The sequence below is a fragment of the Benincasa hispida genome, chromosome 3 (genome assembly GCF_009727055.1).
Source record: "Benincasa hispida cultivar B227 chromosome 3, ASM972705v1, whole genome shotgun sequence".
Taxonomy (NCBI): domain Eukaryota; kingdom Viridiplantae; phylum Streptophyta; class Magnoliopsida; order Cucurbitales; family Cucurbitaceae; genus Benincasa; species Benincasa hispida.
The window spans coordinates 15,463,048-15,535,136 of NC_052351.1; the positions used below are offsets into that span (position 1 = coordinate 15,463,048).

The 72,089-nt window shown below is 35.0% G+C and overlaps 1 protein-coding gene across 1 annotated transcript; it reads right to left on the reverse strand.

Moving 5' to 3' along the window:
* Positions 1-34,444: 34,444 nt before the first annotated feature.
* On the reverse strand, positions 34,445-38,690 carry LOC120072977. Its single transcript, XM_039025526.1, has 6 exons — positions 38,384-38,690; positions 38,173-38,253; positions 38,019-38,098; positions 37,853-37,923; positions 36,413-36,466; positions 34,445-34,834 (listed from the first exon to the last, which is right to left on the reverse strand). Exons 1-6 carry the CDS (start codon positions 38,686-38,688, stop codon positions 34,709-34,711), a joined length of 717 nt encoding a protein of 238 aa, XP_038881454.1. The 5' UTR covers positions 38,689-38,690; the 3' UTR covers positions 34,445-34,708.
* Positions 38,691-72,089: the final 33,399 nt, after the last annotated feature.

Below are 72,089 nucleotides of genomic sequence, written 5' to 3' on the forward strand. Positions count from 1 at the left end.
GGTCAAATATCTGTTTTACCCCCGAGATTACTTCTTGTTCCTCAAGTTCCTACTGATCCTCTAATAAACAACTAGTTTGTGATCCAATCACTAAACCAAACTCTCTCATCCCAGTGAGAGAGTGAGACCCCTTGTTCAAAACTTAGATTCAGTACTCTAGAGAACGACCTTTCTCCTATCCCTAAATCGAGTAGGGGTGAATTCCATCTTGCACTCTATATCCCCAACTATCTATTCAGTTTTACCCCTAAAATGGGAGGCTTATTGAGCCGGCACTATTGAGCCAACCCCCACCTATGCAAATCTAAGGATAATCTCAAATAAACAGGAGTTCATAGTTAGCTCAAGATTAAGATCGAGTTACCTAGGTCATCTAAGTGAAATAGTCAGTCTTATACAGTAAACAACGTTATAAAGTACGAGTGACTTATTTCTTGATTCGATCTTATGCAAACTCATTGCATTGGACGCCTCCACTCCTCATGTCATAACATGTATGAATTATGGTCACTTCATATATAGCACTTTACAACTCTTTGTAATAACTACAGAGTAGGCCGCATCCAATATTGTTACCAGAATAAGGTACCCAACCTTATTCATGTACTATATATCATTTAGACTATTTACTCGAACCCGATTCACTCTTATGTCTCCACATAAAGTTCAAGTATTCATGTAATAATCATGGGTCTTAGTTATTGGATTTAGACTTTCATGTATACAATTTATAAAATCAATAATAAGTTTATTGATTATAGAAAATATTTATCATTTTACAAACTACGAGTTTTTAGGATATAAAACCCAACAACTATGTCTTCAGAGGAGGACCAAGGATGTGGGGTCCTTTGGTAAGGGATTGATAGAAAATTGAAAAAATGTAGGAAAAAAATTTGGAGAGTGATTTTTCTTCTCTGTGATCTATGTTTTTTCTTTAATCTTTTCATTTTTTTATTAATTAACAATTTTGATAAATTAATAAATATCACATATTTATTAATTTTGCATTCAAATCATATAAAATGCATGTCTCTCTCTTGACCTATAGTTTTAATATGAATCCAATTGTCATTAAAATCAATATTCGAATCTTACTTAAACATTACTCTCTCATATTATATAGTTTTAATTATAAATCATATTTATAATTAACTATATATTATAGTGTATCATAATCCATTATACTTTATATTAATCCATATTAATATCAATTTTCCTCAAATAATTTGAATAATTCAAATTATTCCAAAATCAATTGATCCTTGTTTTACCCTTAGTGAGCTAGTAGGGAACCTAATGAACCTACAGACTAGAAGTTCCAATAATTCGAAATTAAATTAATTAAACTCTTTAATTAATTTAATTAACATTCGTTAACTATGGGTCACCTCACTAAAGACCCACGGTTGCACTCTTTGTATTGTAGAAATATTTCTATGTCCATGGATATAACCAGTTATCAAAAACCTGATCCTTCACAAATTGCTCGTAATTACAACTAGGTCAAAATTATTCTCTTATCCCTATAATTACATTTTCCCCCTTAAGTCCCAATGATCATCTAATGAACAACTTATTTATGGTCTTACCATAAACAAGTCTCTTTCGTGCCAATGAGAGGGAGAGACCCCTTATTCAAGATCCAAAGTCAATACTTAAGAGAGTAATCATCTACTTTCCTTGAAAGTGGGAAGGAATGACTTCCATCTTGTGGAGTTATGGTCCCAGCTCCCTACTTGGACAAATTCCCAAAATGATAGACTTATGAGTTGACGAGACGAGTCACTCTCACCATACAAATCAAATGATTGTCTTCATAGATAGGAGTCCATAACCCACTTTGGATTAAGATCGAGTTACCTATGGTCATCCTATAAAATGTTAGTCTCATCAATTAATGTGTTATAAAGAGAGATCAAACATTTCATGGTCTAATCTTGTACAAATTCTTTGTACAGGATACCCTCACTCACATGTCTCCACATGAACAATTTGGATCAAATCATTTGTAACACTTACAAAGTGGGTTGTATTTGCAGTATCACCGGGATAAGGAACCCAATCTTATCTATATACCGCAGACCTTTTAGGTTATTACTTAAACATGATCCACTTTTATGTCTACTACCTACTGTTCAAGCTACATAAAATAACCTTGGATCTTAGTTTATTGGATTCATTTAATGCGTTTTAAATGTCGAATAAAATACTTATTATTTTATTGAATAAATAATTCGTGTTTACAAATTACAAGCTATGAGACCCACGAGATTTAGGGCACTAATCTCAACAATTTCGACTGTTTAAAACCCAGTAACAACAAAGCATGGAAAACTTGTCAAACCATCATCGAGAAGCTTGTTTAAGTCCATAGATAAAATTGTGTAAACGACAAACTAAACGTTCCCCCTTGCTTATAACCAAGAGGCAAATCCATGTAAACTACCTCTTGTAAGTCCCCATGTAGAAAGGCATTATTTACATCAAGTTGAACCAAATTCTAGTTATAAGAGATTGCAAGAGTAAGGAGGATTTTCACACTAACCATTTTTGCAACTGGTAAAAAGGTTTCAATATAGTCGAGACCTTTTTGTTGAGTATATCCTTTGCTCTACAGTGCCATTAGAATTTTGTTTCACCTTATAAATCCCCTTGTATCCAATGGAATGTTGGTTTGACGAAAGTGGAACAACAAACCAAGTATGATTCGCCTCCATAGCAGCTAATCAGAATCCATTGCCTTTTGCCAATGTGTAAACTTGACACCTTGATGAAAAACTAAGGTTCATATGATGCTGAAAGATGTAAGAAAAAACTACGATAATCATCAGAAAAATGATCATAAGACAAGTAATTCTATAAAGGATATATGGTAAAAGAAGTAGTAGTTTATAACAGATTATCTTGAGAATATAACAAGTTGTAGTGAGAATCCTTCAAGTAAGAAGGTGGCTTGGAAACTCTAGAAGACTTTCTGAGATTAGTAGGTTGTGATGTAACTAAATCTTGACTAATAGGTAATGTATTAGGCTGTGAATATTCAAACTATGGCACACCAATTTCATCAATAGTTATAGATGTATCAAAAACATTATTTGGCTAAGAAGCAATCAATGTACTATCATCACCATTATTAGCAATACCCGAAATTGATCTATCAGCATTATAATTATTCAAGCAACCAATAGTATTAGTAAAAGCATGATCAATAGTATGAGCAGGCGAATTCTAATTAGGTAACCAGGAAAAATCAAAAGACTTAGGAAAAACAATGTCATCAAAAGGCATATGAAGGTCTTCTTTGTTAACAACAACATGAAAAGGATAAATGTGCTCATGGAACACAACATCACTGATACAAAATAACGTTGTTGTTCATTATCATATAATCTGTAAGCCTTCATACCGGCAGAATAACCAATGAACACAACTGGAATAGCTCGAGGCTGAAATTTCGTTCTTTGAGATGCAGAGTAGAAGCAAAGCACAAACAACCAAATGATCTCATCATAGAATAATCAGGATTCTTGCCGTACCATTGAGCATAAGGTGTTTGGCACTTTAAAAGAGAAGAAGATGTGCGATTAATCAAGAATGCAACAGCAAGAACACAATCAACCCAAAATTTAATATGTACATGAGATTGAAAAAGCTAAGATCTTTCAATATTAAGTAAGCGTTGATGATTTCTTTCCACAACAGAGTTCTGTTTAGGGAGAGCAACACATGAAAATTGATGAATTACACCTTTAGAACTAAAAGAATATGTGGAAGCTAATTCAGGAACATTATCAGATCTAAACTACTTTATGTGCACACTAAATTGAGTTTCAACCATAGCAAAGAACCTAGGAACAATTATTAAAGCTTCACTCTTTGACTTCATCATAAAAGTCCATGTGAAATGAGAAAAATCATCCACTATAGTAAACAAATAACGATAACCAGCATGAGAAGGATGTTGATAAGAACCCCAAATGTCACAATGTATTAAATCAAAACTAGGTAAAGCAACATAATTATATGATACAAAAGATAGCTTCTTTTGTTTAGCTAAAGGACAAATGGGACAGAGGTTTGAAAAATTCAAATTCTTAGTTTCAATAGGAATAAGTCCTTAAGAGCAATCATATGCTTAATAGAAGGATGACTTAGATGACAATACCAAGTATCAAAGGCTACATTAGAGCAAACAATATATGAATGTGATGAACTACCAGCCAGCAACGAAGGAATGGCATCCATAACATATAAACCATAAAATTTTCTAGCCTTTCCAATCATTGTCAAAGAGGACTTGTCGTAAAAAACACAAAAATTATTATCAAACTGAGCAACACTAGGCAATGTAGGTTTGCATGGATGCCAATGCACGTTATTACATTACTAAGTTACTAAACAATACAGGTTTGCATTGATAAAATATATAAAATTACGTCCAAAGAGTATTAAGTTCATAACATTGCGGTCGCATGCGTTCTTCACATGAAAACAGTTAACTTTTGTATTTTTGTGCAGAATATGCGTTTTCGCAAGGCGGAAAATGCAATCACAAGAAATCAACGGTCGAGTGCAGCATTACCGCAAGGCTTTGCGGTGATTTGTGCTCGCAAATATCTACTCAAGAAGGATTGCCGCATAGAGCCGGTGTAACTTGGTGGGCGCATCTGGGTGAAAAGCATAATAAATCACGATGGGGCAGAAAGCTAATGACGGTCGATTCCAAATTAAATTGACAAGCCGCTAACGAACTACTGTAGCAAGTACACTCAACTTTTCGGTGAAAAATATTCAACGCATCAGACAGAGAATTAATGTCATCCCATCAGTGCAATCATAAGAGAGAAGAAGCCTTTCATCCCGAAGCTCTATAAATACCAAAGGAAACCTTCAAAGAAGGGGTTCGTCTAGTTCGACAGTTAGATAATTTTCTCCATAGTTAGAAGTAGCCTTGTTCTTAGTTTTCTTTTATTTAGAAGGCGGAAGCAAAAGAAGCGAGATTGTGCCGAGAGATCATTCCGGTGAACTTAGAAGAGTGCCAGAAGCGTCGAGATCAGAGAGGCAGGAATATCTTTTGAACATAATAGAGTTAACAGTGTAAAAGCCTTAGGAAGCAAGGGATTGCTGCCAGTCTCTCTATCCTTATCTTCCATTGTCATTTTATACTTAAACTTATCTATAGAAACGGAATTTACTTCTTTATATCTGTTCACTCTCTGTTTATTACACATGAGTAGCTAAATCTGTCGAATGGATTGAGAAGCACTTAGCTAGCATAACTGGGGATCTTCATTCTATGTGATTGTCTTGTATTATGTATGCATCATTCGTTCATTAGAGATACTCGGGAGGGTAGTCTAAGGACAGAATCTAGGCTCGAAAAAGTCAGGTTAGAATCTAGGCTCAGGAGAGTCAGACTAGAATGCATAATCAAGAGATAGGAGCTTACGAATAAGCACTGTTTGCTATTAACGCATCGCATGCATCCTAGAGATAGGTTATGATTGTATGCGGTCACCTTGTCTCTGTGTGCATCTCGCATCATTGCATAGGCAAAAAGTAGAGACTTAGGAATAAGCTCTATGGACATTATTGCATTCATCGCATGCGTCCTAGAACTAGGAGCATCGCATTTGCATTGGAAAATGATTTGCTGTTGCATGAGTGTAGCATGATCGATAGTTTGACGTATTCCTAGGAAACGCTAGCTAAAAGACCTTTTCAACTCGTTCCTCCGCATACTCAGTGTATCTACCGCATAATCAATCTTTTCTTAAATCCACCGCATACTTTTTATACCGCAAACAACAACACAAAATAACTCTTTGATTCATTGGTTACCGTAAAGTCTTCTTAAAAATTATCATCGCATACCGTTTTTCCTAGTCCCTAAGTTCGACCCTGGACTTACCAGGAAACTCAGTGGGATTTACACTTGGATTCTGCTGAGAAAACTTATTGCTCAACGTATTCCCATCACCACAATTCATTTCATTAATTTCACCACATAAAATAACGCATCAAGTTTTTGGCGCCGTTGCCGGGGACTTTGGTAATTCAGTGTGCTAACGGTAATTTTTCTGATTTCTTTGTAGCTCTCAATCTCTGGCGAATTACGACTCGGAGATTGAGAGGATGTTTCGACGAAGACTGAGAGATAGACGCCAACAACAACAACCATATAAAGACGACATGGTGGAGCAGCCTGGAAATGGAGCACCAAATGAAAACAAGGTCATGGCGAATCCAATCCTACTGGCAAACGATCGCAATAGGCCCATTCGGGACTATGCATCGCCAAACCTCTACGATTTCTCTCCAGAAATCATGAGGCCTACCCTTGATGGATCTCGATTCGAAATGAAACCGATGATGCTGTAGATGATCCAGATTGCTAAACAATTTGAAGGATGGCTTGGCGAGGACCCGCACGCCCACCTCCGGAGCTTCATAGAAATCTGCAACATATTTTAGTTCTCAAATATCTCTACCGAAGAAGTTCGACTAACTTTGTTTCCATTTTCTATGTGTGATCAGGCACGAAAATGGGTATACTCTCTCGAACCGGGGGAGATCACTTCCTGGGAACAAATAGTAGAGAAGTTTATGAAGAAATATTTCCCACCGACTGAGAATGCTAGGAGAAGGAAATTAAGAACCAATTTTGAACAGGACATGGACGAATCGCTCATCGATGCCTGAACGAGGTTTAAGAGGCTGGTAAGGGACTGTCCACACAACGGATTACCAGACTGCTTGCAAATGGAGATCTTTTATCACAGATTAAATCTCGCTTCGCAGACTGCTGCGAATGCGGCAACCGTTGGTGGTTTGCTAGACAAAACGTATGATGAGGGCAACAACATCCTTAATCGCATCTCTAAAAATCACAAGGACTGAAGAGAGAGCGATCAGAGATTGAGAATAAAGGATAATGACGTAAATAATGGTTCTATCGCATCACTTCAGAGTCAGATGACTGCGATGAAGAACCTGATACAAGGAATCACAATTAACAGCCCAACATCGCATAGTGGCAAGTGAATGCAATCAGTCAGACTGCCGCAAGGTGTGCGACTTGCGGTGAAGGACACACAATGGAGGAATGCCCACAAAAACCACAGTCTATTTATTTTGTGAAGAATAATCCATTCTCGAACACGTACAACCCTGGGTGGAGAAACCACCCCAACTTTGCCTGGAAAAATCAACAGCAAAATTTCCAATTAGTGGCGCAAAAAGAAGGGCCACCCGGATTTTTCCCGCAAAATAACGGTCAGACGAGTAATCAAGCCAGCAGTTTGCAGACGCCGCAAACTTCCTCCTTGAAAAGTCTATTAAAGCATTGAGAAGAATGAAACTGTGCTTTAAAACCAGGCGACATCTATCCGCAACCTGGAACTACAGATGGGCCAAATTGCGAGCGAACTCAAGAATAGACCGCAAGGGGCCCTGTCGAGTTCAACGGAACTCCCACGCAACCCAGGGGGTACAGGTAAAGAGAAATTTCAAGTAGTGACATTGCGGAGTGGAAAGACCGTGGTAGGGGAGAAGAAGGAGCTTAGCCGGACTGCTCCAATTGCGTTGGAACCTGAGATTGCAGTGACTCGAGAAGAAGAAGGAGAAAAAGAAATGATAGTGCCAGAGATTGTGTCCACCCCAGAGCCAAAAGAACAGGGGACCGTGAGAGTACAGTTGCCACCTTTCCCGCGGAGACTCAGAAAGAAGAAGAATGACGAGGTACAGTACCAACGCTTCATGACTATGTTAAAGCAATTGCATATTAATATTCCGTTCATTGAAGCGATTGAGGAGATGCCTGCATATGTAAAGTTTCTAAAGGATACGGTGACCAAGAAGAGAGGTACTGGTAAGTTTGCCATGGTGGCTTTAACGCAGAGCTCGAAATCCATAATCCCACCGAAGATGCGTGATCCTGGGAGTTTTACTATACCTTGCTCCATTGGAGGATTGTACATCGGGCAAACGTTGTGTGATCTTGGAGCCATCATCAACTTAATGCCTCTGTCAATTTTTAAGCAGCTGAATGTGAGGCAACTTGCGCTTGTTGGCTTTTTTGGCCCTTAATCTCAAATTAATTAATCAATATTTTGATGATAACAAACTCAAATTTTAATTACTGAAAATTTGTATTTTAATATGTCCATAACGTAGAGCTCGGAACAACGATTCCAACACCTCTTGAATCACTCAAATCGGAAATAAAACGAAGACGATATGATCGAAACAAGTCTATAGAGAAAATAACGTGGTGGATGACGTGGCATAACCAGACCATTTGCATGTAGACATGTGGCAGCATATTGGTTGAATGGTGGATCATTAAGAGATTAACATATGATGGACTTTTTTTTTTGGATTGACTTTAAAAAGAATGAATTTAAAAAGAAAATGATTTAAAAGGAAAATAAATATAATATTATTTTATGTTTGTGTCTAACAGCTATTTTTTTACACATGGTATGTTTTTTTTAAAATTTTTGGATTGACTTTAAAAAGAATGAATTTAAAAAGAAAATGAATTTAATATTATTTTATGTTTGTGTCTAACGGCTAGTTTTTGACACACGGTATGTTTTATTTTTTATTTTTTTGGATTAATTTTAAAAAGAAAATGAATTTCAAAAGAAAAGAAATTTAATATTAGATTTTGTTTGCATCTAACGACTAGTTTAGTTTAAAATCTCCACCATTGATTTTTCTTTTCCAAAATCCAATGGTCCAAATTAATTGTGGTTTCTAAAAATTTTTCCATCTCTATATAAACCATCTTCCTCTCCAAATTTTTGTACTAACAAATTTTACATTTCATAATCCTCCAAATCTCAAAAGCTTCCATTGTTGCTTTTTCTAAGCTCCCAATTTTTTTTTTTATCTTATTCTTGAGAGAGTGTTATTGTATTGTGAGGATAAATTTGTTGAGTGCTTAAACTTGTAAATCCACTCTAGTGAGAGTTGTATTATGTTCTTAAAAAATTCCAACATTTGTAACGGTTTAATCCTAAACCATGGAAAGCATCGGGTTTGCTCTTGAACCCGTAAAAGGAGTGGTGTTGTAACGGTTGGGCTCTAATCCGTAGAAATAATCGGAAAGATTTTATTCAAATTCCCAAAGAGGCGCTTGGAAAGTGGAGTAGGTCGGTTTGACCGAATCACTATAAAAATTACGGTGTCTTCTTTTCTAACTCTTTCTTTTTATTTTTGCAATTAATTTAAGCAATTTATTGTATGTTTTAGTTTGTTCTTATTTATTTGCTAAAATTTGATAGAATTAAATTATCACACTATTTTTCATCTTATTTGTTGCATAATTGAATTTTTCTTATTATTTATAAAAAGTGTATTAATTAGTTTAATTGGGTTAATTTAGAAAAAAAAAGTTTAATTAACCCTATTCACCCCCTCTAGGGTTGCCATATCGATCCAATAGCGCCCACGACAGTGACTCTCCAATTAGTCGATAGATCTCATGTGCATCCAGAGGGGAAGGTGAAGGATGTTCTGGTCACAATCGACAAATTTATATTACCAGCCGACTTCATCATCTTGGACTACGAAGCCGACAAGGATGTGCCACATCATCTTGGGCGACCATTTTTTATCAACGCGGTCGGTCCAGATTGATGTGCACAAATGGGAGATCACTTGAGCGTGAATGGACAGAAGCTCAAGTTTGACATTATCCGTGCCATGAAATATTTTTGACAAAGAAGACCTTAATGAATCTGACGATGAAAAGAGTTTGAATGAAGAAGAAAAGCCTGAAGATGAAAACGAAGATGAGGATGTGATCGCATCCATTGTTGCATGCAATGCGATCATAAAAAAAAACAAAAGAAAGATGAGATGATCGCAACCCAAGAAGAAGAGCCAACCATAAAAGAAGAAAGAAAAACAACGCAACTGTACTTAAAACAACCACCAATAATAGAGCTGAAGACCCTGCCCAACACCTAAAATATGCGTTTCTGGGGTAGAATGAAAAGTTACCGGTATCATTTCCTCTGAACTTAATGAAGACCAAGAGAATGCTCTGCTGAGCATTCTGAGAAAATATGTGCGAGTGATTGGCTGGACGCTCACGAGACATTCAAGGAATTAGCCCCGCATACTGTATGCATATTATTCATCTCGAAAAAAACCACAAAGGATCGATCGAACATCAGTGCAAGACTCAACCCTACGATAAAAGAGGTCGTTAAGAAGGAGATAATCAAGTGGTTAGATTCAGGCATCATCTATCCGATAGTAGACAGCACGTGGGTCAGCCCCATGTAGTGCGTGCCGAAAAAAGGTGGGATGATGGTAGTCCCTAACGCAAATAACGAGTTTGATACCGCAAAGACCGTCACTGGATGACGTATTTCGCATGGACTACCCAAGCTGAATGTGGCAACAAAGAAAGATTATTTTCCTTTACCTTTCATTGACCAAATGCTAGATTGTCTAGCTGGGAATGACTTCTACTGCTTTTGGACGGGTATGTCGGTTATAATCAGATCATGATTGCTCTCGAAGATCAGGAAAAGACCACATTCACCTGCCCGTATGGAACTTTTGCTTTTCGTCGCATGTCGTTCGACCTCTGCAATGCGCCGAGCACTTTCCAAAGGTACACGATGGCCATCTTTTAAGAATATCTTGAAGACTCTGTAGAAATATTCATGAACGACTTCTCTGTATATGGGCAAACATACGAAGTCTGTCTTGCCAACTTGGAGAAGATATTGAAAAGATGTGAGGAGACAAACCTTGTACTTAACTGAGAGAAATGCCATTTTATGGTGAAGGAGGACATTGTGCTGGGGCATAAGGTATCTCGGGACCGGGTTGGAGGTGGACAAGGCAAAAATTGAAGCGATTGAAAAGCTCCCACCTCCAACAAGTGTAAAGCCTGTAAGGAGTATCTTGGGGCATGCCAAATTTTACAGACGTTTTGTCAAGGATTTCTCAAAAATAGCACGACCGCTGAATGTGTTGTTGGAAGCCAATAGGAAATTTGACTTTGATGATAATTGCCGCAACGCATTCATGATTTTAAAGAACGCACTGATGATTGCGCCCGTATTGATCGTGCCAGATTGGACACTTCCTTTTGAAGTAATGTGCAATGCGAGCGGGTATGCGATGGGAGCAGTGCTAGCACAGAAGAGAAAAACAATACTGCATCTCATCGCATATGCAAGTAAGACTTTAAACCCTGCTCAGACTAACTACACCACCACAAAAAAAGAGCTGCTTACGGTAATATCTACGTTGGAGAAATTCAGAGCATATCTGCTGGGAATAAAATTACTCATTCATACTGACCACTCAACGATAAAATATCTGATGACAAAGAAGGATGCAAAGCCGAGGTTGATTAAATGGGTTCTCCTCCTCCAGGAATTCGATATGGAAATAATTGATTGCAAGGGGACGGAGAACCAAGTTGCGAATCATTTATCCAGATTGGAAAATCTTGAGGTTGACCGCAATGAGTCAGAGGTGAGCGCAATGTTCCCAGACGAGCAACTATTTCGAATTGAAGAATTTCCATGGTACGCAGACATAGTCAATTATCTGGTTTGCAAGCAATTTTCCGAAGAGTATACCGACCACTAAAAGAGGAGGCTCAAACATGAATGCAGATATTATTATTGGGATGAGCCAAATCTATATAAGAGGGGGTTGAACCAGATTATGCGACTATGTGTACCGGATACTGCTCATTAATGCATATTATCGCAATGTCATGATTCACCATATGGCGGACACTTTGAAGGGCAGCGCATCGCAACAAAAGTATTACAAAGTGTGTTCTATTGGCCAACACTATTTAAGGATGCTAGAGACTACGTGATGAAGTGTGACCGGTGCCAGCGCATGGGTAACATTTCATGGAAACATGCGATGCCCATGAACGTCATTTTAGAACTAGAGTTGTTCGACGTCTGGGGTATTGATTTCATGGGACCATTCCTACCTTCGAATGGTCACAAGTATATTCTGTTAGCCATCGACTACGTGTCCACGTGAGGTTAGAGCAGGTTAGTGCGCCGCAAGTGGTGCGACTCTTTGTGGTCTTACCAAATTGCCTGAAGGAAAAAATGATTTTCAGCGTTATTTGACATCCACGTGCCTAATAAGTGACGAGGCTCCACTTTGTCATTACTCTAATCAAAAATCTGTGCTGAAATATAATATTCTCCATCAACAGTTGGCCACCGATACATCCAAAGACGAACAAGTCAGGCTTTGATAGTGTTCCAAACGAGAAATTAGATGATATTGTGAGAATGGTTTAAAGCTCTTAGCGAAGATTGGACTCGCAACAATGATTGTGACGAGCGTTGTGGGCAGAACTGCCTATAAAACACCGATAGGTAGGCAACTGTCTCTGTATGCAGTTGGTAAGTTGGTAAAGCATATCATTTGCCATTGAAGCTCGATGAGCACACAAGTGCCTGTGGCTAGGGCAGTCGAAGAGTCGTTAACTCTCGATTTGAAAAAGACACGTAGCGGGACGCAAGAAAACTACAACTGATCGAGCTTGATAAGTGGAGAATGCAAGCTTATGAAAATGCCAAAATATACAAAGAACGAGCAAAACATTGGCATGACAGCTGACTATGCGGTAAAAATCTCCACGTCGGACAAAAGGTCTTACTCTTCAATTCACGGTTACGGATTTTTCCTGGCAAGTTAAAGTCGCGCTGGTCCGGACCCTTTATAATTAAAGAAATATTCCCGCATGGTGTGGTTGAGTTGATTACTGAAGAAGGGACCTGTACATTCAAGGTTAATGGGCAAAGAGACAAGGCATATTGTGGGGGTGATTTTCTTCGAGAAAAGACCTCGATAGACCTGAGAAATCCGGAGTGAAGGAAAATGGAGTGGCCTCTACGCTAGCATGTGACAGAAAATCATCTGGGGCGCAAGTCTTTTAGAGTATCCTTTTGCTTACTTACGATTCATGAACTCTCACTACTATGATGTTTCAATTATCATTTATCTATATGTATTTTACTTCTTTAAAAAAAAGAAAAGATAGAGAGAAAAATTTTGTTAACTTTGTTTTGTTTTGTTTTGTTTTTAATTATTTGACCCTCTCGATGTTTTCTTTGCAAACGGTCGAGGTAAACGGCGGAGGCACTACACAAGATACAACTACTTTATTTCGTCACCGCAATGCAAAGAAAGGAGGTCACTGCAAAGCAGGATGTGTCAACAACTAATGTGGGCGAAAATGCAAATTTGGGGGTCGTATTTTTCCTTGACTTTATTCCAAATCCTGCATTATCGCATCACATTTTAATTTTGAAAATTTTATCACCGCATCCTCTTTGGTTACCGTAATCATTTAACAATGATCAATTTAGTAAGTCACCTCATGCTTTCTCTTTGCCAATTATGATTTCAATGATGAAACACATGCTTCTGTTTTTTCGTGTACACTAGAGTCAAATTAATTTTAGGACAGTTACCTCATGAAATATTTCTAGAAGTTAGTGGTTTGCTAGTTTTTTTTCTTACCCTTTACTAAGCTTTTTAAGAACATCGCATGACTTCTTTCAATCTTTTGGCAATGAGGATATTGACGCATTTTAAATTTGGGGGTAAGGTATTTATTTTCGACCTTGCTGTTTTTAGCTCTTCAAAAAAAAAAAAAATCATAACGTTGCGATCAGATCCTACTCGTAGTTGGATGTCCGCATGACATACGTGGGGGCAAGCCAAAACGAAGGTAGGAATCGTGATCAACGCATAAATAAAGTGATCGCAACTCCACTGCCAAATAAGCATGAGTTTAGACTGAGAAAAAGGCGCCCTGCTCGTAGTTGGATGTTCATATGCTGTCTCTTATACACATCTAGATGTGTATAAGAGACAGGCTCGTAGTTGGATGTCTGCATGACACCCGTGGGGGCAAGCCAAAACGAAGGCAAGGCACTTAGACTGTCTCTTATACACATCTAGATGTGTATAAGAGACAGAACTTGCAGTCACTAAATTTTAGAAATATTTTAAGAAGAGGCTTGTATAAGAATTAAGAAAATTTTGGTGTATAGGATTTGAATGAGGCATCCTTGAGAAATCTAGGAAAAGAGATTGTGGTTGGCTTGCTAAAGGAAATCTTTAGCTTATGCTTGAGGATAAGCATTGTTTAAATTTGGGGTGTGATAACGGGTAAAAATGCACGTTATTATAGTACTAAGTTATTAAACAATGCAGGTTTGCGTTGATAAAATATACAAGATTGCGTCCAAAAAGCATTAAGTTCATAACATTGCGGTCGCATGCATTCATCGCATGAAAACAGTTAACTTTTGTATTTTTGTGCAGAATATGCATTGACACAAGGCGAAAAATGCGATCACAAGAAATCAACGGTCGAGCGCAGCGTTACCGCAAGGCTTTGCGGTGATTTGTGCTCGCAAATATCTGCTCAAGAAGGATTGCCGCATAGAGCTGGCACAACTTGGTGGGCGCATCTGGGTGAAAAGCATAATAAATCACGATGGGACAGAAAGCTGATGACGGTCGATTCCGAATTAAGTTGACAAGCCGCTAACGAACTACTATAGCAAGTACACTCAACTTTTCGGTGACAAATATTTGGCGTATCAGATAGAGAATTAATGCCATCTCATCAGTGCAATCATAAGAGAGAAGAAGCCTTTCACCCTGAAGCTCTATAAATACCAAAGGCAACCTTCAGAGAAGAGGTTCGTCTAGTTCGACAGTTAGATAATTTTCTCCAGAGTTAGAAGTAGCCTTATTCTTGGTTTTCTTTTATTTTGAAGGCGGAAGCGAGAGAAGCGAGATTGTGCCGAGAGATCGTTCCGGTGAACTTGAAAGAGTGTCAGAAGCGTCGAGATCAGAGAGAGGGCCAATTCCTGCAGAAGCAGGAATATCTTTTGAATATAATAGAGTTAACAGTGTAAAAGCCTTGGGAAGCAAGGGATTGCTACCAGGCTCTCTATTCTTATCTTCCATTGTCATTTTATACTTAAACTTATCTATAGAAATGGAATTTACTTCTTTATATCTTTTAACTCTCTGTTTATTATGCATGAGTAGTTAAATCTATCGAATGGGTTGAGAAGCACTTAGCTAGCATAACTGGGGATCTTGTGCGATTGTCTTGTATTATGTATGCATCATTCATCCATTAGAGATACTCGGGAGGGTAGTCTAAGGACAGAATCTAGATTTGGAAAATTCAGGTTAGAATCTAGGCTCGGAAGAGTCAGATTAGAACGCATAATCAAGAGATAAGAGCTTACGAATAAGCACTATTTGCTATTAACGCATCGCATGCATCCTAGAGATAGGTTATGATTGTATGCGGTCACCTTGTCTCTGTGTGCATCTCGCATCATCGCATAGGCAAAAAGTAGAGACTTAGGAAGAAGCTCTATGGACATTATCGCATTCATCGCATGCGTCCTAGAACTAGGAGCATCGCATTTGCATTGGAAAATGATTTGCTGTTGCATGAGTGTAGCATGATCGATAGTTTGACGTATTCCTAGGAAACGCTAGCTAAAAGACCTTTTCAACTCGTTCCTCCGCATACTCAGTGTATCTACCGCATAATCAATCTTTTCTTAAATCCACCGCATACTTTTTATACTGTAAACAACAACACAAAATAACTCTTTGATTCATTGGTTACCGTAAAGTCTTCTTAAAAATTATCACCGCATACCGTTTTCTCTAGTTCCTGAGTTCAACCCTGGACTTACCAGGAAATTCAGTGGATTTACACTTGGATTCTGCTGAGAAAACTTGTTGCTCAATACATTCCCATCACCGCAATTCATTTCATTAATTTCACCACATAAAATAACGCATCAAGCAACACTAGGCAATTGACTAATTAATGTGCTTATGGAGATGAGGTTAAAAGCAAATGTAGGGATGTAAAGAACATTGGTCAATGTAATGTACTGATTGAGGCAAATATCTCCATGAATGCTATACTGACTCGTGGCAAAGTCACAGACATACCAGTAACAGTGCATAAATTATGAAAATATTCCCAAGAGCATCAAATATGAGAAGAAACTCCAAAGTGTAGGATCCAACTATCAGCCATAGAATCAAAAGGTAAAACAGAGAGACAAATACTTGCCACACATAATGAAAAAGATTTAGAAGAGGCAGCTTTGCTAAAGTGACTTTGTATGAGAGCCAAAATGCTTTGACATTGGTTATTATTGATCGTAGACAACAAATCAACAGAGGTAGAAATAGAGGAATTAACCATTGTAAAAACATAGGAATCACTTGATTTATTTGATAGAGCTGAGGAAGAAAATGACTGCTGATTATTCTGCTCATAATAACCAGATGGATAACCGTGCAATTTATAACATTTGTCACGTGTATGGCCCGAAATATTCCAGTGGGTACAAACAGGGCAATCACAACGCTTGTTCTGTCCAGAAGTATTCTAAGATTTCAAAGACGGATTATTTGATGAAGATGAATTTCGAACAACAAACATAACAGGATTTTGAGCCAGAGTATTAGGAATAGGAATAGAGCATTATTCAGCCTCTTGAGAAACAAGTGTGCATGCCTTGTTGATTGTAGGTTTTGGCTCCATTAAGAGGATTTGAGTACGAAGTTGAGTAAATGATTCATTCAAACCCATCAAAAAACACATCACATATTCATTTTGATAATAATCCATCAAACCTTGAATATCACTGCAAGAATATTTATGGCAAGTACAGAAAGGGTGATATGATGCCAACTCGTGTCACAATGCCTTTAGATGAGTAAAATAGGTAGTTACAAATTGTTGATCTTGTGCCAAATTAGATAGATCGCGACAAAATTAAAAAATTCGAGGAGATTTTTCCATTATTAATGCTCTTGTAATTCCTTCTATATATCTCGAGCATTGTCAAAATAGAGAATGCTTGCAGAGATTTCTTTCAAAATCGAGTTTAGAGTCCAAGCAATAACAATATGATTACATGTGATCCATGAGTGATACTGAGAAGATGTTGGGATGTATGCCCTAAAACCTCATAGTTAATATGTTATTTGAAATAATGGTTGATTATTTTTTATATGCAATTATCCACTAAAGAAAGATCCAAAGTTGTTTTATGAAACCTGAATAGTATGTGGTAGACATAAAGGTGGATCATGTTCAAGTAATAAGCTAAATGGTTTGCAGTATATGGATAAGATTTGATAACTTATCCTGGTGACACTACGCATACGACCCACTTTGTAATTGTTACAAGAGTTGTAAAGTGTAAACCCCGAACCCTATTTTCCCTACTTAAGTACGTAGGATGATGAAGATTAAGTTTAAGAAAACATTATGTGGTAAGGAAAAGGCTTGAAAATGATAAGGGAAAGGGAAATATTCTAAAAGTTGAAGCATAGATCTCCCAAGTAAGTTTTTGCTTGTGCGCCTAGAAGGAAGAAGGAAATTTTCCTAAGTGTGAAACCTTGCGTTGAGGGCTAAGGTTGGTGCATTAACCATGTGTAACTACGGTGGGAAGGTGTGGCACAAGGCATGCGCTGATGGGGGCAAGGTTTATGCGTGCACGAGTTAGCAAAGATCAAAAGGGATGTCATGCGGTGAGCATTGGCCTATGCGTCAATAGTGGGACATGGACACGCGCATGGACAAGGATGCTATAGGCAATGCGATTGTGCGTGTGATAGCTTGAACGACCAGGCAAAGGCGCTGGTGGATGTGCGTGCAAAGGCAGGTTGACGCAAGACGTTGCGTGAGTGTGGGCGCTTGGTTGCACGCGTGGGGTTGCGTGAGTATGCACGCAAGGCATTAAGCGCAAGGCGCTAGGTGTGCGTTGAGGCGCTCGACTGCGTTAAGGAGATGTACGATGCTAAGGCCGGTGCGCTATGCGATGATAAGGCCAGAAGGCTATGCGATGGCAAGGCTGATGAGCTATGCAATGCCGAGGCTAGTGGGCTATGCGTTGAGGATTGCTATGCGTTAGTGAGGTGGTGTTGAGCATGCATTGAGAACTTCATCAAGGACACATGGGGGAATGTTGGATGTATGGGGATGACTGTTGAAACAACCATGTGCCCAACCTAGGTCATATGCATTAATGAGAGGAGTCTTGGAGGACAAGGTTAGGTTGACAACACAATGGAGTACGTGGCTTAATCAAATGAAGCACCAGACAAACCTAGAAGGAGGTGGACACATATTAGGGCATGCAATGGAAGCCTATACGTTGGACATGGCATGAGAAGGACATCTCAAGCTCATGCAAGTAAGTGGTGTCACGAACCCTTCTGCTGGACATTGCATGGTGCTGACATTTAGGATTTTCATGCATTACATGTGGCATGCATTGAAGGCTTGTAGTTAATGACCAAGAAGCTTCCTTAAAGCCTATAAATACCCCAACAAGTTTTCATTTAATCTAACAACACATTTTCCTTCAAAAGAGTCTCAAAAGAATGTTTGAGGGAAAATTAAGGTTTTTGGAGGAAGGTCATGCATTAACCATGAGAGGGTTGCATTGATCAAGTGTTGTCCAGGGATCCTAAAGGTGCTGTCATGCGTTCAACAGCTTAAGAGAGGCCTGCCTTGCATCCAACTACTGTCAAAGGTGTCCAAGAGCCTAGTTTCATACCAGTACGAGTTGGTAAGCTAAGTTTAAGGCCAATAAGGTACTCTAAGGTTATTCTAACCCTAACCATGGGATTCTAAGCTGACTAATGAACTAGTTCGGGCTTAGAAATTGAGAAGGAACCAGAGGAAACCAAGGAACTTGCAAAAAGAATAAAGTTCCTGTGATTAAACCGTGAGTGGTATTCTTTTAAGGAATTTAAGCATGTCCTTTAGATTCTATGTTTTGTTGTAGCTTGAGTAGCCTAAACGAGAATGAGAATATAAGGCCCAAGATGGTCAGGAGGCCATGAGACCTAGTTCCTAAACCTGTGGCAGAACCTCACAGGATGGTCAGGGGGCCATGAGGCCTAGTTCCTGAGCTTGTGGAAGGAATCCTTGAGTGGGATGGTCAGAAGGCCGACAAACCTAGTTTCTGAGCCCATAAAAGAGGGATCTATGTGCACATAGGATATAAATATAGAAATATTATGAGAAATGAGTTTGACTATCTACCATGCGTGTAGGTAGAGCAGAAAATAGACTCGTTCGAGTAGAAGGTTTGTGTAGTAACCTCGTGTTAGGATATGCTTATATGTTGGTAAGTTGAAAGAGATTTTTAATACTGTTGCCAATCACTAAGCTTAAGGCTCACACTTTTCTCTTATGTTTTCCTTTGGAGGTAACAGAAGAGTCCAAGTTGCTGCAAGAAGTCGAGGTCTGCCACGAGCTAGAATGTTATATATAAGTTGTATACAAGATTGGGCAAATAGTTGTAAAAACTCTATTGCAATTTGTATAAAGTGATGATTTTCAAATGCAATGTATTTTCAATTGTTTTTTAAATCCCGATCTAAATTAGGTTAAGGTAATTAGAGAAGTTTCAAGCAATAGATATCACAAAAGAGTGGTATCTGCCATTTTTACACCTTCTTTTGGGTTTCAAAGGTGAACTCGGGAGGAGGTGTGACATAAAGTGTTACAAGCGATTTAATCCTAATCATTCATGTGGAGACATACGAGTGGGGGTATCATATATAAAGAGTTTGTATAAGACCGGACCACAAAATGATTAATCCTCTTTATAACATTGTTGACTGAAGAGTTTAATATTTCATAGGATGACCATAGGTGAACCGATCTTGATTCTAAGTGAGTTATGAACTCCTGTCTATAAGGGTAGTCCTTTGATCTGTGTGGGTGAGAGTGATCAGATTCATCGACTCAATAAGCCTACAATTTTGGGGATTTGTCCATATAGGGAGCTGAGAATATAGCTACACAAGATGAAATTCTTTTCGTCTGTAAGATGAGTAGATGAATTACTTCCTTAAGTGCCGACTCTGGGTCTTGAACAATGGGGTCTCTCCCTCTCACTAGCGAGAGGGTTTTGTTTATGCTAGGACCGTAAATAGGTTGTTCATTGGAAAATTGCATTGACTATCAAATTAATATTATATTAAAATTCATGTCATCCACTTTTAAAATATTGTGGGTATGACAATAAATTAAAAAATGGTTAACTATCTAAAATAACGTTATATTTTAACTAAAATTACATTATTAGATTTTATTTTTTATTTTTACATATTAAACTACCCTCATTATTAAATCTAGATCGATCTTCTCCAACATTTTTTTTCTTCTACGTATGAAGCTTCAACTCTCTGCAAAAACAAGCCCTAAAATCATGTTCAAGATTTTTTTATTCACAAATTTTCTCGTTCACGATTGCACTCGTTCATGATTCACAAAATAAGCTGATCTCGATTTGATATTGATTTCATTTTCGTTAGTTGGAGATTTCTTAAAGTTGATCTCTCTATTTTACGTTTGTGTTCGATTTTTTGGTTGAAGTTCGTCCGTTCTCTCATTCCGATTGGTCTCACGCTAACAACTTTGATTTCAAAATCAGCCTTTTTCTAGTTTCGATTTCGTTAGTTAGAGATTTCTTAAAGCCGATTTCTTTATTTTCAATGGTTTTTGTTCGATTTTTTTGCTTGAAGATTCTTCGTACATTATTGTTTTTTCTTGTTTTCATAATCAATTTTGTGTTTAAGTTTATGTTTGATTTATTTGTTTGAGATCAATAAGTTTGTTCGATTATTTTCTTGAAGTTCATCCTCATTTATAGTTTGATTTCTTATTTTCAAAATCAATTTTGTATCCGATTTTTGTGTTCAGTTTGTTCAATTTTGTGTTCACTTTTGTTTCGACTATATTCCTCAATGGCATTAATACTTGAAATATAATTTGATGTAAGTAATCCTATATCTTTCTCCAGTTCGGTGTTGTATGTGTAGTGAGGTGACAATAATAAGGACGTCAATAATCTTTTTCTTTGATCATTATTCTCCATTAATTTTTAGTAGAAGCTTCTTAAGTGTTTTGGGTTTCAAGTGATTCTCCCTAGAAATGTTAAGAAGTTCATACTTCAAATACCATGTAACCATTCGTTCAAAGGCAACATACAAATCTTGTTACCAAATGCTCTTAAGGCTATAACCGTATGCTTTGGCTAAAATGGAATAGGAGTCTTTGAAAGACTTGATGGGAAATGTTGAGCTTTAGGAACTAATTGGTTAAATAAGATTATTCAGTACAAGACTATTAAGCATGATAGATGCATATTATTGCAAGTTCGTCAGATAGGATACTATCAATATTTGAATCGAAGCTACAAAGAAGGATAGAGGAGTATTCTATTAAGCATGATTTTGAGATTTTTGTGGTTTTTGGGTTGATTTGCTTAGAATTTGAGCTGTAAAGGTAAAAATAGTTTAGACTTGATTGAGGAAGGTGACAATGATGATTCTTTTGTGTTCTCTTTCCATGTCAATTTTTTTATTCCATTGAGATTATTTGTATTTGATTGTCATTTGATTACTATTTGATTTTTAGATATTAAATATTTTGTGATTTATATTTTATTTTTATTTGATGATTGTTTGATTAATATCTGACTTCGGTCTAATTACCATCCTTCGTACTATGTGTGTGCGCGCGCGCGCGTGTAAGAGAGTTAAATCTTATACTTCTTTTTTGTATTTGCAGTATTTTGTAGTTATGGTTAAGCTTCCAATAGTCGTTTTCCATAATGGTCAATGGGATGATCGACAATACTATGTAGATTACCTGAATGGATGTCAAAGACATGGTGTGACCATCGTAGTTGACGGCTTTGTCGAGGTCGAAGATAGATCGAAAGAGTAAAGGTACATCAAGAGAGAATGTCAGAATACATGTAAATTTGATTTTGTTAATAAAAGAATATGTAAATTTGTTCCTATTTGAACAAATACATCGTGTGTATATAGTTGTTATTTGTTTTGATATAACTACAACAATGTATCGTTTTAGTACCTTTTTTTGTATATTAATGTATCATTTTAACCGTCTTTTAGTATATCACATATCAATCCAATAGTAATCATTCAACAATCAAATAAAAATTTATATCATTATATATCAGTATTAAATGGTAATCTGACAACAATCAATTAACAATTGTTATTATTGGTAATTAGATAACAATCAAAATCAAATAGCAATCAAACAACAATCAGTATCATTAATAATAATCATTGTCAAATAGTAATCAGATAGCGATTGGATAACAATCTGATAGTAATTATATGTCAATCAAATAACAATCAAATGGTATAGTAGAAGTTCATATGGAATTCTTGTTGACCTCTTTATCTCGAGTATTGTAAATCTTTGAATCTTTCTTCTTCTCCTCTTGTAGCAAAAGACAGTCCCAGCGAACTACCTTTCATTCTGATCGTGACTGAAAAAAGAAAGAAGAGAAAGAAGCGACTCTCCGGTCGTTCCCTTTTTCTTATTTCGACCAGTTACTGTCAGAACAATAACGTATTAGTATTGTACACTGTTTTTCTTTCAAATTCGGAATCCGCCAGCAAAAGATTCAAAAAAAAGATTTCGATTGTGATTTAAACAATTGGCGTTCTTTATTCCTATTCAACAACGTACGAATAGTTCCTTGATTTTGTATGACAATCAAAAGGCAATCACATGACAATATTAGAAAATACGATTAGAAACTACTAATTATGTGACAAAAAATGGAGATAATCAGATGTCAATCAAATGGCAATATTAGAAACCGTTAAATGTGAGATAAAAATAGAAGATAATCAAATGAAAATCAAAAGGAAATCAGATGGCAATATTAGAAACTACTAACTAATTGACAAAAAAATATAAGATAATATAAGAAACACAAAAGAAATGCAAGGTAATCAAATGATAAACAGAAGGTAGTCGATAATTCCTCAGTAATTAATTAAAAGAAATAAAAGTAAAAGAGGAAAAGAGAAAAGAACAAAAGTTCAAGTCATTAAAAGTGAAGTGAAAATCAAATAATAATCTATATAATTAGCAACTAGCATCATATTGTAATCAAACAACAATCAAATAACAATTTATATAATTAGCAATCGTATAGCAATCAATATCAAATAAAAATCAGATAGCAATCACATAGCAACCAAATAGGAATCAAATTCCATCCAGTCAGTGAATCGGTGAGGACATTTTTGACTTTTCAATTTTAACGCCTCATTTAAATTGAGATGGGTTGATTGATTTTGCTATTTTTGCAAAAGTTATATTGCGTGGATATGGGCCTAATTTTTATAACTTATTTTGACATGTTTGTAACTGGCCCTTGTTTATTAGATGATCTGTGGGACTTAATTAGATGTAATTATAGGGGTAAACAATAATTTTGACTTAATTGTAATTATGAGCAACTCGTGAAGGGTCGATTCACTATCGATTGTTTATATCCGTGGATACAAGAATATATCTATAGTGCTTTAATGGAGTGACATGCAGTTAATGAATGCTTAATTTAATTAAAGAGATTAATTAATTAATCTCATATTATTGAAACTTCTAATATGTAGGACATTAGGTCCCCTTGCTAGCACACTAAGGATAAAAACAAGAATTATCTAATTTTAGATTAATTTGAATTGTTCAAATTAAATAGAGAATGAATTGTATGAGATACAATTAATATAATGTATATATATACGTTATGATATAATGTTAATTTTGAATGAGATTCAAAATTATATTTTATTTTATGAAAGAGATAAATATTTGAATAAAATTCAAATATTATTTATATGAATGAGATTCCTATAAAACTATATGTTAAATTTAATATGAATAAAATTCATATAAAAATTATAGGTTACGTGAGAGAAATAAATATTTAAATAAGATTCAAATATTATTTGTATGAATGAGGTTCCTATAAAATTATAGGTTAAAATTAATATGAATGAGATTCATATTAAAACTATAGGTTATATAAGAGAAGTAAATATTTGAATAAAATTCAAATATTATTTATATGTCTGAGATTTATATAAATCTATAGGTTAAATTAATATAAATGAGAGGTTATGTGAGAGGATATTATTTAAATATGATTTCAATTAAATATATGATAATTAATTAATTAATATTTATTTAATTATATATTAAATTTGATTATATAACATATTAGTGGAAGAGAGTTGTAACTCCTCCTCCAACCCATTCTTTCCTACTCTTACACTACCACAAATTTAGCCTTTCTTGATGCACAAAATTTTTGTTTTCTTGATGGTCATAGGAAAAGAGCATCAAGAAAAATACCTTTCTTGAGACGATAAACTTTAATATTTAACTTGACGTGCCTGTACGTCAAGAAAAATATATTTTTTGACACAAAAATACATAAAATTTGTCAAAATTGTGAATTCTCGGTTTTTGGATTCTTTGATGGTAAAAAAACGTATTTCTTGATGGATAATGACCATAAAAAAAGAAGCATTACTTGACAGACACGAATCATAAAAACAAATATTTAATTTGCGTGCAATTGAATTTTGGAGCTCGGATGTAGTCTTTCTTGACGGACAATGCCCATAAAAAAAAATGGTCTTTCGTCGACTGACATTGACCATCAAGAATAGAATAAAACAACGTCATTTTCGTCTAGGATTTTCTTAACGGTCATTGGCTATCAAGATAGAGTTAGTCGTTGATGGCCTTGGAAAAGCCCGAAACAACGTCGTTTTGGCTCTTGTCCTAACAAAAACGATTTAGGTATATTTTTCTCCCCCAAGTCTTCAAGAAATTCGCATGTGAACACCCTAATCTTGTCGTGAACATAAGCCTACTGCCGATCGACTACTATTGCCGCTTGAAGCTCGATTGTTGCCACTGCCGCTGTGAAGATCGACTACTACCGACGCTATCGTGACCTATTACCGTGACCGTGAAGATTGACTGCGGCCCAAAATGACTGTTGTCGCCTGCTGGCCTGTAACACCCAAATTTCAGGCAATTTTAGTTTAATTATCTTTATTTATTTGGTTTATTTCCTTCTAATTTTGTAGTTTGGAGCCAAAATTTAATTAATTTGAAAGAGATTATTGGTTTATTGTTTTGAATTTGATAAATATATTAAGAGGATTTGGAATCCAAGAAGAGAGAAAAAAGTTGACTTTGACCCGTCAAAGTCAAAATTAGGTTACAAAAATTTTGGTTGTATATACATAATTATGCCTTTTCTCACAACTATCTCTCTTTCTCTAATCAATCTCTATCTAGTAGCTCACAAAGCCGACATCACGACTTCCTTATCCAACTAGCAGGCATCACCGTTGTACTTTGTAAATGTCATTTCAAAAGTACTCATAGAATAGAAATCTTTTAAAATGCTAGACAAAAAATTGACTTCTAATAATGAAGTAGTGAATAGTGCGCTTGCCTAAATTGACTTCTAATGATTTTTTTACTCCAAGAATAATTTTGAAACCTTTCAGAAAGTTTAAAGGTAGTATTGCAAGTTGCAACATTTGAAAGAATAGGTATATTTTCTTAGTAAATGACAAAGTTCGAGAATTTTTTAAAAAAATTGAGCCTAAATTTTGATACACTTGGAAACCACATATAAGTTGAGGCTTTGCAGCATTCAAGAGGTGACCCTTATGGTAAAGGTTTTAGGTTTTAGGTGAAAATTTAACCTTTGCTCCTTGTCTTTCCATAAAAAGTGGTGTCAAACTCAATTCTGACACCATAATATATATATATATAGTTTGAGAATAATCTTGTGGTCCACCTTATGTAATAGGCTAATTATTGTAGTTGTTGTCTAATCTTTTGCTACACATAAAGGAAATAATGGCAAAAAAGAATCATATTTGTATGTGGTTGTCAACATACACCTTAAATTCGGCATATTTGTAGCTTGTTCCAAATCATAGTTGACGGTTATATGGGTTCAATTTTGCTGCTGATTTTCTATTGTATGATCGTGATTTTTCTACTGTTATGGTCACGTACCAGAGAACACTAAACCAAATTCAACTCATCAAAAGTAAGTCATATTTTGTTATTAAATTTCTCTGGGCCAAAATTTTAATTTTTTTCTAATTTGCTCACTAGATCATCCATGGATTCCAAGGTTGACAAACAAAATAATCACAAGATGCTTCTTCCATTCACGCCTCTCTACCTAAATTACAGTAAGACCTCTCCAAACTCCTTTTTTTCTACTTTTAACATAACTTGTACCTTTTTTATTTGATTTTCTTCATGGAAATTAACACATTGTCTCTACTTTCTCAAGCCCCATTTCGATTGACTTTCTAATTGTTTATATGTGCAACTTATTTAATTTATATTCTCCCTTTAATCTATGTTATTTTTCATTCATGAATTGTGATACTTTTGATGTTTAGTTTCTAAATTTTAAGTTTGAGATTAAAGCGTGGGAAGGGGATGACAAAAGTATAGTTTTTAAATTTAACCCTGAGTGTGAAATTGGTTTGAATTGAATTTTAAGGTTTGATGTTGAGTTTTGACATATTTATGGCGCATAGTTTCTAAATTTAAGTTTGAATATAAAATGTGTCTTGAAAGGGGGATGGGTGGGTGAGGGTGAGTGTTTAGATTTTATTTGAAGTTATTGAATATTACTATGTTTAAGTTTTATATTGAGTTTAAGATTGGTATGTAGGTAAATGCATAGTTATATTTAAGTTTTGTATTAATTATTTAGTAGCACTGTAACTATTTAAATTTGCACTTTGTAGATATCTCGGAGTTTATGTTCAAGCAAAGAAGTAGAGAATAATCAAGATGGTTTGTAAATATTATGTAATTGTAGATTCGTATTTTGAGGTTTATGTTTTATGGATATTATGTTATTGTAATTAACTTTGTGAAACTAAATAGTATGTTATGTAAGAAAATTGATTAAAAGTAAAAGTTGTTGTTTGGCGGGAGTTATTGATTTCTAGTTGTGCTACAAACTTTATATAAGTGATTTAGTGTATTTTATTGTTTGTGTATAAAATATAGGTTAGTTACCATGAGTTACTTCTTGAAATAAATAAAAATTTCAGATTGAAAGCTTGTTTAGGCCCGATTACAGGTTGCATATATGAGGGGTCCCAATGACTCAGTTTTCTTTTCTTTTCTTTTCTTTTTTTTTTTCAAACTGTTATAGTTGATGGGTAAAAACTATCGAGAAAAGTGTATAGTTGACATTAAAAAATCGTCAACACATGTTGATAGACAATAAAATAGTTTCCTTGATATGAAAAAAATGTTAACAAAAAGAGTTTTCTTGGCGGGTTTAAAAATAGTTGATGGACAAAAACATGTAAAAAAAAAATATTTTCTTGACCTTCGAAAAGTATCAAGAAGATTATTTTTCTTGACAATTTTTTCATATAGATGATGGGCAAAAAACGTCAAAGTACTCTTTCTTGATGGCCAAAATGTCAAGAAAAGGTTTTTGTGGCCTTTCTTGACCATCAAGAAAATCAGGCTTTCTTGATGTTGACTTTTTTGTTTTTTTTTTGCCATCAACGGAGACTTCTTTTGACATTTTTTGTCCATCAACAAAGGTCAAATTTGTAGTAGTGTCACATTAAGAAAACTTTATCTTCTTACTCAAGTTCTCTAAAAAATTTTCTCCCTTCCAAATAAGGATCCAACCATTCTTGATACTTGTCCGGAGAATAGTGAGGAAATCAAGTGGTAGTGTGTCTCACTCGATGTTTGTAAAAATTGGAAGAATTCTAGAGTTCGTGTCTGTTCATGAGATCGATGCAAGGAGAATATTTTGTTGAAGATAGTTTTCAAAAGGTATTCTTCTCATTGCCTAAAAGCATGTTGTATTTTGATATGTTTATCCTTTTTAGTTTATTCTCCAACTATCTCCACAATGGTATGATATTGTCCACTTTGGTATAAACTCTCATGGCGTTGCTTTTGGTACCACCCAAAAGGCCTCATACCAACGGAGACACTACAAGAAAAGGAGGCTCTCCCGACGTCTAAAACCACGGTCGGGAGATCCGTCTTCGAGAGAGAAGGTCTTGCCTGACTACATAAGAGTAGAGTCGGGAGTTCCATATATAATTCGTCCGGAGATATTTTTTTATCTCCCGATGGGTAGACAATATGCATCGAGAGTTAGCAATAACTCCCGACGACTGGACAGTATGTGTCGGGAGTTAGTCAAACCCCTGATGAGTTAAATAATTCGTTAGGAGTTTGTAAGAAACTCATGATGGATCTTCCGATGGCTCACGATAGCCATCGAGAGATAAGTTATAAAATCCCCAAATTAAAAAGGCAGGTCAGATCTGCCTTCTTCTTCATAACCCTATGTCCATCGACCAGACGAGAGAGAGCAATGCATCGTTCATCCGCCACCCCGCTGTTTGTCTGCCATTCGTCTTCCGTTACTGTTCGTCTTCAGCCACCATTCGTCTGCCGTTCGTCTTCCGTTGTAGTTCTTTCATAGTTGTTCATAGGTCTGTCATCCATTTGTCCGTCGTTCTGCCGTCGCCGTTCTTCATCCGTTCGTCGTCTTTGCCGGTTTTCATCTTCCGTCGGTAATGTCTTCTTGCTGTTTTTTTTTTTCTTTTTTTAGAAATTGAAATCTTAATTAAAACATTGTTTTTCTAATAACAATTGAAAGTTTACTCCATATGATAAAAATTAATTATTCCCATAGTATTATTTATATGAAAAATTTAGAATTCTCATCAGTTTTATTTTCTTTTTCAAATTACTTTTTCCATTTTCTCTTTGTCTTCTTCAAGTTATTATATTTTGTACGAATTAGAGACTTTTTATTGTATCCATTATAAGATCACCATAGCACAGAAAATTTAAATATTAGACTTTTTTTTTATTTTTTTATTTTTTTATTTTTTAATAATAGTGTACACTTTAGCCAATTGAACTATATTTGCTTTAGCTTTTACTATCACGATTTAATAAAACTGAAAGATTAACCATAGCTTTTTTCTTAGAAAAAAAAAAAGAAGAAAACCTTTTATCTAATTCAAAGTATTACTTAAAAAAAAACAAATAAAAAATTAAGGTAAAAGTATGTGTTTCTTTTCATCATTTGATTCTCCAAAACAACACATAGAGCCAAAAGTAATAAATATATTGGAATCTTTTTATTTCTTTCAATTTTGTTTGTCAGATTTAAATTGTCAAACACTTGCATTGAAAGTACCTTGCTTGTCAGAGTCACTAATATTAATGTGAGAATTCCTAATTTTTCATAGATGGAAGTAACATTCATGAGCTTAAATTTCAAAATCAAATAGCTATTAAGATACGTTTTTAAAAACAAAATCCTTTGTGCTAATTGTATCCCTCCATCAATTTTAATTGTTTTCAATGCATGGCGGATCTAATGATATGAACTTTCGACATTTTAGTTAATACAGATTATTGTTTTGGATTATGAGTTGGTCAGAAAAGGTTTATTTTTAATGATGAATAAAGAATGGACCAAACTAAGGAATAAGTTATCAATGGATTATAGAGAAGGAGTATCCCAATTTTTAGATGTGGCGAAGTTCATGTTAATGATTTCGGACGAGTAAGATGTCCATGCAAGAATTGTATGAATTCAATGTGGGAAAAATTAGATATTGTGGAGTGACATCTATTAGCAATGGAATAGCTTCTTCATACTGTGAATCGGTATATCATGGAGAGCCAGTTAATTTATCTAGAGGTTTTGAAAGTCATACAACTCATTCAATACACAATGTTGAAGTAAATAGTATAGAGGGTAATGTTGTTGAAGAAAATGAAAGTAAATAGTATAGAGGGTAGAGTTTGGTTATACTCATTTTGGAGTTGAACTTGGAGTTTTTGTGTCTTTGTGGATGTTTATGAAGTTTGAATGTTGTGGGATGGATTTGTTGGGATTGGTGTCCTAATTCTCTCGGTGTCTCGTTGTTTTGTAAAGATACACATTGTTCAATGAATAAAATAATTGTTATTTAATTCTGGCATTTACTCGTATTCAATAAACAAAACTCATTGGTTATCTTATGTGAACTTAAGCATGTATATGTGATATATATAAGTAGATTATGCCTTAAGTGATAACCTAAATAGGTCTGTAGTATAAGGATTAAGGTGGGATACCTGATCCTGGTGACACTACGGATACGATCCACTTTGTAGAGGTTTGCAAGTGTTGTAAACTACTACAGATGGTAGATCCTGACTATTCATGTGGAGACGTGGAGTGAGGGTGTCCTATACAAAGAGTTTGTATAAGACCTAGACTATGAGATGACTAGACTCTGTATATAACGCCGTTGATACTAGAGACTTACATCTCACCTAAACGACCATAGGTGACACAACCTCAATCCTGAGTGTTTTGGGAACTCTTGCCTTTGAGGGCGGTCCTTTGATTAGTATGGGTGAGAGTGGCCAGATTGCCAACTCAACATGGCTACCTTTTTGGGGACTTTTCTGATCTGGGAGCTGGGAACTCAATCCACAAGATAGAATTCACATCATTTCCCCAAGCAGGGATAAGTAGAGAGATTGCTCCCTTAAAGGCTGATTTGAGGCTTATAATAGTAGCCACAGTTTCTCTTTGGAAGAGAAGACTCAATCATAGTAGAACTATGACTTATGTTCATTAGAGGGATCAATGGTACTTAAGGAGACAAATATAACTAAGGGGCATAACGATTATTAGCCAGCTATACTTATGAGCGATCTGTGAAAGATTGTCGCACTACTGATTGGTTAAGATGGACACATAATATATCTGTGGTAAGGAGAGTTCAGCTGTCGGTTTTTAATGGAGTGTCTGATAGTTAACGGATAGTGGATTCCGTGACTAAAGAGTTTAGTCAATTATTCACGTACCGTTGGATCTTCGAGCTACAGGTCCATGAGGTCCCCTTGGTAGCTCTATGGATTCAGTTGAGATCAGTTCTTGATGTTGATTTGAAATGTTCAAATTGACAAGAGGTATTTTGATTATATATATGATATAATCGGTATGATGTATAAGATACATCTAATGTAGGGATTGATGTAGATGAGATTTACATTTAGTACCATGGAATAGAAAAAGAACTATGGTTTATATGTTTCATGAGATGAAATATTAAAACTATAGGTAATAAATATAATATGATAAGTTGGTTATCATTTATGTTTATAATGATATTAATTATTGGATAATTAATTCTTTTTCTTTTAAAATAACCAAAGTAGTGGGTGGTTATTGAATCATGGTAACCGTGAGTTAAAAGGAAAATGGTTTTTCTATTTTCAAAAAGAAGTTTTTTACAAAACGATTGAAAAAGTTTTGAGTTTTCTCTCTGCGCAAAAGAAACTCACGTAGTCGTCAAGTAAATACGGATTTACTAAATGAAGGCTGGGCGAGCTAAACGATCGTGTAGTGGCGAGCTAAACGATCACGCAGTATTTACTAAACGATCACATAGTTTTGCTAGACGATCACTTGCCCTAAATAGACGAACGTATAGAGTCTGTAGGCGACAGACCGAGCTAAACGATTGGCATAGCTTTTGCGTAGAAATATCGCTTAGCTTTATCTAAACGATTGGGCATCGACCTATACGATAGGTCTCTGCCATCTCCCACTTGCCCAGTCGTGTACGCGATCGGTATTTCCTCCTTTGTTTGCCTCATACCAAGTTCGAACAGAGTCCACCATCTGGATCTCAAACTGAGAATACCAAGATAGCCTTGTTGGTGGTGTTAGACTCAACTCGACACTGTCAAGTTTTCTGGAGGCCGTTCGTGGTGTTGTGGAGACGTTCGTGTTGCTGAGGAGTTCGTGACCGAGGAGATCGTTGAGGACGAGCGCAAAGTGTTCGTGGTGTGTTCGTTGTGGTGTTGTGGTCGTGTAGATCGAGCGTTCGTGGTCATTGTTGTTCGAGCGTTTATGTGCAACGGAGCGTGTAGACGCTTTTGCCATTGTTCGTATAGTTTGCCCTTTGTGCATTTGTTGTTGACGCCGTAATTTCTCTGTATGAATTATATAACCATTTGTTTGAAGTCAACTGTAAATATATTATTCATTCATGATTGTGATTTGGAATAATCTTGTTCTGCTGCTCATGGAAATCTCGGATCCGATTTCCTTCAGGGTTGAGTTTAGTTATAATTGTTTTGGGGGAAAGTTGAACTTTTTTGTGTGTTTATGGATGTTTATGAAGTTTGAACATTGTGGAGGTGTGTTGAGTTTGGTTATACTCATTTTGGAGTTGAACTTGGAACTTTTAGTTTGTTTATGGAAGTTTATGACATTTGCATGTTTTTGTTTTGTTGTGGGATGTTGTTCGGAGATAAGGTTGGAATGTTATTATTGGAGATGCTATGTTGGATATGTAGTATTCGAGATGTTGTTTTCATGTTCTTTCTTTTATGTATTTGTGAAGACATATTTCTTGACATTGTTTTCATGTTCTTTCTTTTATATATTTGTGAAGACATATTTCTTTCGTAAACTATCTTGTAACTTTTCTTTATTTTAGGTAATAAAGAATAATATGGACTTTGTTTGTTTGTTTTATTTCTTATGTGAATATGTTTGAGTTGCTTAATAATATTTTATAGGTTATTCAGATCAAATTAAGAAAAATTAAAAATTACTTTTTTTTTTAAAAGAATGACTATCTCGTCGTCGAGAGTTCAAATTTCACTTTAAGAAAAATTACAAATTACAAATTACTGAAATTGAACTCCCCACGATGGAAATATATATGTCGAGAGTGCACAAATTCTCGATGTCGTATATTACGCGTGAGGAGTTTGTCCAAAATCCTAACACCATATATTAGGTGTCAGGAGTTGCGTCCAACTCCCGACGCGTCTTCGACCATTTCCCAGGATGTTAAACGTCGAAAAAGGTGTGATTTTTTGTAGTGAAATAGTCATCCTCACTTATATACCCATGACTCTCCTCTTATCTAACTTATGTGGGACTTTGATCACATTCTCAACAATCTTCCCCTCAAATAAAAGACCACCGAGCCTCCCCTCAAATAGTCATTCATCCGTTTAACTCCCTTATCTAACCAAGGTGAGACTTTGGTCGCATTCCCAACAATCCTCTCCTCGAATAAAGGATCACCGAGCCTCTCCTCAAATAGTCCTCCATCCGTTTAACTCTTATCTAGGTTAACTTCTTTTCACTGAGAGCACTGCCTATCCAATAGAGTTCAAACCATGAATCCTCCCCTTATCTAACTAATGTGGGAATTTGGTCGCATTCCCAACAATTTTTTTCATAAATATCCAAAACGATTTTTAAAGATGCACGCGTTCATGCGCTTCTGCTGAGGAATTTGATACCTTCAGAAGAAGTATTATCCGACTTGGAAATATTACCATCGACAAAGCCAATTTTGTTATTCACAGTGAGAGCGATGATCATTGATTTGACTCCACAATACATAATTGTCATCGTTGAGAAGATCTAAAACTAGAACAAGATTTGTATTGTCTGTGTGATGAAGATAATATAGATCCATGTAATTGTTGATAGAAGATTGAGAAGACAACGAATTCATCGAAGAAGTCTGATTTAGAAAATTGTTGTCCACCATAAAGGAATTCAAAGAAGAAGATGAACGGAGGCAGACAATTAGGTTTTTTTCAAGCCCACATAAAGGGAAGGAAATAAAATTACAATTACACCCTTATACTTCCTTAATAATCCTCACGAACAAATAGAAGATTAACTCAATAGATTAAATCATAGGAAATGTATTCAATTCCTAACATATACCTCGTACTCCAAATAGACCAGAAAACCATAAAAAACTAAATGCAAAAATATGAAGACAAGTCAAACAAGTAGAAATAATTTTAATTAGGGAGGAAACAACATTGCTTAGAAACACCTACTCTGATACTATCAGAAATCATTAATTGACCCAAAAGCTTAAGCTAATTAGTGAAGGTAAATTTAATTTAATATCTAGCACCATGTCAACTTGAAAAGAGATATTAAAATATTAGATTGTTTATCTTTATTATATTTTTCTCTAATTCGCAATATATGTACTTTTTGTTTTCAATTCAACAGATGTAGATGAAGAATTGAATTGTAAGCATGTTAAACACTTGTCTTATAAGTTATATATTCTATATTCTATGCTTGAATTAATATAGGAGACCTAAATATCATAGACGATGCAAAAGAAAACAATATTTTTTTAGTCCAACCACAAAAAAATTAAAGATGGGAAGAACCAATGTGATATCTCAATCAACATATTTTAGACAAATTGAAATGTCTTATTATTCTTAAACTTTACCAACAAAGATTTACATTAGATTAAAAAATAATAATAATTCAATAAGATGCTACAATGTGACTGTCTCTTAATAATCATTTAATGCAAATTCATAAATATATGTATATCGAACCAAATTATTTTATAACTTATCTTTTATACATTGACAATCAAATTGTAACAGTGTCTCCAATAATTTTATATAGATTAAAGCTCATCAATTACTTTGGATCTAGTATCATCCCTTTTGGATCAAAGCTCATCAACATTTACAATGATAATTCAATAAGAATGCTAAAATATAACTATCTCTTAATAATCATTTTGTATAAATTCATAAATTTGTATGTATCGATACAAATTTAACTGATTTTATAGCTTACCTGTAAAAGTGACAAATCAAATTGTAGCAGTCTCTCAAATAATTTTATATAGATCATAGCTCATCAATCTTACCATCTTCAACTACTTTCGGATCTAGTTTCATCCCTTTTGCCACAGAAAAACCATTCTCCAACCAAGCTAGATGCCCTCCGCCCAGATCTTTCAATTGTTTGAAACCCTACGACATCAATTTTGTGATGTTAACTTAGCAGTAAAATTGCAAATTTAATCCCATAATTTTGTAAGGGAAAAAAAATGTTAGAATTTGGTTTAGGGATTGAGACGAAAATTGTAATTTAACCTAATTTATTTTTTCTCTTTAAAGAATGGATCCATTGTTAATACTTATAATTTCTTTTGTTGAAAAAGAAATAAAGGGAATTTAAATCGAGAACTTAGAAATTCTTCAACAATTACGGAATTGATGACTAATTAGTTAAAGCATAGGTTGATTAGAATACCAAAAATTTGAATTCCTACCAACAAGAGCGCAACTCAACTGACATAGTATTTATACTATCGATCTTGAAATTTGAGGTTCAATTCCTCCACCCACACTTTAATTACAATACCTTTATGAAAAGGAAAAAAAAAAATTGAATTCCACGCTCAGCTTGTTAGACTGAAAAAACAATGGAAGAGGACAAATATACATATGTTGAGAAATGTTTAGAGAATCTAGCCAAATACACAAAAATTTATTTTGTTTTTATTTTTAGTTTAAAGGATGTGAGGATTTAAATTTAAGACCTGTTGGTCGAAGATATGTATTTAAATTACTTGAATTATTTTGCGGTTATACATCTTTCTCATGAAAAGTTAAAAAAGGTTTTATAGTAAATTACAAAAAAAAAAAAAAAAAAAAAAACGTATTTTTTTTTTGTTATTTGAGAAATGTAAAATAAAATTCCTTAATTATATATTAATTATCTAGATCTAAAATTTAGTATAATTTTCTAAGAGGCGTTTGGCGCAAAGAGTTGGGTTACTATAATCCTAGGTTATTATAGTATGTGTTTGAAGTATAAATTATTATAGTTTGCGAAGAAAATAGTAAACATTATAGCAGATAATAAAAAAAGGATGAATGTAAAATAGTAAAAACTGTAGCAAATAGTAAATACTATAGTAAAGAAGTTTTGAAATAGTGTTGACGGTAGCTAATTGAGGAATACAAAATAGTATTTACTGTAGTAAGAGATGACTATTATAGTCTTATAATAATCCTTGCCCCAAACACACCCTAATGTTTATTTCTCTCAAATCACAACACAATATACCAACCATTACTCAATATATCATTCTCTCTTACTCTCTCATTAGTTGTTTTAAGAGCAATCAGCCAAAAAGAAGGATGTTTTAGTTGTGGAAAGTAGTTTGAACTACACAACATTGAATTGGGTTGTTATATCCTGGAGGGGACATACTAGAGAATATGTGCTATGTTGGTGGTTGATATAAAGAAATTCAATACACATCACAAAAGACTTGATTCTCGATAAACAGAGCCATATATCCGTGCCTTAAATCTAATTGTTTAGATGTCTATTTTTTTGATATCTAGACCATTTTTCTCTGTTATTTATAATTCTTTCATCATTATTTTTTTAGATTATTATAACTAATTAACTAAGAGCCCATTAAAGTGTTAAGATTCGTTGAAAGCAAACAAATCAAATTTGAGAATTTGAAAAATATAGAGTAAAATAGAATCAAAATAGTAGTGATCCAAATCGTATTTTAACATACAACTTACATCATTCTGGAGGTCTTCAATGGCGAGCAAAGATCTGACACCACTTCGGCAACCCTAATAACAGATAACATAGTTAAATTATACAAAATACATTATAGGTTTTAATTACACCCATATATTTTGAAAATTTTTCATTTTTATACTTGAACTTTGAAACAATTTCATTGGAAGAGGTTTTATTTTTATTATTTTTATCTTTTGTTTTTTTTGTGAAACTTAAGTTTTTTCATTTTTATACTTGAACTTTGGGTTTTTTTTTTTTTTAATGATAAATTAAGGTGAAACTTAAGTCCCATCTTATGTAAATGTTGAAATGTTTGCCTAACATCATTTAAATTGACATGACACTAATGTATAAATTTTGATGTGCTAAGAAAAATGATATAAATTTTGATGTGATAAGAAAAATGATATAAATTCTGACCTTAAGGATATCTTTCAAAATAAAATAAATGATAACAATTATCTTAAAATTCTATACATAGTTGTATATAATACTATATACATTGTCTATTTGTACACATTAACTACAAGTCAGTTTTCAAAATTTATTTTAATAGAAAAATATTCTTTGGAACATTTTTTACCTTCAACGATATTTTACTCTGAATTTAGTACCTTGTCTAAACTTTGAAAAATAGTCCGAGTGAACTTAATTCATTGGTATTAGTCTCCACTCTAATCCAAGAGTTTGGAGGTTTAATATCTCACTATGCAGTTGGTTGTACTTAAAAAAAATTGAAAATGGTAAAAAAATTCAATTTTGTGACAAACAAATTCTTATATTTTTCAATTTTGTATCTAAAAAATTATCGAAGATTCAACCTTTATAAGAATTTATAAATAGAATAGACAAAATAAAAAAAAAAAATTCTTATAAGTCTTTACACCTGGTAAATCAACAAGTTTTTTTTTTTTTAATATTGAAATTCAATGAACCTTTTAGATAATATATATATATATATATATGATATTAGAACAGTTACGTTAATATCTTTTCTTTTTTGTTTAAACTATGTTAATATATATGCGATTCTAGAGCATTAAAAAATTTATATGAAGTTCCTAAACTTTTAAATTTGCTACCCAACACTGTTTCCACTTTTTGTCAGAAACCCCTGAAAAAAAATGTAATTTGCTTTTCCTGGGTACTTTTGTTTTAACATATATGGCATATGGAATTTCTAGGGACAAGTGTAAATAAACTAATATCAAGGGAAAATATTAAAAAGAAAAAGGCAAATTATAAAAACTACTTAATTATGTAATAATCACAATTACATTCTTGAACTGTTTAAAAAATCTATTTTGACCCAATTTAATATTTATATAATTTTGAAAATTTAATTTTAAAATTGAAAGTTTAAATATAATAACAAAGATGGTTTTTGTATTTTGACAAAAAAAAAAAAAAAAAATGAAAAAGATAAAACAAGTTACCACGACGAGGCGGTCGTCTTTCTTAAAGACCGCCGATACTTCCGCCAGAAACTGAGCATTTTTCACCCTACCTGAAAATTCCACCGCCGCGGCTTTCAGTCACTTCACCGGATAATTCGAAAGGAATAACAAAGAAATATCAAATGAATCATTAAAAATACTTAACCAGTCGGAGAATTTAACAGATACGGAATATTTACGATCTTCTCCGTCGCCACATGCCCTTCATTGAACTCCTCAACCGTCCTACCAAAAAACCTCACCAATAATCTTAACCAAATCAACCGAAATACGGAGAAGAAAATTAACGCAAAATCAACCTGACGTCGAGAAATGCATAGCCAGAATGGAGCAGGTTCTTGGCGGTTTTGACGTCAACGGTGACGATTCCGGTATCAGAACTGCCAAAAACGAGAAAACAGAGCAGAAATTGAAACAGAAGAAGGAGAATCGAATTACCATTCATTGTAAAAAAGATCGAAAAGATGAGGAAAAAAAGGCGTATAAGTAACTTGTAAAGAAATTGGAGACCTATCAAGGGAGCCCATGATTGGCGGCGGAATTCCAGTGGTTAGAAAACTGTGGGCGGTTTTTGAAATCGGAAAAACCAGAGACCGTCGGAAAAAAGTGGGCGGAAGAACAACGGCGGCGGAAAATTGAGAGCGGAGAAGAATGTGGAAATTTCTTTTTATAGTGAGATTTGATTTCGATCGTTCCTGCTTTGTAGGACGACATGTCGCTTTGCCACACCTGCCGGAAAAATAAGTTGGAATGGGGTTGGGTTGGAGGTGACTCCATTTCCTCAACTGAAGAATGATGGTATTGGCCTGTTTCATTGGTAGTGGAAAAATGATGAAGCGGATTGTCTTTTTTTAATTTGTTGATAATGTAATTTTTTGGATTAGTGTTAGACACTAGCGTAATCAGCTAATTTATTTGGTTTTGATTAAATTGAGTTGGTTTGATTGATGGATTACTTGTGATAATGAAGAACCTAATTTTGTAAAGTGTAAAGGATGAAAGTTTTGGGTAAGTTGCAACCATGTCTAAAAATATTATTAAAATTAGGTAGATAGTTTCAATTACATGGATTTCTTAAAAATGGCAAAATGCATAAACTCAACCCAATTTCACTAATAGATTAATAAGAAAAAGTCCAAAATACTCCCACGATTGAAAACCTATTCGCGCCTAGCTTCTTCGTCTTCACAAAAGTTTAGGGTTTAGGAAACCTGTTTTTTCTTCTTCGACAGATTATTCTTCAATTTCTTCTTCGACAGATTGTTCTCCGATTTCTTCTTCATTCTCCTCTGATTTCTTCCTTTTTAGGGTCGTTGTTCTTGCTTGAAGTTCCAAAGAAGAATGAGGTGCGATTTTTATATTTTTAAATTTCTACCAGAAACTTTATGCTTCTTTGTTCCTGCATGCAATATGTTGTTAAGATTATTAATGATTCTTCATTCTTCTCAACTTATGATTATGTACTTTTATGTTTCAAATCTTTATTTTTTTTGTTTTCTCATCCCCATGTGGCTGCCAAGTTTGACTTTGTTTCAACAATATGGATTTTAAGTTCATAGGTTTTTTAGCTTTATGCAGGTAACTAACTAGCTATATCATGAGATTATGGATTTTATGTACTCTTGTTCTAAATTTGTTGTGATGGAACGAACACATGCATAACGGAAGAGAAATAGATCTAAAGTACTCTAAATAGGTTAATTATAAAGGATAAGCATGTAATAAAACAAGTAAAAGGGAAAAAGAATACAATCTTTGTAGACTTTGAATCTTCTCCAAGTTAGCTCCAATCTCCTCATGAACGGTTCATACACCACCACAAGAGTCTTCTCGACTATTCTCCGACCTTAGAACGGGATGGTGGGATTTGGTGAGTGACTAATTTGGAGAGGAAAAAGGGTAAAACTTTGAGAGAAAAAAGGGATGAGATTATCACATCAATTTCCACTAAGGCCAAAAGTTTTTCAAAATTCATTAAACACCCCATTTTAAAGACCATTACATGCAAAACATGCAACTTTGAGTTTGATGAGAATTTGACACTAAAAAATCCACTAACTCAAAGTGGAATTTAGTGGGACATGTGTCTTCAAATGAAGACAACACTTAGCCATATAAGAATTGGCATTTCCCACTTACAAATGTTGAATCTTTCCACTAACTTGGTCAAAGTTTGACTCTCAAAGTCCAAAGTCAACAAATTTGACTTTTTGACTTTCAAAAGTCAAAAGTCAACAATTTGACTTCCATTGCATTTTTGACCTAGTCAATAATTTGACTTTTAATGCAATTTGATCAATTCCATTTAATTTCAAAAACTAATTCTAATAATCAATTTTAAAACTAAATTAATATTTAAATAATTAATTAAAAAAATTTAATATCATATCCAGGACTGAACTGATATCTGCTGACAATTCCAACTGTATAGCATAGTCGGGACGAGTATACAATATGACATACATTAAACTCTCTACTACTGATGCATATGGAATTCGTCTCATAACCCAACCTCTTGAGGTGTCTTAGGACACTATTCTTTAGATAAATGAATTCCATGCCTGAAAGACAACATACCTTTCTTAGAATCTTACATTTTAAATCGAGACAACATCTTGTCTATATAAGATGCATGAGACAAGGCTATCATTCTTTCTTGCGATTCTGGACGATTCAGATCCTAAGAACATAATGTGCTTCTCCTAAATCCTTTATTTGGAATTGTGTGACTAGTCATGTCTTAATATCAGCTAGAAATTCTACTTCATTCTCAATTAGTAGAATATCATCAACATATAGAACCAGAAAAGCTACAGTTTTGTTGACAACCTTCTTATAAACACAAGGTTCGTCAACATTCTGTTCAAAGCCATAATATTTGATCGCAGTATCAAATCTCACGTTCTAGGATTGAGACACTTGTTTTAGCCTATAAATGGATCCATTAAGCTTGCAAACCTTTTGCTCTCGACCCTGTACAATAAACCCCTCTGATTGAGACATATAAATACTATCTTCAAGATAGCTATTCAAAAAAGCTATCTTGGCATCCATTTGCCAGATTTCATAATTATAAAACGTGGCAATGGACAAGAGTATCCTAATCGACTTGATCATGGCAACTGGAGAGAAGGTTTATTCATAGTCCACCTCATCTCTTTGGGTAAACCCTTTTGCCATGAGTCTAGCTTTGTAGGTCTGTACCTTACTAGCTTTGCTTCGTTTTCTCTTGTAGATCCATTTGCAACCAATGGGTTTTACCCCTTCCGGTTGATCTACAAGATCCCAGACTGAATTGAAGTATATTGACTTCATTTCAAGATCCATGGCTTCTATCCACTGGTCTTTATCCAGATCATTGATTGCTTGTTTAAAAGTCAATGGATCATCTAAGCCATCATCAGATATGACGACCTGAATTTTAGTTAAACCCATATACCGGTCAAGCTGTTGCACAACCCTCCCACTACATCGAGGCATTCTCAACTCTTGAGAAGGATGTGAAATACCAGCTTCATCAACAGTTCTTGTTGAAGGGCCTGCTCGATCAACAACTCTTGTTGATGTATCTGTAGTTTCTCTGGTTATCTCACTTAATACTAGCTTACTACGAGGTTGATGATTTTTAATGTGGTCTTCCTCTAGAAATGTTGCATTTATCGACAAAAATACTTTATCTTCTTGAGGATCATAAAAATAACCACTTTTTTTTTTTTTAATCTCTTTTGGATAGCCTATAAATAGGCATACCCGTGAACGGCGTTCCAGCTTCTTTGGATTTTGCACCAATACATGTGTTGGGCATCCCCAAATCCTGAAATGACATAAACTACCTTTACGTTCTCTCCATAACTCGTAAGGTGTTTTCGAAACACTTTTCGAGGGAACCATGTTTAATATATACACCGCAGTCCCTACTGCGTGACCCCAAAAAGAACTTGACAACTGATCATAACTCATCATAAACGAACCATGTCTAACAGGGTTCTATTTCTCCTTTTTACAACACTATTTTGTTGAGGTGTACTAAGTGCTGTGAGTTGTGACTGAATTTTGTGTTCTATCAAATAGTCTTGGAATTTTAAGTCCATGTACTCATCACCTCGATTTGATCGAAGTGTTTTAATTTTTTTACCTAAATGGTTCTTAACCTCTGCGTAATATTCCTTGAACTTTTCAAGTGTATCAGGCTTATGATGCATTAGGTAAATGTAGACATGCCTTGAATAATCATCAATGAAGTTGATGAAATATTCATACCCTCATCTCGCTTTAACATTTATCGGACCACAAAGGTATGAATGTACTAGCTCTAAGGGTTCTTTGGCTCTTCTAGTAAAAGATCTTTTGGTCATCTTACCCTCAAGACAAGATTCACATTACGGTAAAGAGCTATCTTCTAACTGGTTTAAAAGTCCACTCTTAACCAATCTTCCAATCCTATTGAGATTAATGTGACCTAGTCTTAGGTGCCAAAGATAGACATTTGGAGAAATTTTCCTTTTCTTATGATAAGTTTCAGCTGTTTTAAATATCTCTATATTTAAAATCACTTTTACCTCAGTTGGTTTTAATACGTATAAGTTATTCTCTAGATTTGCAGAACATACTATATTACCTTTTGAGATAATGAACATTTCATTATATTCAAAAGAAACTTTGTAATTTTGTTCTAGAAAACAGGAGATAGAAATTAAATTTCTTTTCATAAAAGGAATATAATAAACATTTTCAAGTAAAATGTATCTATCTTCAATAAATAAATTTATATCTCCCATTGCTTTAGCCGAAACAAACTCCCCAGTTCCTACCTTAAAGCTTGTTTCGCCTTCTGTAAGTTGTCTCCAGGAACTAGTTTCCTGAGCAAAAGAGCAAATATGATTAGCTGCTTCTGAATCCATTATCCAGGTTAACTTATCATTTTCCACCAAGCATGTCTTAATGACAAGTAAATCATATTTACTTTGTTGTGCCTTCTGATCAGTAGCAGAATTGGAAGATAGAGGATATTCCTCTGTTAATACATAGTCTAAATCATCAACTGCTAGTATATTTGATTTCCATGTTGATTTACCGTTAAAAGAGTCGGAAGCGAGTAAATTTGAAGAATTCAACATGCTGAAATTATAAACAAATTCTAATAAGTGAATTGCTTCTAAACCTAATCAAATTTTAGCAAAGTAATAATGTACCCAAATTTCATTAATTTATTTGCAACGATACTATAGTGAGTTAGAATAAATGCTACTGAGGGGCAATCAAATACTTCTTTACTAAAGCAAAACATTCTTGACTAGATACTATCTCCAGACTAACCCATATTCTGATAGTCATTTAGCTACCGTTTTCAGTCAAAACGTACTAACACTTAGTAATCCTGTAAGTGTAACCCTCCATTTTCAAATCTCAAAGATTAGCAGCCCCAATGATGCTACCGAATTTGAGAGTCAAAGTTGGGAAACAACCTAAGAAATCCTATCCATTTCTGGAGTTTGAGTTGTTCTGAATCCTATGTTACAACCCTCTGAGGGGATAGCCGTGGTTAGCGACTAGTTAATGTCGCCCTAAAGACGATAAGCAGGCGCAACATAAGAATCTCGTGGTCTAAACTAATGGAAGAGACTGTAGGACATGTTGACATACATCCTTCACCCACTTACTATGAACTACTTCCCCTATTCACATTGCTATTGATCCATGCAAACACTTTCTGAATGGAAGTCATTTCTAGGGTGACACATAATGTTGCACGAATCTCATGGTGTGAACTCTTAGGGACATGAGAGCTAAGAACAACATATCCCATATGTTATTAATCTCCCACTGAAGTATTCTATTTGTTTTTGGATAAATCTTTGAATGTTTTGGCTAATTAAACAACCTAAGTCTATGTGGTTTATCCAAGTATAACACTTATAAATGGATTTAACCTACGATGTCTAGGTGAAAAACCAATTTTAACACCTCACACGACTCAAGTATGCTCATAAAACCAGTTAATAACGCTCAATTATTCGGCCATAATCCCCGGTAGGAGATGTTCACTAGATCGTCAACTTAAGTACCCCCAGCCTTAGACAGGATTATATAGCGGTTAAGTTTGTAACCGTATTTTACAAGATGTCGACCTATTTTAACTATTAAAACAGGTGGTTAACCTACGTGAGCATGCTTTTATCTTTGTTATGGATTTTAATGTCTAATCCAATTTCATAACAACTTATAAAATAATAAACATACTTTGCATCCATAACATGCTTTTATATAACAATTATATAAACATTCATTCCATGCATTAATATAACAACTTATATCAAAAGCCATAGAATCCTACACATGTATACTATACATTATAGCACTTATAATATACTTGTAATGCATGTTACATGTTTATCCTATGGTGGGATTTTAAATCTACATAGCATCCAATATGCACACAATAGATAAATTATTTAATTCATACATTCACAATGTATAATTAAATAAACACAATAAAACGGTCCCGTTTTGGCATCCTAGGTTAGCTAAAAGCTACATTTATTACAATAATAAGTAGAGACCGGCCTCAAACTGCCTCCAAACACTTCAAACTAGCCCGAACTGCTTGAAAAATGCTTAAATCAACCTTCAAAACTGCAGAACCGGTCAAAATTGGTCAAACCAGTCGAATCGAACAGGTCCAAACCATCTAGACCGGTTGAGCCACCACCACCGAGCGCGCAACCTGGGTCGACGAGTCGGGTGAGGGTGAGGGTCACAGGGTCGGCTGGGTGTGGGTTGGAGTGAAGGCGGATGGGCCTGACAGATGCGCTTAGGCTACTGATACGAGTGATCTGGGCTGAGGCAAGCACGGACTGAGCCACAGAGCGGACAGATCAGATTGGGTCACGGGCATCGAGTCTGGGAACCTACATGTGTCAGCCATCCACCTCGCGGGTCAAGTGCCTTTTGGGTCTGGGAGGCCATCCCGGGTTTGTGAGCAAATTTTCATGAAATTGGAGTTGTCCTCTTTGTCATAACCAAGCAATTACAACCTAGTTTCGACTCTAATGACTCTAGCAAATTTACAAACCCTTAACAACACATTAAAGCCCATAAAACACAGGCAATTACAATAACTATTACAACCCAAGAGAAAAAATGGATGCTAAAGCTGAAATTATCAATTTTAGCACACACAACATTTATCACATGAATCAATACCCACCATATGCATAAACTAACCAAAAATTGAGTACTTTAAGCATGCTCTGATACCAATTGATGGAACAAACACATGCGCAGTGGAAGAGAAACGGATCTAAAGTACTCTAATTAGGTTAATTATAAAGGATAAGCATGCATTAAAACAAGTAAAAGCAGAAAAGAATACAACCTTTGTAGACTTTGAATCTTCTTCAAATTAGTTCCAATCTCCTCACGAACGGTTCATAACCCTCCGCGAGAGTCTTCCCGACTATTCTCCAACCTTAGAACGGGATGGTTGAATCTAGTGAGTGACTAATTTGGAGAGAAAAAAGGCTAAAACTTTGAGAGAGAAAAAATGGATGAGATTATCACATAATCTCTTCAATTTCCACTAAGGCCAAGAGTTTTTCAAAATTCATTAAACACACCCTTTTAAAGACCATTACATGCAAAACACGCAACTTTAAGTTTGATGAGAATTTGACAGTAAAAAATCCACTAACTCAAAGTGGGATTTAGTGGGACATATGTTTTCAAATGAATACAACACTTAGCATATAAGAGTTGGCATTTCCCACTCACAAATGTTGGATCTTTCCACTAACTTGGTCAAAGTTTGACTCTCAAAGTCCAAAGTCAACAAATTTGATTTTTTGACTTTCAAAAGTCAAAAGTCAACAATTTGACTTCCATTGTATTTTTTACCTAGTCAAACTTTGACTTTTAATGCAATTTGACCAATTCCATTTAATTTCAAAAATTAATTCTTATAATAAATTTTAAAATCAAATAATTAACTAAACAATTTAATTAATTTAATTTAATATTAAATACAACAATAATCCCAATGAATATGAATCCCTATTCATAATCTTGATATTTAAATCTTATTTAAATATCTTCTATTTTCTCTCTCTTTATGTATAATTCACAATTAAATAGGTTAAATACATCGTATATATTTACCACTTTGCTCCAAAAATCAAGTTTGAACACTTCAAATTCGTTCGTCACTATTCTAAGGTTTAGTCTAATATGAGCTAGTAGGGGGACCTCATGGACCTACAGATCATGGGCTCCAACGATCCGCAATTAACCAGATAAACTCTTTAACCTAATTAACTACCATTCGTTAACTACTGGGTCACTCCACTAAAGCCCAGTAGTTGCACTCCCCTCACTATAAATATATCATGTCCACTCGATATAACCATGATTAGTAAGTCAACCCTTCCTAGGATGTTCGTCATAACGGTTGGGTCAAAAGCTGTTTTACCTCAAGATTATATCTTGCTCCTTAAGTCCCACTGATCCTCTAATGAACAATTAATTTGTGATCCCATCACTAAATCGAGTCCCTCTCAGGCCAATGAGAGGGTGGGGTCACTTGTTCAAGACCCAGAGTCAGCATTGAAGGGAATAACCTCTCTACTATCCCTAAAATCGGGTAGGAGTGAATTTCGTCTTGCACCCTATGTCTCTAGCTATCTACTCGATCTTACCCCTGAAATGGGAGGCTTATTGAGCCGACACTGTTGAGCCAACCCTCACCCATGAAAATCTAAGGATAATCCCGAATAAACATGAGTTCAAAGTTAGCTCGGGATTAAGGTCAAGTTACCTAGGTCATCACTTTGAAATAGTCAGTCTTAAATAGTAAACAACGTTATAAATTAAGAGTGACTTAATTCTTGGTCTGATCTTATGAAAACTCATTGCATAGGATGGCCCCACTCCTCATATCAATACATGAGGATTCAAAATCACTTTATTTGTAGCACTTTACAACAAATTGTAATAACTACAGAGTGGGCCGCATCCAATAGTGTTACCAGGATAAGAAACCTAGCCTTACTCGTATACTATAGACCATTTTGGCTATTTATTGAACTTGATCAACTCTTATGTCTCCACATAAAGTTCATGTATTCAAATAATAGCCATGGATCTTTAGTTTATTGGATTTAGATTTTACAAGTGCAATTCACATATTCAACAACAATTTTATTGAATAAACATCAATAACATCTTTATTGATAATAGAATATGTTTAACATTACAAACTGCAAGTTTTAGGACATACAACCTAACATGTTATTCATAGTGTAGATTGGTATGTTGATGGGTTCACTAATTTCTTTTGGCTTTTTTATTATTTCAATTCGGAAGATGTTCGACGTTGTTAGTCTTCTGATTCCTTGGATTTTAGTTTTGGTGGTAATAGATAGGGGTGTTTCTGAGTTAGATTTGGTTGGATTTGATGATGTGTTGATGCATAATATTAATTCGTAGTATTGCCATGTGATTGACAATCAATTACTATCTTATTGCCTTCTATTTTTTCTCTACTATTTCATACTTCTGATAGTCATCTGATTCTGTTGTGATTGATGTATGTTTATTTTTTGTTATTGCAAAAAATAGGAAGACCAAGGAAGAAGAAAAAAGCAAAAAGAAAAAAAAAAGAAATTTGAGAAAGGTGAAACATCAACAAAAAGACAAAAGAAAACAAACAAAAAGAACAATGAGGTAATTAGCATATTACAACATGGTTAGATTGTTTATTGATTTACGTCTGTTTTACTTCATGTAATAACTGATTATTGTTTGTTACACTCATTTAATAAAACTAATAAATTGTCAACATACTTTAACAAGACATTCCACCAAATGGGAAAAAGGTGCATTATTATTCAAAAATTGAAACGTCTAAAAAATTGCTTAAATCGCTCACACTTGTCCGCAATGCGGTAGAACAAGTAGCTCAAACTAATCGCACTCAACAAGTACCACCCTACAGGTCCGGTTGACACAAATGCAGGCTCAGAATAAGAACTTACATGACTTGTTTCTGGAAGCAAAGCATTTGCAAGATTTTAGAAAGTATAAGCTTCCTACGTTTAATGGGCCACTGAAGGACCCAACTAAGTCAGGGCTGAGGTTGTCCATTGTGAAGATAATTTTCCAATATATAGAGTGCCCTGAAGATTAGAAACTCCAATGTGCCATCTTCTTACTCATGAAGAATGCATAGCGTTGGTGGCGCTTGGCAGAACGGATGATAGAAACTAATGGTGGATAGGCAACTTGGGACAGGACAGTTCTATGAGAAGTATTTTCCCGCCACTGTGAGGTAAAACAATAGATAGAGTTTATAAATTTGAAGTAGGGTGTTTTGACTGTGGAGGAATATGAGGAGGAATTTGATAAGCATTCTTTCTTCACCCCTGACTTAGTGCCCACGGAAGTAAAGAAGGACGAATGATTTGTAAATGGACTAAGAGATGGAGTGCGGGACATAGAAATCCTTTGAGCCGACTACCTATGTGACAACATTCCGTGCAGCAGCTCGAGTAGGTTGCCCATTAGGGGAGGCATTATTGAAATCATTAGTAGGGGAATTCAGCTTGGGCCAAGAAAAGAAGGCAAATTTTAAAGCTCCTGAGCAGTCACAGAAGAGTCAGAATTTAGACATGCCACCACGAAATTTTAAGCAGCAAGCTTATGAGTTCATAATGATCTTGAGGGATAGGCCCGTATGCACATCCTATGGAAAAAGTCATTGGAGACATTGTTTGGCTGGCACAGGTACATGTTTTAGATGCAAGCAAGAAGGGCATATAGTTAATCAATGCCTTGGTGTTCAAATCGAAAGTGGTAAGTCTTTAAGTACGCCTTATGGGAATTCGAACAGATAGAAACAACAGGGTCGAGTTTATACTACAACTCGATCAGAGGCTAATAACTCAGGCACGATGGTGACAGGTACGCTCCCAATCTTGGGACACTATGCCTTAGTGTTATTTGATTCTGGCTCATCTCATTCATTTATATCACCAGTGTTTGTTAAGCATGTTATGCTAGAATTAGAGCATTTGAACTATAATTTATCAGTTTCTACGCCGTTTGGAGAAATTATGTTAGCAAATGAGAAGATAAAGGTATATAGGATTGAAATAGCAAACCATGTATTAGATGTGACTTTAATAGTGTTGGATATACGAGATTTTAAAGTAATAATAAGCATGGATTAGTTGGCTGCCAACCATGCCAGTATTGACTGATTCCACAAGGAGGAGGTTTTTAACACTCACACGGAAGCTATCTTTAAGTTTAGAGGGGTTGGGACCATGGTCTTACTCAAGGTAATTTTTGCTATGAACGCCAAGAAGTTGCTTAACCAACGTACCTGGAGTATCTTGGCCAGTGTGGTTAATACTAGAGGCTCTGAGGTTACGTTGTTGTCCAAGCCAGTGGTGAGAGATTATCCAAATATTTTTCCCAGAGATCTCCCATAATTTCCACCGTATGGTTATTTAAGTACTCTATTGTGAGGTCCTAAATCTCATATATCTTATAATTTGTAAAAATAAATTATATTTTAATAAAATAAGAGGCATTTTATTAACATTTATACTATATTAATTCAATATAATAAACTAAGATCCAAGGTTATTTTATGTAACTTAAAATATATATGTAGTTGACATACAGATGGATCATGTTTAAGTAATAACTTAAATGATTTGTAGTAGATTGATAAGGTTAGGTACCTTATCTTGGTGACATTACGAATATGGCCCATGTAAGACCCCAACCTAGATAAAAGGATAAGCCAAACAACCACTTGAGTCAAGGAATTAGAAAGAAGTGAAGGCTAGACTAAGGAAGTTAAAATTTGGCTAAGTATGCAAACCATGCTGTGAGAATTGAGAGTTGAAACCATAGTATAGAAAAGAATGAAGAAATGAGTCTATAAAAGCTTAAAGAGTTGGCGAGGAAAATTTGGGTGAGTCTATAAAAGCTTAAGAGAAAGAGTTGGCAAGGAAAATTTGGTTAAGTATTATGAATAAAGCATAGTTGAACATCTAGGAGAAATGAGTGTGTTTAAACACTTAGAAGGAAGAGGATCCATGTTTTGAGCCATTAAAGGGAAAGATTGAATTCATAGCATAGTCTAGAAATTGGCTAAGTGTTAGACGCATACTAGGGCAGAAAGAACCATCTTGGATGCATAATTGAACCACTTTAGGATGCCTAGGGTTAAATGAACGCATAGAGGAAGAGATGGTTAAGTGTTGGATAAACCATGCACTGAAATAGGCACAACTAAATGAAGGAAATGGGGTTGAACGCCTAGTGAACAAGAGATGAGGTTGATGCCCTAAATCTCGTAAGGTCCTATAGTTTGTAAACCTTGTATGAACAAACTTGTATGTGATTAATAAGATTTGATATTTTATTCACTTTGTCTATGAAATATGTGATATTTTAGTTGCATTAACCACAAACCAATAAACTAACATCCACGATTATCATTGTAACTTAAACATATATATGGGGACTTACTGGTGGATCATGTTTAAGTGATAACCTAAATGGTCTGTAGTATATGGATAAAGTTGAGTACCTTATCCTAGTAATACTACGAGTATGGCCTGCTTTGTAGATGTTACAAATGTCGTAAAGTGTTACAAATGATATGATCCTGATCATTCATGTATTAGACATGTGAGTGGGGATATTCTATACAAAAGAGTTTGTATAAGACCGGACCACGAAGTGTTTAGTCTCATTATATAACGCTGTTCATAATAAAGACTTTCATTTCACTAGGATGACCATAGGTAACATGACCTTAATCCTGAGTGAGTTATGAACTCCTGCCTATGAAGGTGATCCTTTGATTTGTATGGATGAGAGTGGTCAGATCGTCGACTCAACATGCCTACCATTTTGGAGATTCGTCTGATTGGGAACTAGGAACTCAGGTACATAAGATGGAATTCACTCCTTCCCTGAAGCAGGGGTAAGTAGATAAATTGCTCCCTTAAGGGCTGATTTCGAGTCTTGAACAATAATCTATTGTTCATTAGAGAGATCAGTGGTACTTAAGAAGTTAGAGGTAACTACAAGGGCAAAACAATAATTTGGTTCAGCTGTACTTACGAGCAATTTGTGAAGGAACATCGTATTGTTGATTGGTTATATCCAATGGACACAAAAATATATATGTAGTGCGAAAAGTGCAACTGTCAGTCTTTAGTGGAGTGCCTGACAGTTAACAGATGGTGGATAGTGTAATTAAAGAGTTTAATTAATTATTCCCCCATCGTTGGAGCTTCAAGCTATAGGTCCATAAGGTCCCCTTGGTAGCTCAAAATGATTTAGTTGAAAATCAATTTTTGGGTTAATTTGAATTGTTCAAATTAATTAGAGAGAATTTAATTATATATGATATAATTAAATTGATTCAATTATATATGATATAATTAAATTGATTCAATTATATATGATATAATTGACATAATGTATTTGATACATTATGTTTAATTGGAGGAATAAATATTTGAATTTGATTCAAATGTATTTTATGTGAATGAGATTCAGAGTTGTTAAATTTAATATAAATATGATTTATATTAAATATCATAAAATAGAGAAAAAGAACTATAGTTTATAATGTATATGATGCAATATTAAAACTATAGGTTATTAATATAATATGATAAGTTGGTCATCATATTTATTTATATTATTAATTATTTAGATAATTAATCCATTTTTCTCTCTAACCACCTTTGTGGGAGGTTTGTTGATTTTTGTGGCAAAATAGAATAAATAAAAATATGATTTTATTTTTCCAAGAAAGAGTTACACAACTTGAGAGAAAATCCACACGATTTCAACAGAGCCTATACGATAGACTTTGTTCTCTATACGATTGAAGATCTCTTTATACGATAGTGTTTTTCTTCTTCAATTGTCTTCCTCCTTCAAACTCTCAAACTCCCTCCTAACCAAAATAGTCAGAGCCCACCACTCCTAGGTTCTCACCCTGAGAATACTAAGGATACCAAGTGGCAGTGTCTTCTCTCTTTGGTTCGAGTTTTCTTCTTGTTCGAGGGGTTCGTGAGTGTTTGAAGAGTTCGTGACAGTTCGAGGGATTTACGTGAAGAAGAGTTCTTCAAAGGTATAATCACTTGAACCCTGTTAGTAGTTTAAAAGCATGTTGTAATTTTTATTCAGATGCATAATCTATATGTTTTTACTGTAAATGTTTGTTTTCAATAGTAATGGAATTTGGACTGTTCACTTCCGCTCATGAAGCTCTTGAAATCGAGTGCCTTCATATATGACATGTCAAGTAGATGAAACCATAAAGATTTGGGAGTTGGCTGTATAGGCCAGTAGAAAGTATAGATTTTTGGCTAAGTGTTGGAAAAAGAGTTCAACTCATAGCATGGTTGAGCGAAACCCTAAGCCTACAAAGTTGGACGTATAGAAAGTCATGTGGACTCCATCTTGGATGTATGAGGAGCATAAGTAGAAAATTTGACAACCACTTAGAAAGAAGTTACACCAAAAAGCCTACCTAAATAGCAAATGGACACATACTTTGAGGGTCTAAGCATAGTTGGACGCATGATGGTGTTAGAAAGTAAATAAGAGCTCTATTTTGAACTAAGGAAAGAAATCACATTGTGGGAAGGAGACAAAAACCAAAAAAGAATGAGTTAAGAAAGGTTGGATGCATGGTTGGAAACCAATCCCAAATAACCTAAGTATGGAGACAAGTGGGTAGCATCAAAAGATAACTGTGCATCCAAACCTATAAACCATGCATTGAAGGAAAGTTCTTAAGGAACAAGCTCACATTGATAGTAAAGTGGGACTCGTGGCTCAACCAAATGAAGTCTTGGCTAAGCCAATGAGGAGATGGACACCTAGGAGACAAGGGAAGAACATGCAAAGTGTGAGAATTCCACCAAAACTAGGTCTATGTGTTGGATATAGCAAGAGAGGACACTTGTGATTGACATGCAAGTAGGAGGTGGCTACATGTGGAATAAGAAGAAGACATGCAAAAGCTTGGGGCTGAACCCTCAAAGGATACCATGTGTTGGCCATTGTATGGTGTTGACAAGTTGGTCTTCCAAGTAAACCAAATGTCATGCTGAGAAGACTTGTATGGGTGACAAGGATGGGTTGAAGTAGCCTATAAATACCTTGATGGGGACTCTATTTCACTTCACATATTGATCTACCTTCATAAGAGTGCAAGGGAGATACTTAAGAAGAATCTAGGGGGTTAAGAGTGAAGAGACTAGGTGACCAAACCTTTAAGTAGGCATTGGACACCCAGACCAAGCATTTGTTGGGAATGGCGTCCTAATTCTTCTGGTAGTCTCGTAGTTTGTAAAATTTGTGAAAATATTGTTATTAATAAAATAAGTTTTATTTTATAAGCATTTACTCAATCCAATAAACTATGATACGAGGTTATTTTTTGTAACTTAAACATGTATGTGGAGACATACAAGTGGATCATGCCTTAAGTAATAACCTAAATGGTCTATAGTATATGGATAAATGAGGGATACCTTATCCTGGTGACACTACAGATACGACCCGCTTTGTAGATGTTACAAGTGTTATAAAGTGCTATAAATGGTCTAATCCTAACATTCATATGAAGACATGCGAGCGGGGGTATGAGTTTGTATAAGACTGGACCACGAAATGATTAGTCTCTTTATATAACGCCGTTGATAATAGGGACTTATATTTCACTAGGATGACCATAGGTGACATGACTTTAATTCTGAGTGAGTTGGGAACTCCTGCTCATGAGGGCAGTCCTTTGATTTGTATAGGTGAGAGTGGCCAGATTGTTAACTCAATAAGCTGACCATTTTAGGGATTCGTCTGATTAGGGAGCTGGGAACTCAGCTACACAAGACAAAATTCATTCTTTCCCTGATGTAGCAGTAGGTAGATAAATTACTCCTTCCCTAATGTAGCAGTAAGTAGATAAATTACTCCCTTAAGGGCTGATTCCGGGTCTTGAACATAGTGGTCACACCCTCTCTTGGGAAGAGAGGACTCAGTCATAGTAGGACTATGACTTATTGTTCATTAGAGAAATCAGTGGTACTTAAGGAGTTAGATGTAACTATAGAGGCAAAATGATAGATTGGCCCAGCTATACTTACGAGCGATTTATGAAGGGTCATCGTACTATTGATTGGTTATATGGACACATAAATATATCTATAGTGCAAAGAGTGCAGTTATCGGTCTTTAGTGAAGTGACCAACAGTTAACGGATGGTGGATATCGTGATTAAAGAGTTCGGCCAGTTATTCACGTACCATTGTAGCGTCAAGCTACAGGTCCATAAGATCCCCTTGGTAGTTCAATGGGTTCATGTTGAGAATCAGATTTTGGGTTAGTTTGAAGTGTTCAAATTAACAAAAGAAAATTTGATTATATATGATATAATTAAATTGATACAATTATATGTACTATAATTGATATAATGTATTTGATACATTATTTGATTGGAAGAATTAATATAAATGTGATTTATATTAAATGCCATAAAATACAAAAAAGAACTATGGTTTATATGTTTCATATGATGAAATATTAAAACTATAGGTTATAAATATAATATGATAAGTTTGTTATTATATTTATTTATAATATATTAATTATGTGATAATTAATTATTCTTTTTCTCAATAACCGACTTGAGTGAGAGGTTATTGACGGTTTATGGTAACTATGAGATAAAAGGAAAATAGTTTTCAAAACCTTTAAAATAATTCATTCAAATCGTCTCACAAAGAAAAACTATTGAGTAAAAAGTGTTTTTACTAAACGGTAGTATTAGAGAGTTAAACGATCAAGTATCAAGTATTTATACGATAGTTACTCATTGCTAAACGATCGAGTAGCAAGTCTATATGATAGGCTTCTTCTTACTACACGATCGAGTATCAAGTCTATACAATAGACTTCATTCTTCTGTTGTATACTCGATTATTTACCTCCTCATTTTCTTTATCCAAAGTCATACAGAACCCACAACTCCTGGATTCTCACACCAAGAATACCAAGGTAGCCTTTGTGGTAGTGTCTTGTTCCATTCGAGGGTCGAGGATCGAGTTGCACTCGTTTGTGATTGACGATTCTTCAGTTCGTGTTTGTTGGCTGTTCTGATCGTTTTGTTCGAGTTGCTGTTTGGACGCATTGTTGATTGATCGAGGGAAATACATGAAGAAGGAGTTCTTCAAAGGTATTATACTTGATCCTTTTTTCATTATTTAAAGAAGCATGCTTGTAATTTATACTTTATGCATAATCTCTTCTGTTTGATTTTAAATGCATGTATTCTTTCTCAATGGAATTTGGAACGATCCGTTTCTATTCACTAGTTCTCTGTTACAGAGTTCTTTCAATTGGTATCAGAGTCAGGTTGTTCTGATATTCCACATTCCATTGCTTTATTAAACTTCTTTTATAGTCTTGGTGGGTTTTAAGTGTTCTGCAATTCACTTAAGTGTGTTTGTGGATCGTTTGATGGATGTTTCGGGATGATTGCCTTTGTTTTAAAGCTTTCTTTACTTTTCAAGTGTTAATTTGTAAGGGTCCCTACGTTTTTGGGCATAATTAACAAGCATTTGAGTTGTATTCAAGTTTTTTTGCTTTGTTTGAGTCGTTCGTGATTAGGTTTCAAAGATGCATAGAGATGTTGTTCACTTCAAGGAAGAAGACCAAAGGTTGGTCACATCGTGTAGCCCAGGATAAACTATCGTTTAGATTTGGCTAAACAATCGTGTAGAAAAGTTCTACTCGATCGTGTAGTATTTACTAAACGATCCCATGGCTGATGCTATCGTGTTGCATTGGCTATTCGATCGCATAGACGCTCGAGGTAAATGATCGCATAAGGTATATGATACTCGATGCATGGTAGGCATGCGCACTAAATGATCGTATAGGATAGCCTGCTTCATCTCATTTTCACTGGCTAATCGATCACTTGGTATGAGATACTCGATGCTTGCTCCTCGATCGTTTAGACATTCATGCTTCATCACATAGCCGTTGTCTACTCGATCGTTTAGGCATGCGTTATACAATGTGCACTGTACGATCGTGTGGCCTTTATGCTTCATTGCATAGTTAAAAGGCACTCGATCCATTCTACACGATCATTTATACTTGATCAGCATTACTCGACGATCACAAAGAGTTGCTACACGATGACCTGAAGAGGCTTCGCCTGGGCGATTCAAGACCCGCTTCGCCTGTTTGAACCGGTTGACTCAATTTCTATGTAACTGTTAGCTTTATTTTGGTTTCTTAGGCTAATTATTTTGGTCCATCAACTTTTATTTAATATACATGTGATGTATGTTTATTTATATGCCATAATGTATGACATATATATTTAAAACCCACCTTAGGTTATGCATTTTATTCATGCATCATCTTTATATTATAAGTGTTATAATATAGTAGATTGCATGATTTAAATTACATTAAAGCATGCTCGTCCATCATATAATATAAAAGTTATAATATATGCATGCATTAAGCATATCCATGCATCATCTTTATATTATAAGTGTTATAGTATAAGGGTGTATCAAAGCATGTATGCTTGGTTCATTACAAGTTATATAAGAGTTATATAAAGTAGTAATGAATGAACATTGCATGAAGCATGACACTTAGGTTTATTTATAAAAGTTATAAATGCCTTATGGATGTCTAGCTTCACATTGTGGTTGATTTTGATTGTTTCATTTTTTATAAATTTTATATTGAATGAAATTAGAATTAAAATCAATAACCAAGAGTTGCATGCAAACTTAGATAAGATCATGTTTTAAAAGAGTTTTAAAATTTGATTGAGATAGACCTAAGTTCACGGTTCTAATGAGATTAGAAACCTAAGTTTAATCTTTTAAATTGGTTTAATAGGATTAAATTGATTTGATAAAATATTAAATTTGTAATAAATCTATCTATAAAGGACCTTTTGTCTAAGGCTGGGGTATTTAAGCTGATGGAAACGGACACCCCTACCTAGGAACCTATCTAGAAATGTGAATTAGATAGATTTACTACAAGCATGCAATAGTTAATTAAAGTTCGTTGAAGTGTTTAATGGATGATTATCAAAAGTTGTTTAACTTTCTAAAGTAAGTGTTACTTTTGGGCAAACCTAAACAGTCCTTAGTAAAAATAATTAGCCGTGTTTTTTCTATGTAAACTAAACCCTAGGTTCTTAAAATACTCAGTGGGAGGAAAAGATATATATAATATGTTAATTCCACTCACATTTCTCTCTTAATGCTCACACCGTGAGATTCATACTTGACATAGTGGTGCCTTGGGAGCGTCCCACTTCGGATGATGTTTGCATGGGTCAATATTAAAGTGAACGGAAAGAGTATTTATAGTAAATGGGAGAAGGATGTGTGTCAACATGTCCTGCGGTCTTCTTTATTGGTTTGCACCGTGAGAACTTCTTGTACGGCCTCGTGGCGCCCTTGGAGCGTCCCCCTTCAGATAATTTTTGCAGTTGGTCAATATCAAGGCGAACTCCAGAAATGGATAGGGTCGCTTTAGTTTTTGATCCAATCGATTTTTCCCCTTCGGTTGGATGCTTGGGGTGAAACTCTAAGATCTAAAATGAAGGGTCACACTTGTGGGAAATTGTTAAACAAGTTAGTGATTTCTTAACCAAATCAATGATGGCTAGTCGTTATAGAAACAAGAGTTGTTCTGGTGTAATGATTGGTTAAGAGTGTCTCAATTCAAAGGAGGGATAAATTAACTACCCTTCAGTGGATTTTTTCCTAAACCATTGAAACGTCATTGCTAAACCAGATGTGACATGGGGTTCATTTAGATTTTGCTAAACCAGATTAGATTTGTTTTTAAAGAGTAATTACAAAAATCTAACATAGATCAATATGTTTGTTTTTTGAGCAACATGCCATTGTTTGATTTTTCATTAGTTTCTTTTTCTACTTTGACCAAATACATACGTTGGAAAGAGTCTATTAAAACATATTTCATGGTAAATGACCTCGATTTTGTCATATTTGAGGAGTGTCCTCAAGTCTTAACCCTGATGCACCGCGAAATGTTCGTAATGCATATGAGGTGTGGATGAAGGCTAATTCGAAGGCTCGATTTCACATTTTGGCTAGCATACCTGATGCATTGGCCAAAAGGGTTGAGAACATGGTTATTGCATGTGAGATCATGAACTTGTTGCAAGAATTGTTTGAATGTAAGTTCACTTTTTAAGCATGATGGGATTGATGACGATAAAACCAGTGGTGCTAGTTCCCAATATAATCTCTTGTCCTTCTTGAATGTCAGGGGACTAACAGAGAAAACAATTGTTGCTGACTCTGATGAAGTTTATCGATGAAAAATGTTCTCTGAAATGGAATTTGGAACTTATATAGGTTCTGATATTAATCCCACTATTCTTCAGAAGTGGAAGAAATTCGAAGATAATAAATGTGATTTATTTGTCTTGGAGACGTGTTTGGTAGAGAATGATGATTCTGCCTGGATACTTGATTCAAGTGCTACTAACCATGTATGTTCTTCTCATCAAGGATTTAGCTTCTAGAAACAGCTAGAAGCTGAAGAGTTAGACTCTTAGAGTCGATACTGGTGAGACCATTTTAGTTGTTGTTGTAGGTAGGCTTAAGTTATTTTTGGACAAGAAAGGGTATCTGTTACTGAATAATGTTTATGTAGTTTCTCATATCAAGAGGAACTTAATTTCTGTTTCTTGTCTGATTGAAAAAAGTTATTCCATCTCCTTTTCTGAGAATAAAATGTTTATTTTTTAGAATGGTATGGAGATTGGTTTTGGTTCAATGGAAAATAACTTGTATGTATTAAGGTCGTTAGTCATAAAAGCCTTGCTTAATACTTAAATGTTTAAAACAATAACTGCAAAAAAACCAAGAGTTTCTCCTAAGGAAAATTCCCATCTTTGGTATCTAAGGTTAGGTCACATCAATCTCAATAGGATTGAGAAGTTGGTGAAATGTGGACTTCTAAATGGTTTAGAAGAAAACTCTTTTCCAGTATGTGAATCTTGCCTTGAAGACAAAATGACCAAACGACCTTTTACTGGAAAAGGTTATAGAGCCAAGGAAACCTTGGAGCTTATATATTCAGACCTCTGTGATCCGATGAATGTAAGAGTATGAGGTGGATATGAATATTTCATCTCTTTCATATATGATTATTCTAGATATGAATATCTATACCTAATACAACATAAGTCTGACGCTCTTGAAATGTTTGAGGAGTATAAGACTGAAGTTGAAAACTTGTTAGGTAAAAAGATAAAAAATACTACGATTTGATCATGGTGGAGAGTATATGGACTTATAATTCTAGAACTATATGATAGAACATGGAATCACATCCTAACTCTCAGTCCTAGGTACACCTCAACAGAATGGTGTATCAGAAAAGAGAAACAGAACCCTGTTGAACATGGTTCGGTCTATGAAGAGTTATGCTCATTTTCCAGACTCATTTTGGGGATATGTAGTAGAGATTGCAGTTTACATTTTGAACAATGTTCCCTCAAAGAGTATTTCAGAAATGCCTTTTGAGTTATGGAGAGGCTGTAAAGGTAGTATACGCCACTTCAGGATTTGGGGATGTCTAGCCCACGTGTTTGTGGCTAACCCTAAAAAGTTGGAACCTCGTTTGAAAGTATGCCTATTTTTAGTTTACCCCGAAGAAATGAGGGTGGATTCTTCTATGATCCATGTGAGAATAAAGTGTTTGTATCGACAAACACTATGTTCTTGGAAGAAAACCACATAAGGGATCATAAGCCATGAAGTAAGCTTGTTTTAAATGATATTTCTAATGAGACTACTGAGACTTCAACGAGAGTTGTTGAACAAGCTGATAGATCAAGAAGAGTCGTTGATGCTAGTTCCTCTAGTCAACCATCTCAAGAGTTGTGACTGCCTCGACGTAATGGGAGGGTTGTGAACCCACTTGAACTCTACATGGGTTTAACAGAAGCCTAAAACATCAAAGATGATGATGGAGTTAAGGATCTGTTGTTTTATAAGCAAGCAATGGATGATGTTGACAAAGATGAATGGGTTAAAGCCATGAATCAGGAAATGGAGTCTATGGACTTCAATTCTGTCTGGGAATTTATGGATCAACCTGATAGGGTAAAACCTATAGGTTGTAAATGGATCTACAAGAGGAAAAGAGGTGTGGATGGAAAGGTGCAAACCTTTAAGGCTAAACTTGTGGCAAAAGGGTTATACCCAGGTTGAGGGAGTGGACTATGAAGAAACTTTCTCATCTGTTGTCATGTTGAAGTCTATCTGGATTCTCCTATCCATAGCCAAATTTTATGATTATGAGATATGACAAATGGACGTCAAGATTGCCTTTTTGAATGGTAATCTTGAGAAGACCATCTACATGGCTCAACCAGAAGGGTTCATTGATCCAGATCAAGAGCAAAAGGTTTTCAAGCTTAATTGATCCATTTATGGATTGAAACAAGCATCTAGATCTTAGAATATAAGATTTATACTACGATCAAATCTTATGGCTTTGATCAGAATGTTGATGAGCCTTGTGTTTACAAGAAAATTATCATACAGCTCAGAAGGTTTCCTTGTGCTATATGTGGATGGTATCTTACTCATTGGGAATGATGTAGGTTTTCTGACTGACATTAAGAAATGGCTAGCCGCCCAATTCCAAATTAAAGATTTAGGAGAGACGTAGTTTTTTCTAGGGATCCAGATCATAAGGGATCGTAAGAACAAAAGGTCGGCCTTGTCTCAGGCATCGTACATTGACAAGATGTTGATCAAGTACTCGATGCAGAATTTCAAGAGGGGTTTATTACCTTTTAAGCATGGAATTGTTTTATCTAAGGAACAGTGTCCTTAGACACCTCAAGAGGTTGAGGAAATGAGATGGATTCCCTATGCATCGACTGTCGGTAGTTTTATGTATGCAATGTTATGTACTAGATCTAACATTTGCTATGCAGTAGGGATTGTTAGTCGATATCAGTCCAATCCAGGATTAGATCACTGGATGACGATCAAAATGATTCTTAAGTATCTTTGGAGAATGAGGGACTATATGCTCGTTTATGGAGATAAGGATTTGATCCTTACAGGATACACAGACTCTGATTTTCAAACTGATAGAGATTCTCGAAAATCGACATCAGGATCAGTGTTCACTCTGAATGGAGGGGCTATAGTATGATAAAGTATCAAGCAAGGATGCATCGCGGATTCCACTATGGAAGCCGAATATATAGTCGCTTGTGAAGCTACTAAAGAGGTTGTTTGGCTTAGGAAGTTCCTAACTGATTTGGAAGTTATTCCAAATTTGTCTTTGTCGATCACACTTTATTGTGATAACAACAGGACTGTGAAAAATTCTAAGGAACCTCAGAGTCACCGAAGAGGCAAACATATAGGACGAAAATATCATTTGATCCAGAGATTGTGCATCGGGGTGATGTGATTGTCATGAAGATCGCATCAGAGCACAACGTTGCTGATCCGTTTACAAAGACTCTCACGGCTAAAGTGTTCGAGGGTCATCTGGAGAGTCTGGGTCTATGGGATATGCGGCACCTTATCTAGGGCAATTGGGAAATGTTACTAAGATATAGTGTATGCCCTAGTTTATTGTATTTTGTACTGTTTTTGTATTGTACATTAGTCTCCCTAGGCTTTAGGACAAGTGGGAGATTGTTAAGAATGGTGTCCTAATTCTTTTGGTAGTCTCATAGTTTGTTAAATTTGTGAACATCTTGTTATTAATAAATTAAGTGTTATTTTATTTATAAACATTTACTCAATCCAATAAACTAAGATCCGAGGTTATTTTATGTAACTTAAGCATGTATGTGGAGACATACAAGTGGATTATACCTTAAGTAATAAGCTAAATGGTCTTTAGTATATGGATAAAGGAGGGATACCTTATCCTTGTGACACTACGGATACGGCTCACTTTGTAGATGTTACAAGTGTTGTAAAGTGCTACAAATGGTCTGATCCTGAGCATTCATGTGGAGACATGCGAGCAGGGGTATCCTATACAAAGAGTTTGTATAAGACTAGACCACGAAATGATGAGTCTCTTTATATAACGTCATTTATAATTGAGACTTATATTTCACTAGGATAACCATAGGTGACATGACCTTAATCCTGAGTGAGTTAAGAACTCCTGCTCATGAGGGTGGTCCTTTGATTTGTATGGGTGAGAGTGGCTAGATTGCCAACTCAACAAACCTACCATTTTAGGGATTCGTCTGATTGGGGAGATGGGAACTCGGATACACAAGACGGAATTCACTCATTCCCCAATGTAGGGGTAAGTAGATAAATTGTTCCTTTAAGGGCTGATTCCGAATCTTGAACATAATGTTCACACCCTCTCTTGGGAAGAGAGGACTTGGTCATAGTAGGACTATGACTTATTGTTCATTAGAGAAATCAGTGGTACTTAAGAAGTTAGATGTAACTATAGGGGCAAAACGGTAAATTGGCCCAACTATACTTACGAGCAATTTGTGAAGGGTTATCGCACTATTGATTGGTTATATGGACACAGAAATATATCTATAGTGCGAAAAGTACAATTGTCGGTCTTTAGTAGAGTGACCAACAGTTAACAGATGGTGGATATCGTGATTAAAGAGTTTAGTTAGTTATTCACGTACCGTTGGAGCTTCAAGCTATAGGTCCATAAGGTCCCCTTGGTAGCTCAATGGGTTTAAGTTGAGAATCGGATTTTGGGTTAGTTTGAAGTGTTTAAATTAACAAGAGGAAATTTGATTATATATGATATAATTAAATTGATACAATTATATGTACTATAATTGATATAATTTATTTGATAAATTATTTGATTGGAGGAATTAATGTAAATGTGATTTATATTAAATACCATAAAATACAAAAAAGTACTATGGTTTATATGTTTCATATGATGAAATATTAAAACTATAGATTATAAATATAATATGATAAGTTGGTTATTATATTTATTTATAATATATTAATTATGTGATAATTAATTATTCTTTTTCTCAATAACCGACTTGAATTGGAGGTTATTGGCGGTTTATGGTAACTGTGAGATAAAAGGAAAAAAGTTTTCAAAATCTTTAAGATAATTCATTCAGATCGTCTCACAAAGGAAAACTATTGAGTAAAAAGTGTTTTCACTAAACGATAGTATTAGAGAGTTAAATGATCAAGTATCGAGTATTCTGTACGATAGTTACTCGTTGCTAAATGATCAAGTAGCAAGTCTATACGATAGGCTTCTTCTTACTACACGATAGAGTATCAAGTCTATACGATAGACTTCCTTCTTCTGTTGTATACTCGATCGTTTACCTCCTCAATTTCTCTATCCAAAGTCATACAGAGCCCACAACTCCTAGATTCTTACACCGAGAATACCAATGTAGCCTTTGTGGTAATGTCTTGTTCTGTTCGAGGGTCAAGGACCGAGTTGCACTCGATAGTGATCGAGGATTCTCTAGTTATTGTTTGTTGGTTGTTCTGATCGTTGTGTTCGAGTTGCTGTTTGGACGTATTGCTGATTGATCGAGGAAAATAGTGAAGAAGAAGCTCTTCAAAGATATTATACTTGATCTCTTGTTCATTATTTAAGGAAGCGTGTTTGTAATTTATACTTTATGCATAATCTCTTCTGTTTGACTCTAAATGCATGTATTCTTTCTCAATGGAGTTTGAAATAATCTGCTTCCATTCATTGGTTCTCTGTTATAGAGTTCCTTCAATTGGTATCGGAGCCAGGTTGTTCTGATATTCCAAATTCCATTGTTGTATTGAACTTCTTTTACAGTCTTGGTGGGTTTTAAACGTTTTACAATGCATTTAAGTGTTAAGTGTGTTTGTGGATGGTTTGATGGATGTTTCGAGCTGAAATAACAAGCCTAGAGCACAATGGGGATGAAATGAATATGGTGTAGATGCTTGTTTACAATCTAAATGTTGTGTTATGCGTTGGAAATTATGTTCTTTAGTTCATGATAGATTCAACATCTCTCGATAGGACTGCCCCATGTAATTTTATCTCTAGGGTGCATGCTTTGGTTACAAAGAACATATAAAAGACGAGCAATTCTATCTCTAAAATCACTTCACGCCCTAAATTAATGCGTTCAATAGTTAAACTGCTCTCTCGAGTGACTTAACTACTTTACCACTTTAGTCAACTGATTAGGAATACTTAAGCAACAGATTTCATGCTCTTATTAAGTTAAAAAAATCATAAACACATACAATTTTGGAAATAAACAGATGGAGAAGTGATGAATGGTTGAAGATGAGACATAATTAAAGATATCAAGTGTTAATATAAACAATCTCATAATGAAAGTAAGTGGAGAATGAGAATGAAAGGTGAAAAGTAAGAAATCAAGCCACAAAGTTCAATCTCTTATCCTCTTTATCTTATTTTTTGTATTTGCTATGACCAACTTAGTGGAGGAGTTGAGGAAGATATCTCTCTCGAGCTTCTCTCCGGCTAGCACCTTTTGATAACAGTGGAATGTTGATCTTCCTTTCTACTTCTTGCTTGCAATGGCAGAGCTTTTAACTACAGAAAATTCTAACTGTTTTATGTGTAAAAAAATGGTAACTCTTGACTCTACAGATGGTTGATCCTTTTATAGGCAAATCTCAACAACTTAGTAATTTGACTACATTAATTTCCATACCCTAGAACAATCACCTACCACTTTTGATCTATTTAGACGCTGCTAGTCAGAAGTCCATGCCAGCAAGTGGTGATTTGACATAAAATGCACGAGCCAACTATATCTTTCATGTGTCGAACAGTCTTAGACGCATACCCCTGTGTTGGCCTTGTTTGCAACACTTAGTAAATTTCTTTTATTCATGCGTTACAATGCGTTAGTGAAGCAGCTTTTTACGTAAAAAGATACTTTTCTATGAGCTTAATACATGTATAGAATTTCATGTGTTTTTCTCTATAATGAGTGCGCTTACATCACTAAAGATCCTAATTATTCCAACTTTGATAGAACAATAACTTGTATTTGCACAAAGTATCACACCCATAAATTTTGAACAATGCTTGTCCTCAAGCATTCCCAAAATAATTCGTTAACATACTTTCATGATCTTAACGCACTGGCTCCACCTCTCATCATGTTCTTTAACCTACCAAATGTTTGAGATTAACGTTTGAGAATACAAGTTTGTTCCCTTTCCTAAAGAAATATATATCCGATTTCTTATGCGGCAAGATCTTTTATTAAAAAATTCTTTTTGCTTCCTAAAACATTTACATTTTTCAAATCTAGTAATGTGTTGGAGGGTTTGCTTCTTATAAAAGTTCTCTTAAGCACAAGTTATTGTTCTTAGGACTACCCATTTGTCGATTCAGGTCACTTGCCTTTGTTTTGGCTTGCCCCCACAGATGTCATGCGGGCATCCAACTACGGGCAAGTGCCATTCATGACTAGATTCTTGTTTAAATGTCTAAATGTTTTGTTCTTTTTTCTTTCTTGGGCTTAGATAGTGAAGTGTTCAAAAGTTATTTTAGCCCTAAACTCAAGATTCTAAGTTGTTTATGAATCCGTAAAGCCTCAGGATTCAAAGAAGGGCACGAGAGAATTAAAAGGAAAAATTGTTGTCGGTTAAGTGTAAATGACTGCTTTCAAATAAATCTTGTTTTAGCAAAGTTTTAGAAAACATGTTTTTATGCTTGAGTTGATGAAAACTCTAGTTCAAATATTCACCTATTAAGTTAAAAGTTATGATTTTTTAAAGTAAGTTTCAAAACCATTATACCTAGTACCAAGACGAGAGCTTTCCGTGCATGTATAACAAGTGCTATGCGTCGAGTTGGTTCCGTATTAGCAAAGACTAAGTTTGTAGAGTTAGTTCCACCTCAGTGAATGAAGGTGTGAGTATGGTTCCACCTCATTACCTAGGAGTATTGAGATGGTCTACCCCAAGAAAGTTTGGGTACAGGTTTGATGTATGATTATCATACGTATAGTAAAATACGTGCAGATTTATCGTGTAAGTTTTGTTATTTAAAAAATGTTTGAAATATAAGTTTGTTATATAATGTCATTCACTAGGCTTCTCGGCTTATGTTCTCAAAATGTTTTCTCCCCCCAGGTAGCAATGTGAGGAGTTCCAGACATAAGTCCTACAACGCTACACAAGGTTAAGATTTGCCACATATTGGAGATTAAATGTTGCGTACGATGTGCTAAGAGTAGGTTTTCTTGAATAGAATAGAACTTATAAAAAAAACATTATTTTAAGATGTATTAAGTAGAGTATTGATTAGTTGGGCCAGGAACCATTATGTAATGATTTTAGCTCTTGATTGGTAAACAATGATAAGTTTAGGGGGCAGTAGGTATCATAAAAGGGTGATATATGTCGTCCTCATGCCACCTTTCAAGCGAAAGAGATAAGCTTGGGAGGGGGTGTGATAGTCCGCTTTGTAGTTGTTACAATTGTTGGAAAATACTATAAATGATATGATCTGATCATTCATGTGGAGACATGTGAGCAAGGGCATTCTATACAAAGAGTTCGTATAAGACTGGACCAGAAAATGAATAGTCTCTCTATATAACATCGTTACTAGAAGAGACTAATATTTCACTAGGATGACCATAGGTGACTTGACCTTAATCCTGAGTGAGTTGTGAATTCCAGTTTATGAGGGCAATCCTTTGAACTGTATGGGTGAGAGTGGCTATGTTAGCCGACTCAATAAGCCTACCATTTTAGGGATTTGTTGACTCAATAGGGAGCTGGGAACACAACTATACAAGATGGAATTCACTCCTTCCTGACCTTAGAGAAAGTAGATAAATTTCTTCCTTAATAGCTAATTCTGGGTCTTAAACAATGAGGCTTCAATCTCTCACTGGTTCGAGAGGTGTTAGTTTATAGTTTGACTAAATTTTTTTTTCATAGAGGAATTAATGGTAGTTAAGGAGTTAGATGTAACTATAGGGGTAAAACGATAATTTGACCCAACTGTAGTTATGAGCGATTTTTGAAGGATCGACTCAATGTTGATTGATTATATACATGGACATAGAAATATATCTACAGTGCAAAGAATGCATCTATCGGTCTTTAGTGAAGTGACCAATAGTTAATGAATATTGATTTATTTAATTAAAGAGTTTAATTAATTAATCTCATATTATTGAAGCTTCTACTCTGTAGGTCTATAAGGTCCCTTTGTTAGCTTGCTAAAGGATAATAATGAGGAATGATTTGAATTATTCAAATCACTTGAATGAATTCTATATTAATATGATTAATATATAATGAGCTTAATTATAGATGTGATCTACAATCCAAATTATGTAAGAGAAAAATATTTGAATGAGATTCGAATATTAAATTCATGTGAATTAGATTCGTATAGAATTATAATGATAGAAGGGTATATGCATATAAATATATGATATTTATATGTTAATTAATTAACCATATATTAAATTAGATTTAATATATGATTATTTAATTTTTATGCCAATTAATTAAATAATGATTATTTAAGTAATAAGCTTTAAAGTTGGAAAAGAAAAACTTGGAGAAGGGGTTAACCCTTCTCCATGTAAGTACATATTTATATCCTATTTAAGGAAAGGGGTTTTCATTTCATGAAAAAACCCTAGCCCCCACTACAAAACTCTCTCTACTTTCTTAAGGAAAAACTCTCTCTACCTCTTCCTCCTCCAAGGAGTTAGAGCCCACACCTCTACCCTTTGGAATTCAAGAGAATAACAAGGTAACTCTTGCGGTGGTATTCTTATTCGTTGAAGAGGCTTCCGTGAGAAAAGTGAGAGGAAATCGTGAAGATAAGGATTCGACAAAGCTGAGATCCTTTTTCCCCTTTCTTCCTCTTTTAGTAGCATGCTTAAAGTTGATGTTCATCCTTTCTTTTTATGTAAATTGTTTACTATTTTTGTTTGCTATAAAATCGACTTTGAAATTGCACCGCAATCACACGATTCCGTGGGATTCGATTCCTTTCCATTGGCATCAAAGCCTAATTTGTGAAATTTTGATTTTTGGATTTTAGAAACAAAATCAGAATAGAAGGTAGGTTTGCATTCTGTTTTTTAAATGTTGGCTTTGCAAAAATGGATGTTTACAAATTTTTGGCACATAGATTTACATTTTATTGCAATTAAAATGTGAGGGCCTGTTGTTTGTTGGGCGTTTAAATTTTGCTATCGAGTCTGTAAGTCCATGTCGATCGAGGAGCAAGAGTTGCTGAAGAGATTGGTGGAAAAAAGAGGGAAAATGGAGTATAAACGATGCAGTTCTTTTGAGCTTCTGGTTGAAGCGCCGACCTAAGTGCTCCGGTGCTATGATCAGCGCTCCAACGGATGGAACACAATGTTGCGGTGCTTGCGCAACGCGGCACCGCACTCCGAAAGGTGGAGGCGCACAAACTTAGTGCTTTTGCCCTAATTTTTTTTATTAATTAATTAATATAAGTTAGTTATATTAATTTAATTAATTTTAGAGTGCCAAAATTTGGTCCAATATTTTCTATTTAATTTATTATGTATTTGATGTATGTATAAATTAATATTTGAATTTATATTACATAATATATGCCATATATATTCAAAATCCCACCATAGGATAAACATGTTCATGCATCATATTTAATATAAGTGTTATATTATTTATAATTGCATGATTTTATTAGCATGCTCATACATCTATCATGCATCATAATATAAGGGTTATGTTGTCACCACCCCTCCCAGACTATCATTTATAAACTTGAAAGTAGATATGACTGCAGCAGTTACCAACTCTTTTGTTGGCACTTACTGCATACTAACCTGCTAACTTGTCTAGAAACCCTAGTAACAACAAATATGCATAAAATACTCATTGACCAACAGTCACATCCATTAAGGTTTCACATACAGATAACATAAAAAAAGTGAACTTTAACATAACCTTAAGGACCCCAACTCACAAACTAGTCCCTATATGCACCAAAAAATGTGTACAAGTAATTATAGACAAAACCTAAATGGTTCAGAAAACTAAAGTCTTTGTTCTTGAGTGGCGGAGCGATAGACAGTTATCTTCTGGGGAGTTGACCACTACTTGGGGAAAAGAAATATATAAAACAAGGTGAGATACAAGCCCAGTGAGTGACTTAATAAAACAGTTCTCATGCTTCTAACTGTACTAAAAACAGTATACTGAAACAGAAAATCTTTCCAAGCAATTAAACATAAAAACTTTTATGTCAACATGACTAATCATAAACTTATAACTAGTTCCTAGTTAAGTGTTAACCCTTTTGCTCAAACCCTCAACATATAGCCTTCGTCGAGAGAGAACCCTTTTTCTCAATCCATCGACGTCAATCTACCTACATGTACGTGGTTATAACTAAGTATTGTCATACCTTAGGTACTACTACTTAGATACCTTCTCCAAGTCCTTTAGTATCGAGCTTAATGTAATAAAACCTCTTACACAAAATCATATAAGCATAATCATAATAACTTGTGCTAAGTTCAACATACAAGCTCAAAATATAACTACTAACGCATACCTCATATTCTTGAAATAGTTTCTAACTTAAACATGTTATAAAGCTTTATTTTGAAGAGCTAGTATGCGTTTGAAAACATCATACTTCATGACTTTTAAACTAGCATGCGTTGGACTTATACATTTGCTTGGAAATTCTTTGTAAATTAACTTACCCTGAGATAAAACTTTCATTTGAAACATGAATTTCTAAAACATCATAAACACTTAGTCACTCACGGCTTTTGGCAACTCCTTAGTGTTGGGGTTGATGCCCTAAATCTTGTAGGGTTCTATAGTTTGTAAACACTTGTATGAACAAACATTCTGTGATTTATAATATATGAGATTTTATTCACATTGTCTATGAAATATTTGATATTTTAGTTGCATTAACCACAAACCAATAAACTAAGATCCATGATTATCAATTTAACTTAAACATGTATGTGGAGACATATAAGTGGATCGTGTTTTAAGTGATAACCTAAATGGTATGTAGTATATGGATAAGGTTGGATACCTTATCCTGGTGACACTACGAGTATGGCCCGCTTTGTAAGTGTTACAAATTTTGTAAAGTGCTACAAATGATCTGATCATGATCATTCATGTATTAGACATGCGAGTGGGGATATTCTATACAAAGGAGTTTGTATAAGACCGGACCACGAAATGTTGAGTCTCGTTATATATCACCGTTCATAATTGAGACTTTCATTTCACTAGGATGACCGTAGGTAACATGACCTTAATCCTGAATGAGTTGTGAACTCCTACCTATAAGGGCGGTCCTTTGATTTGCATGAGTGAGAGTAGCCAAATCGCCGACTCAACAAGTCTACCATTTTGGGGATTCGTCTGATTGGGGAGCTGGGAACTCAGGTACACAAGATGGAATTCACTCCTTCCCCGAAGCAAGTGTAATTAGATAAATTGCTCCCTTAAAGGCTGATTCCGGATCTTGAACAATGTGGCACCACACCCTCTCTTAGCCATAGAGGGGTTTAGTCATAGTGGGACTATGATCTATTGTTCATTTGAGGGATTAAGGGTACTTAAGAAGTTAAATGTAACTACAAGGGCAAAACGGTAATTTGGCGCAACTGTACTTACGAGCGATTTGTGAAGGGTCATCGTATTGTTGATTGGTTATATCCAATGGACACAGAAATATATCTGTAGTGCGAAGAATACAACTATCAGTCTTTAGTGGAGTGCCCGACAGTTAGTGGATGGTGGATAATGTGATTAAAGAGTTTAGTTAGTTATTCACGTACCGTTGGAGCTTCAAGCTACAGGTCCATAAGGTCCTGATAACTGGTAAAAATACAATATTAAAGCTCAAATTATTAAAACAATGGGAAAAAGCATGGTAAATAGGCAATATTACGATTGAATGCGCCAAACTAAAAGAAAAGTTGCAATCGGTAACGCTCATCGCATAAAAGCAGTTAAATTAAGTTATTCTATGCAGGAACAACGCGATAGCATATTTTAAATTTGCGATCCAAGGGTACCTCAAAGATGATTGCGTGATGACCTTACATAAAGGTGGTGGTCTAATGCAATAAAACATGATGGTTCGTAAAGCCGATAATGGTCAAATAAGAAATTCTGTTGACGGTCGTTGAAGACCATACCGTTGCAAATACATTGAACTTCCGGTGACTATCAGACGACGCAATAGGGTATGAAAATTAATGTTGCCCATCCACGCAATCATAATGAGAGGAACTATTTTGTCTGGAAGTCTATAAATACCTAATGCTACCAAACCAGAAAGCGAAGCAGACTAAGTGGAGGAAAGGGAATTCTTGAGAAGAAATTAATTTTCAAAGAAGTCAAGAGACTGCCGGAAATAGCACGGAGGAGAGATACCAAACCCTTGCGAGAGTAAAGTTTACAACTTGGGAAAGAATTGAAATGATAAGAGTGGTGTAAATGCCAGAGGAAGCAAGACATTGCTTACTGATGCCTTATTTTATGCGATGAAATAATGGTAGGGGTTGCGGTGATGGAAAATGTGTTGTGCAAACAAGTTTTCTCAACAGGACCCAAGTATAAATCCTACTGAGTTTCCTGATAAGCCCAGGGTTGAACTCAGGGATGAAGGAAAATAATATGCGGTGGTAATTTATAGATTACTTTCCGGTGACAAATAAAATAATGCGTTGGTTGGTTGGTTGTTTGAAATATAAAAGCTATGCGACGGATTTGAGAGAAGAGTTAATAATACGGAAGATGCGATGAGTATGTGAGAAACGGGTTGAGAAAGGATTCAGCTAACACTTTCTAGGAATACGTTCATGTTATGCGATCATGCTACACACAAACGATAACAAGTCATCTCTCAATGTAAATGCTATGGCTTCTAGTTTTAGAATGCAAGCAATGTATGAGATGGTGTCTATAGGACCTATATTTAAGTCTTTATTCTTGTCTATGCAATGACGAATGACACAAACATACACAAGGCGACCGCATACTATCATGACCTATTTCTAGGCTACTTGCGATGCATGTTGGAAAACAGAGCTTATCTCTAAGTCTTT

What these genes read in the sequence shown, in the direction of transcription:
- LOC120072977 (XM_039025526.1), bottom strand. Translation starts at nt 38,688, where the DNA reads ATGAAACAGGCCAATACCATCATTCTTCAGTTGAGGAAATGGAGTCAC. An exon ending in TATGCATTTCTCGACGTCAG is followed by an intron (nt 38,099 to 38,172) that starts GTTGATTTTGCG and finishes GTTTTTTGGTAG; the next exon opens with GACGGTTGAGGAGTTCAATG. An exon ending in AAGACGACCGCCTCGTCGTG is followed by an intron (nt 36,467 to 37,852) that starts GTAACTTGTTTT and finishes ATCTGTTATTAG; the next exon opens with GGTTGCCGAAGTGGTGTCAG.